General features: G+C 41.9%; 2 protein-coding genes across 4 annotated transcripts; one reads left to right on the forward strand and one right to left on the reverse strand.

The window, feature by feature from the left end:
• The first annotated feature begins 14,562 nt into the window (after positions 1 to 14,562).
• Positions 14,563 to 38,686, forward strand: LOC139580833 (MBT domain-containing protein 1-like). 2 transcript variants are annotated; one of them, XM_071409895.1, is made up of 17 exons: positions 14,563 to 14,728; positions 15,706 to 15,907; positions 16,226 to 16,359; positions 16,524 to 16,644; positions 16,810 to 16,892; positions 17,045 to 17,162; positions 17,381 to 17,515; positions 17,658 to 17,746; positions 26,738 to 26,963; positions 27,070 to 27,125; positions 27,251 to 27,355; positions 29,519 to 29,666; positions 29,898 to 29,980; positions 33,048 to 33,282; positions 35,036 to 35,107; positions 35,802 to 35,963; positions 36,463 to 38,686. In XM_071409895.1, the coding sequence occupies exons 1-17, from the start codon at positions 14,708 to 14,710 to the stop codon at positions 36,579 to 36,581; spliced, it is 2,109 nt and encodes a 702-aa protein (XP_071265996.1). In that variant the 5' UTR covers positions 14,563 to 14,707; the 3' UTR covers positions 36,582 to 38,686. The 2 variants fall into 2 exon arrangements, with proteins under 2 accessions (XP_071265996.1, XP_071265997.1); XM_071409896.1 differs by lacking the exon at positions 35,802 to 35,963 and having other exon boundaries at positions 14,569 to 14,728; positions 36,463 to 36,719.
• Positions 38,687 to 42,255: 3,569 nt separating this feature from the next.
• nme2a (NME/NM23 nucleoside diphosphate kinase 2a) lies at positions 42,256 to 48,863 on the reverse strand. Of its 2 annotated transcripts, none has more exons than XM_071409898.1 (5): positions 48,577 to 48,863; positions 44,252 to 44,424; positions 43,181 to 43,282; positions 42,781 to 42,893; positions 42,256 to 42,560 (listed from the first exon to the last, which is right to left on the reverse strand). In XM_071409898.1, exons 2-5 carry the CDS (start codon positions 44,375 to 44,377, stop codon positions 42,446 to 42,448), a joined length of 456 nt encoding a protein of 151 aa, XP_071265999.1. In that variant the 5' UTR covers positions 44,378 to 44,424; positions 48,577 to 48,863; the 3' UTR covers positions 42,256 to 42,445. The 2 variants fall into 2 exon arrangements, with proteins under 2 accessions (XP_071265999.1, XP_071266000.1); XM_071409899.1 differs by having other exon boundaries at positions 44,252 to 44,381; positions 48,577 to 48,706.
• Positions 48,864 to 72,089: the final 23,226 nt, after the last annotated feature.

Raw genomic sequence — 72,089 nt, forward strand, 5'->3', positions numbered from 1 at the left:
GCATTAGTGGAAACCAAGACTGTTCTCGGGGCAGGACTGCCAGTTTTGACTAGCAGAAGTGACTTTTCATAGAAGGTTAGGAGAAATGCCGTGGCAAGTTAAGAGAAGTAGGTTAAGGTTAGGGAAAGAGTTAGCTAAAATGCTCAAATTGTCCCTCGTTGCGACTTGAACATATCTAGCTACAACCCGGCCTGCCTTGAGAACAATCTTGGTTTCCACTAATGCGTTGCTGTGGTAAAAGCATGAAGTGTAGGCCTACCCTTCAATCTGTGCTGTGATTTGAGTCAATTTAACTGACATTACAAAAAATACATTCTATTGCATGAGCCAACCAGTTAGCATGATTTGAATGAACATTCTACATTACCATGACAATCCAGCATCAATTGATAGAACATTCCAAAATACCATGAAATGTATTGCAGGCAGCCATTTAAGTGATAATGCCTAAGAAGCCGATTTATGTGGATAAATTGGCATGGGTGTTGTTAGGCAAACCGTGCCAATATATCCTCCAAACACCGGCTTCAAGGGCATTATCACTTTTATACAACGGGTTACCAACATATTCAAATAATTATTGACATCTTTTTATTAAATGTTATTTTTATTAATTTATTCATAGCATTTCATCCACGAGATATAGTCCCGAAACAAATCTAGGGTTGCTACCCAAACCGGCTGGTTGTTCGTTCTATTGGTTCGGTTGCCAGAGACACGACCCAGTCGTTCAGTCTTTTTGTTCTGTATCTATGGATGCGACCCAGTCGTTCGTTCTAAATGTTCCATTGCCGTTCTTATCCGTTGCTTGCTAGCTATTCAACTACGGCTAATTTACGGTCACGTCAAACAGTCCAGACAGAATAACAACAGTAGCTGCATTTGTTTAAGATGTTTTCTAGTGACATTTATTTGGATACATCCATAACAGTAAGCTAATGAAGCACGATTTCGCCTGGAAAATAAAATGTGCTCTCTCATTGTATAAACCTTGCTGTCTGTCTATCCGACATTTGCAACATTGTTTCAATATTCAAATTCCATGTCCAACTGTCAGGTAGTAAGGAATGTGTAGGGGTCGGGACGAGTGAGGCATGCAGTGTTTCTCAGCCAGTCGAAATCCTTAATCAGCTGGCATAATTTTTATGCATATAACGTTATACAAAGAAATGTCAATTGAAAAAAGTTAAACGAAACAAAGTGCAGCTAGTTTGCAGTCTTTCCAGCTTCAGTTTGAAGTTATTGTGTTAGCTGTATTGTTAGCTACCTCCTCTGAACAACAGTGGCCTAATGAGACAGTACCGAGTCGATGTGCAGGGGTACGAGGTAATTGAGGTATCTTTGTACTGCACGTACAGGTAGGGGTAAAGTGAGTAGGCAACAGGATAGCTAATAGACAGTAGTGTGTGTGTGGGCTTATGTAGTGTGTGTTTCTAAGTGTTTGCTATTTAGCAATCTTGTTAAGAAATCGTATGTGTTGGAGATAGATGGTGGGTGGGCGAGCTCGGCAAATCGGTTTCCTGTAATCCATGATCAGCTCCTTTGTTTTATTGACATTGAGGGAGAGGTTGTTGTCATGGTACCATGCTGCCAGGTCTCTGACCTCCTCCCTATAGGCTGTCTCCTCGTCGTCAGTGATCAGGCCAACCACTGTCGTGTCTTCGACAAACTTTGCGCAGCCACGCAGTCGGAAGTTTACATACACTTAGGTTGGAGTCAGTCCACTCCACAAATTTCTTGTTCACAAACTATAGTTTTGGCAAGTTGGTTAGGACATCTACTTTGTGCATGACGCAAGTAATTTTTCCAACAATTGTTTACAGACAGATTATTTCACTTATAATTCACTGTATCACAATTCCAGTGGGTCAGAAGTTTACATACACTAAGTTGACTGTGCCTTTAAACAGCTTGGGAAATTCCAGAAAATTATGTCATGGCTTTAGAAGCTTCTGATAGGCTAATTAACATAATTCGAGTCAATTGGAGGTGTACCTGTGGATGTATTTCAAGGCCTACCTTCAGACTCAGTAACTCGTTGCTTGACATCATGGGAAAATCAAGAGAAATCAGCCAAGACCTCAGAAAAACAATTGTAGACCTCCACAAGTCTGGTTCATCCTTGGGAGCAATTTCCAAACGCCTGAAGGTACCACGTTCATCTGTACAAACAATAGTACGCAAGTATAAACACCATGGGACCACGCAGCCGTCATACCGCTCAGGAAGGAGACACGTTCTGTCTCCTAGAGATGAACGTACTTTGGTGCGAAAAGTGCAGATCAATCCCAGAACAACAGCAAAGGCCGAAGAACACCATCCCAACCATGAAGCACGGGGGTGGCAGCATTATGTTGTGGGGGTGCTTTGCTGCAGGAGGGACTGGTTTCATTCACGAAATAGATGGCATCATGAGGCGGGAAATTATGTGGATATATTGAAGCAACATCTCAAGACATCAGTCAGGAAGTTAAAGCTTGTTCGCAAATGGGTCTTCCAAATGGACAATGACCCCAAGCATACTTCCAAAGTTGTGGCAAAATGGCTTAAGGACAACAAAGTCAAGGTATTGGAGTGGCCATCACAAAGCTCTGACCTCAAACCTATAGAAACTTTGTGGGAAGAACTGAAATAGCGTGTGTGAGCAAAAAGGCCTACAAACCTGACTCATTTACACCAGCTCTGTCAGGAGGAATGGACCAATATTAACCCAAATTATTGTGGGACGCTTATGGAAGGCTACCCAAAACGTTTGACCCAAGTTAAACAATTTAAAGGCAATGCTACCAAATACTAATTGAGTGTATGTAAACTTCTGACCCACTGGGAATGTGATGGAAAAAATAAAAGCTGAAATAAATCATTCTCTCTACTATTATTCTGACATTTCACATTCTTAAAATAAAGTGGTGATCCTAACTGACCTAAAACAGGGAGTTTTTACTAGGATTAAATGTCAGGAATTGTGAAAAACTGAGTTTAAATGTATTGTATTTGTATGTATTTGGCTAAGGTGTATGTAAACTTCCGACTTCAACTGTACATGAGGTGACTAAGCACACACCCCTGAGGGGCCCCCGTGTTGAGAGTCAGCTTGACGGATGTGTTGTTGCCTACCCTCCCCACCAGGGGACGGCCCGCCAGGATTAAGTTGCAGAGGGAGGTGTTCAGTCTCAGGGACCTTAGTTTAGTGAACGCTGAGCTGTACTCAATTAACAGTATTCTCACATAGGTATTTATTTTGTTCAAGTGGGAAAGGGCAGTGTGGAGTGCAATAGAGACTCTGTCATCTGTGGATCTTTTGGGGTGACATGCAAATTGGAGTGGGTCCAGGTTATCTGGGATGATGGTGTTGATGTGAGCCATGACTTTCAAACCATTTTGTGGCTACAGATGTGAGTGCTACATGACGATAGTAATTTAACAGGTTACCTTGGCTTTCTTGGGCCCAGGGCTATGGTGGTCAGCTTGAAACAGGTAGGTATTACAGACTGGGTGTAGTAGGATTGGATCTTAGTCCTGTATTGACGCTTTACTTGTTTGATGGTTCGTCTGAGAGCGTAGCGGGATTCCTTATAAGCGTTTCGGGTTAGTGTCCCGCTCCTTGAAAGCGTCAGCTCCAGGGCCTAAAATTAATTTTTTTGGCCAACGAGCCCCTGGCAGGTAGATGAAAAAATCTACCAGCCACTCAGATTTTTTACCAGACCAAATTTTTGTTCGCCATAATTTCAACCAGCAGACTCAAACTAATATTGAAAAACAACCGAGCTTGTGAACAAAACAATGTAAATACCCAAGAAACAGAAGGACAAAGTCCTAAAGTTATAGACTTTCAAGTAAATTAGACCAACTTTTATGGCTGCGCCTCCAAAAATGAATCTCTCAGCACTTCACTCAGTGCTCACAGCTCCCCTGCCAGGCAGTGTAGCTGCGCGAGGTGGGATATAGTATTAGTATTTCTTTGTGAGATTAGCTGCTATGAAACAAATTAGCAGAAATACTGCAGAATTTTTCTGCTAAAAATCACAACTCGCATGTGATCACACTTGACTTTTGACTATTTTTATTTGCGAATGTAATGCTCACACTGTATCCCTGGAAATTGACCACCCGCCAACATGGCTGGTGAAATAGACATTCTTACCCACCAATACCTAAATCTACCTTCATTTGGCAGGTGGCGGGTGTTAATTTTATGCCCTGGTCAACTCTAGCCTTTAGCTCAGTGAGGATGTTGTCAGTAATCCATGGCTTTTGGTTGGAATATGTACATACGGTCACTGTGGGGACGTCAATGCACGTATTAATGAAGCCAGTGACTGATGTGGTAGACTCCTCAATACTATCGGATGAATCCCGGCAAATATTCCAGTCTGTCTAAGCAAAACAGTCCTGTAGCTTAGCATCCACATCATCGGACCACTTCTGAATTGAGCATGTCATTGGGTGGTTGCATGTTTGAGTGGTTGCTTGTGAGCAGGAATCAGGAGGATAGAGTTCTGGTCAGATTTGCCAAATGGAGGACGAGGGAGAGCTTTGTGTGTCTCTGTGTGTGGAGTAAAGGTGCTCTAGAGTATTTTCCCTCTGGTTGCACAGGTGACATGCTGGTAAAAAATGAAATAAAACGGATTTCAGTTTTCCTGCATTAAAAACACAGGCCACTAGGAGCTCTTTCTCTGGATGAGCATTTTGTAGTTGGCTTATGGCCCTATATAGTTTGTTGATTGTGGTCTTAGTGCCAGCATCGGTTTGTGGTGGTAAGTAGATGTCTACGAAAAATATAGATGAAAGCTCTTGGTAAATGGTATGGTCTATATTGCTCTATGACACTACGCAAATGTGATGAAATGCATGCAATGCATTATTATAAAGGTTATTATTTTTGGAAAAATGATGCATTCCAGTACCTCAGAGCTCCTCAGGTCAACCCCTCTTGCGCTAATGTTTTGTTCCGGCATCTCCAGATTTACAAATTAAGCACTGTGAAGACCCTTGTTTTATACTAATACAATTGCTCAGAGAAAGAGATTTTGTTTACCAACTAATCTTTTTTTCTGAAAAGGTAACGTTAGCTGTCTTCTGGAAGGTGCTTTCTTCTGGGAAATGTGAAGTCCAAGATGGACAAAGAGGGCGTTGTTGGGGCTGTGTTTCTGGACCTAAGGAAGGCTTTTGATACTGTTAACCATGAGATTCTCATCACAAAATTGTCCAAGTTCAACTTTTCCCCCGATGCCTTGAGATGGATGAAATCATACCTTGAAGGCAGAACTCAGTGTGTCAGTGCAATGAGCTGTCGCCCACTTTTAGCTATGATGTGGGCGTGCCCCAAGGGTCAATACTGGGGACCCTCCTGTTTAGCCTGTACATTAATGATCTGCCTTCTGTCTGCACTGGGTCTGAAGTTCAAATGTATGCAGATGATACAGTGATATATGTGTATCCAAAGAGCAAACAACAAGCTGCACAAGAACTCACTACTGTAATGGTCCAGATTTCAAAGTGGCTCAGTGACTCGTGTTTGCATCTCAATGTGAAAAAAACTGCATGTTTTTCACAAAGAGGGCAACAGATGCTACTGTGTCAGGGGAGAAGCTCCAGGTGGTATCTGATTTTAAGTACCTTGTATGAGTACCTCATACTTGATTCCAACCTCTCTTTTAAAAAGCATGTGAAAAAGGTGATTCAAATAACCAAATTCAACCTAGCTAATTTCCAATTTATACGAAATTGTTTGACTACAGAGGTAGCAAAACTGTACTTCAAATCTATGATACTCGCCCACTTAACATACTGCTCGACAAGTTGGGCCCAAGCTTATTGTACAACATTAAAACCTATTCAGTCTGTCTACAAACAGGCTCTCAAAGTGCTTGATAGGAAGCCCAATAGCCATCATCACTGTTACATCCTCAGAAAGCATGAGCTCCTGAGTTGGGAAAATCTTGTGCAATACACCGACGCATGTCTTGTATTCAAGATCCTAAATGGCCTAGCTCCCCCTCCACTCAGTATTTTTGTTAAACAGAAAACCCAAACATATGGCAGCAGATCCACAACGTCTGCCATGAGAGGTGACTGTATAGTTCCCTTAAGGAAAAGCACCTTTAGTAAATCCGCTTTCTCTGTGAGAGCTTCCCATGTTGGAATACACTGCCATCAGACACACATAACTGCACCACCTATCACACTTTCACAAAAAACATGAAGACATGGCTAAAGGTCAATCAGATTTGTGAACATAATCCCTAGCTGTGTATTGCCGCTTTCCATGTTGTCTGTTGTCTGTTGTCTGTAGCTTGTGAGGTGTGGAAACACTTTGTTGCTTTTATGGATTTTGTCTTGTTGCTTTTTGTTCTATATTGCTCTGTCTGTATGCTACGTCTTGCTTGTCCTATGGTGCTCTGCGTGTGCTCACTGCTCAATGATTGTCTATATTGTAATTGTTTTTTAATAACCTGCCCAGGGACTGTGGTTGAAAATTAGCCGGTTGGCTAAAACCGGCACTTTTACTGAAACTTTGATTAATGTGCACTGTCCCTGTAAAAATAAAATAAACTCAAACTAAACTCAAAATTATTGACAACCCCAAAGATTCATATAAATAAAGTAGTCAAAAGTTTAGATGTGTTTTAACAGTTTCTTTTGGTTGTGTTTTAGATTATTTTGTGCCCAATAGAAATGCCTGGCTACACAAACTCCTTGCTCCGGCCAAACGCTAAGCCACGGACATTAGTTTCTTCTCCGCAATCAGTCTGGTTCTGAGTACCTCCCCTACGGTTTCTAGAATGGAAATACATTCTAGACTATCTGATTGGTCCCAGAAACCGATTGGTTGGGCCAGAGCCAGAACACAGTGGGTAAAGCGACATTTTGAAAAGATCATACCCCCAAGACATGCGAACCTCTCACCATTACCAATAACAGGAGAGGTTAGCATGTCTTGGGTGTATGATCTTTGACCCTGTGGTGGTTAATTTCTTTACTATCAAATGAGAGACAAACTTATCGCACAAGTCAGAGCTATACTTAAACTAAATATTTAATCACTTATTAACAAAGGAACAGGTCAATACAACGCACACATATAAATTGAATCGATTGAGTGCTCTACGATAATGATGACTGGTCATGGCTGGTCGACAATTCACGCTCAGATGATTCGTTGAGAGCCCCGAGACCAAAGTACAAAGGTCTTTTATAGCCAAGATACACCCCTTTCAACCTACATGACGAACAACAGATGTATTGGATGGGTCATAAGGTTAAGATATGTATGAAAGATACATATAATTCACAGCAGACAGTATCTGCTGTGTCAACAGTTTTCATTGTATAGACCAGAGTCTGGCCCTCTGACTCCAAACTGGAACCATCTCTCCCTGGTACGGTATAGAACAGAAACATTAACTCATGCTCTGGAATGCTCTTTTGGTTTTATCACCCAAAAGACATCATAAATCTCCTCTGTCAGTGTTATCTTCTAGAGGCCCATCCTCAGTAGAACACACACACAATAGTTAACAGAATACTCTATTCTGTTGCATAACACAACCATTTGATGCAATAAAAGTATTATAACATAGTCTTGCAGATTTGCTCTCACAACCCTTTATAACTTTCTAATTTCTCATTATTCACGTTTCATTCAGGATTATACGTAAATTTGTAGAGTCACAAGCTTGATGTAGTCATTACGTACTAAGAATATGGAACCAAATACATTTTTGACTACTTTATTTATAAGAATCTTTAGGGGTGTCAATCATGAATCACCCCTATAAAAAAAAATACTTAAAACAATCGATTTTTCAGAGCAATTGTATTAGTATAAAATAATATAATTTCCCCTTTCTTTTGCTTACAATATACTCTAGCATAGTATTAGATATTTTTTTTTACATTTTATACAGTCATTACTGTTCATATTCATCAATGGTTTCAATAATGTCGGAACCCACTGTATGTATAAGAGCATCTGGGTGTGTGGACCCTACTCTGTTACTACAAAGTTCAGAGGTAACTGAAATCAAAACCCACACAGGAGCTGGAGCCGGAGGAGGCTCCACGATCTTTCATCGCGAAGGAAGAGTGGCTGGTCCAGGCTAACGGAACCTCTGCCCAGGCAGCAGGAGAGGAGTTACAGCTGGCTAGAGAGGCAGGAGAGGAGGAGATGGAGGAGGATGAAATCGTCTCACCTGGCTCCCTATCAGACGTTTTCAAATTCTAAAGTAGGTTTGGAAGTTCTGAAAAAGTGGCTTTTTGAATAGTTGTACCCATTTGAAATTGGCTGTACAATACTGAGATTAATACACGTGCGCTGTCATCGATACTAAACATTTTCCTTTTCTCTGCACCACAATGCAATGGTGTGCATTTTGATGTTTTCGCTCAAATATATCTCCCTTTCTCTTGTCCTGTCCAGTTCCCATTCCAGACCTGAGCTTCCAGCCAGATGAGCACCTGGAAGTGCATGTGTCAACGCCAGAGAACCTCTACCACTTCTGGATCCAGATTCTGGGGCTGGACCAACTTACTGCCGAGATGAGCCGCTTCTACAGCAAAGGAACCCGGCAGGTCAGTCATACCTTGCTTGTGTTCTATAGACATCAAACAGACAAATGGATTGAAACAGGGAGGGACTATTTGGTATTTTCCTATAAATGCGCTCATTTTTGTTTTTTTGTTGCTAAATGTTTTCTGTTGCTACATGTTGTATGTTGCTAAATATTTTATTTTGCTAAATGTTTTCCGTTGTGTGCCCTAATGAACATGACTTTCTAGATTCCATCTACAATGAACCACTGAAATAGAATGGTGTCTAGAGCTGACTCTATTATTTTATTCTCCATTACAGAGAAACACAATATGTTTCTATAGTGTTGAACTTTAGGGTTGAGCCCTATGTGTGACGTCTCCAGGAGCAGCGAGTGGAGATCTTCATGGTGGGGGACATTGTGGCTGCTCCGTACCGGGACTATAGCACCTGGAACAGGGCGAGGGTCCTGGGGGTTATGTGCTCTGGTTTGGTGGACCTCGACTATGTCGACTTTTTGGAGACAATACAGAACAACCCAGGGACAGTCTACGGTTTATGAGGTGAGAGGTCAGGGTTATGAGGTTAGGGCTCTGAAATAAATCATTTTGTTTCCAAGAAAGAGCTGGACAATACATTCCAGCACTCCTCGTTGTATTGCAAAAATGATAAATAATAGATGAAAGCTGTTACTCTAATAGCTGTTAGCTATTTGGCTAATGGTTTGTCTTTTCTTCTCTCATACCCCTTTTAGGAGTGACTTCCTCAGCCTACCATTCCAGGCCATTGAGTGCAGCTTAGCTGGAGTCAACCCAGCAGGCAGGTGTGGAGAGAAGAAGTCCTGGAGAGAGAAGAAGTCCTTTGACCGCCTGACATATGTTGCCTAGTGGAGACCCCTGCTGGCCAAACTGTGCAGCTACACCCACTCTGGCCCAGTGTACTGTACAGCTCTACGACAACACAGAGGGCAAGATCAGCACTAAACTGGACTGGGGTGGAAAATGGCACTGTATGTCTCGCCTACCTCTCTCTCTCTGGAAGATGCCTTGTCATTTGTCTCTTACCGTGATCTCTCCCTTTGTGTGTGACTGGTCTCTCGTTCTCCCTCTGTCAGATTGTGGATCTAGGAGAGGAGCTGGTGAGTCTTGGCCATGCTGTGCCTAGCCAGGATAATTGGAACGGTAGGGGCGACAGGGACGACCCCGGATCACCACAGAGGATGTTGGTAAGAGCACAAGGCAGAGGAGAGGGACAATGAATTAGAGTGATTTAGAGATACAAATGTAAAGTATGTAACTATATCAGGGTTTCCGTTAGCTGATAATAGACGGCTTTTGAATTATATACTTTGTTTGTTGAAAAACCAATAAATAAAATTAGGTTTGTGCAGATTTATACAATATTACCACGTTCAGAATAAGACTGATATGAGGTAATAATAATTAATGGATGACTAATACGATAACGATATGTTCTGATATTCTTGAGTTTATTTTGGGAAACGGTAACTCATTAAACAAACTTTTTCTGTGGTGCCCCAAGATTGCTAATTAGTTCATTGTTACATGATTAATTTAACCATCGTATTAATTAAACATAGTTAATTGATTTGATAAAATAATCATCATCACATGAATGATATTCACATTATGTACAAAATAAGTTACAGATAACGCGAAAAACATACACAATAGCACAATTGGTTACAGGATCGTAAAATGGTAGCCATCTCAATCGGCGCCAAAATCAGACCATATCCGTGGAGGCAATTATTTTATATGAACTTTCTTTCATTTTCCAGTAGCCAAAGGCACAATCCTAGTCATATTAGCAACCCATGCTAGTTGTTGATAATCCTAGTCATATTAGCAACCCATGCTAGTTGTTGAATATTAGATCTCCCCTCTTTCAAATTTTTTAAAGGATATTTTCATCTTGGTCACATGAAACCGCTCACATGTGCGGTGCGCTTTTGACAGTGGTGTTTTCCTGCAAATTGAATTATTGTGCGCATTGCTGCCCTTATAATGTCATGAAATAGTACACTGAACAAGAATATAAACACAACATGCAACAATTTCTAATATTTTTTATGAGTTACAGTTCATATAAGGAAATCAGTCAGTTGAAATACATTGGATTTCATATGAATACAGATATGCTTTTGTTGGCCACAGATACCTTAAAAAAAGGTAAGGGCATGGATCAGAAAACCAGTCAGTATCTGGTGTGACCACCATTTGCCTCATGCAGCGCGACACATCTCCTTCGCATAGAGTTGATCAGGCTGTTGATTGCGGCCTGTGGAATGTTGTCCGACTCCTCTTCAATGGCTGTGCGAAGTTGCTGGATATTGGCGGGAACTGGAACACACTGTCGTACACGTCGATCCAGAACATCCCAAACATGCTCAGTGGGTAACATGTCTGGTGAGATTGCAGGTCAATAACTGGGATATTTTCAGCTTCCAGGAATTGTGTACAGATCCTTGCGACATGGGGTCGTGCATTATCATGCTGAAACATGAGGTGATGGTGGCGGATGAATGGCACAACAATGGGCCTCAGGATCTCGTCACGGTATCTGTGTGCATTCAAATTGCCATCGAAAAAATGCAATTGTGTTTGTTGTCCGTAGTTTATTGCTACCCATACCATAACCCCACCACCCCCATGGGACACTGTTCACAACGTTGACATCAGAAAACCGCTCACCCACACGACGAAGCCGTACACATTATCTGCCATCTGCCCGGTACAGTTGAACCTGGGATTCATCCGTGAAGAGCACACTTCTCCAGCGTGCCAGTGGCCATCGAAGGTGGGAACTTCTTTGATTGTGCAAACCCACAGTTTAGTCCAGGTGGCTGGACAGCTGGACAACAAATTTGTTCCCAACATTTTAGAGAAACAAGGTTTTTGTGTGTATGAAACATGTTGCGTATATATTTTTGTTCAGTATAGTTTATCAACATTTTTAAGCTAAACGTTCTGATCAGTTGCATCAGACATTGCTTTTTCGTTTTTTTAATGTAGCCTAGGCCTACTGGTTGAATGAATTTGGGATCTATCCTCCCACAACTGTCCCAGTCTGTTTGGAATACGATAAAAGAATAGGTCAACTTTTCTACTATGGGTGAACAGTAGATTGACATAGGCTAGGTATTTTGCTGTTCGTTACTCGTCTTGTTGGCTGAGGAAAAGTAAATGTGGACAGTTATTGTAACATCTTCAAAGGCTTACATTCAGTAGCTAAGAAATGTACTAATTGTTTTGAAATGGATGAATGGATTATGTTCTACCTGAATGTGTGAAATCACTTACTTTCATTTTCTGTTTCAATGCATTTTCCACATTTATGCTTTATTGAACTTTACATTAATATTAAACACAGTTGTCCCCAGGTGTTTTCTCTCTTTCGCTGTCTGACCAACTCCTTTTGGCGGCACATGTCTTGATTAAAGTAGAGGCCCTCATAATGGAGAGTGGGTGTCAGAACTGGCCACAACATCATCTCTGTTCCCATTGTCTTCAGGTTCTTTGAGGCCTCTGGAGCTGCAGCGGGCTGACGTTGAAGACAGCCCCTCCTCTCCCCAGACCACCAGGTCCCAGGCCAGCGCTTTCACACGCTCAACCGAACCACCAACCTCTACAGCATCTCGGTGCCCCAGCTGCCGCTCACACACACTTACTTTAATGTATTATTATTTTATTTTATGGAATATTAAATCATACAATCTACTTGCAGTGAAGCCGCTCAACATCTACATCACATTCACTCATCTATCAGACTCCCGTCCGGAGCGACCCACAGAAGCAACCAGGGTCAACACCCTGCTCAAGGTCACGTCGACAGATCTCCCACAAGATCAAAAACGGGGACCCGAACCAGTGACCTATCAGCCACCGGCCCAAGCTCCCAACCGCCAGGCTACCAGCCCTGCAAAATGTAATCATTCCATTCCCCACCCCACCCCACCAAAGACCACCCATCCCCCCAAGCCCCCGTCACCCAATGCACCAACAACCCAAAAAATAAACAAAAGAGAAAAAAGACAAAGACAAAGAAAAACAATAGACATCAAGGACAACAAAAATCATAACAGCAAGGCCAACTGAATATGTTTGAATGCATGTATTGCACTATTTACCTGTGTGTGTCCATGTATGTGCACATGTGTGCATTTGAATGAGAGTGTGTGTATATGCATGTGTACAAACACATGCACGGCATCAGCCTCAGACAAACCGGCATTAGCTATAAAAATGCTGCACCTCAGTTTCATTCAAATATACTTTTTGTTATGTTTTATTTTGACTTTATTAATTTTTTTTAATACTTTTATCTTTGACAGTCATTCTATCCCCGCCCAGCAACTCCACTCCCTCTTGTCTCCAATTCCACATCCCAACCCTCAGCCCCTCCCACCTATCTCTGCTGGACACCCTCTTCGGATTTCTACGCACCATATATCTTTCAACTATGCTGTGATGTTTAACATACAATTTCAATCTATCTAATCGAATCCACAGATTGCGAGTTGAAGAGAAATACTTTTACTAAGAGTATTAGTATATTATTAATTGACTGACCCGGTCTCTCCAGATCTCCCAACAGTAGTATTTCTAGGGTCAATTTTAGATCAATGTTCTGCATTTTTATCCATTCCTGAACCTGAGACCAGAAACAGGCTACCTGAGGGCAATACCAAAATAAATGGTCTATTGATTCTGCATCCTCACAACATTATCTGCAGAGCTTCGATGATTGAATGCCCCAAATATTCAACTTTTTGTTGGTGGCAAGAATTCTATATAATCATTTTTGCTGAAAATCTTGAATCTTGCGTTGTTTTATATATCAACTCATACACCCTGTACCATGGAATTGGTACATCAAAAATCTATTTTGTTATCTGTATGGCACAGCTGTCAACATCCTGGTCCTCAAATGAAACTGGTATACTTTCCTGTTTATGAATATTTTTATTCCTCTGCCATTTTTGATCCTTTATATTGGGCAGACAGACCAGTTCCCTGTACCTCCTCCCGCTGCCACCTGCGTCATCCATTTTTGGGGTAATGCTGTAATCACTTGGTTTTAATCTTGGATTGAGCAGACCTTCCCATACAATTCTGCTACCTCCATGAAAGACAACTCTACCATTCCAATTTACAATATCATTTAAAATCAAAATAGTCTTTTCAATAAATACAGGTATTTTATTAACCAGGTTTTATCAATAGGTGCCCTTCTTTGCGAGTTATTGGAAAACCTCACTGGTCTTTGTGGTTAAATCTGTGTTTGAAATTCACTGCTCGACAGAGGGACCTTACAGATAATTGTATTTTGTGGGGTACAGAGATGAGGTAGTCGTTCAAAAGTCATGTTAACCACTATTATTGCACACAGAGTGAGTCCATGCAACTTATGTGACTTGTTAAGCAACTTTTTACTCATGAACTTATTTAGGCTTGCCATAACAATGGGGTTGAATATGACATTTCAGCTTTTAATTTTATATTAATTTGTGTATAGGCCAGTGACACAAAATCTAAATGGAATCCATTTTAAATTCAGGCTGTAACACAACAAAATTCAGAAAAAGTCTAGGGGTGTGAATACTTTCTGAAGGCACTGTAGGTAATTGTGGCTAATGTTTGGATTGTGTTGTTTGGTTTTCACTTATTTTCTATCTGTATGGAAATGCAAATGTAAGCCTCTGTAATATTGTGCTTCACATGTTTATGTTGTGAGAAAGAATTAAGAGTTAAGGGTTTTCTGATTTTATTTCAAAGTACATTACAAATTCCTTTTAAATTATCTTGAATCTGAACCTTTTTGCCAGTTTACTTTGATCCTTTTACTTTTATGATCAAAGATTGTGGTAATTTAGTAATCCATTAACTGGAAGGAGGGTAAGCCATTTACATGACATGAGGGATGGTCTGTTTTGTTTTCTACAACTCTCGTTCAACTCTGACCAATCACAGCAAAGTGGGTTAAATTCGCGCGTGCGCTTTTGATACATTGTGTTTTTGTTGATATCCTGATATTTTTAGGCTCCGAGTTTAGCTTTCTGAAGCTAATAAACCTCCCCTTCTTTGGGGGGTTTTACTATTATAGCCAATTGAGACAATAATAAAATACCATAGCTAGCTATATGAAGGGCTGATGGAGAACACAAGGAATTTGGTGAGTTCATTTCCCCGATATGGTCCGTCCGCTTCCGACTTGTTGTGTAGCTAGCTACGGTAGCTAGCTCGCTAACGTCGTTAGTTGGCTAACATTAGCTAGCTAGCGCTCCCCCTTCGTTGTTATCAGATTGTAGTAAGAACAGCTGATTGAATCACCAAACATGCTTGATAATATCCATTAGCCCTGATGTGAAAATGAATATACGGATGCTTTGTGCGTTTTTTACACGATAAAGGTCTACTTGTTTATTGAAAAATGTATTGCAAGCGGTCTTGTAACTAGTCAACGTTAGCTAGATAGGTCTGGCTAGCTAACTAACGCTATGGTAGAACTGGAATAACAGATATGCTAAGGCCTCAGCTCTCACATTCATTCTACACAAGTCGGTTAGTTACTTAGCCAACTAAGTGTGCTAACTAGAACATTATAAATAGCTAGCCAGTAACGTAGTGCGAAACAGATAATAGGGAAATCATTTTACAGTAACGTTACTGTCATATGCAGAAGAGGAAGTGGTCAATAAATGCATACTCTGAGACGGCTTTGTAGTTGTATAGGAAGGTAACTGCTATTATATATGCTAACTATGTGGCTAAGACTCAGTCATTGCTCAGTAAAATGTTATATCATACTATTAACGTTAGCTCTATTGGTATGGATGTTGTTTCTCATCTCATTGATTCCGGTAGCCATGTACATATGCATAGCCATGTAACTATCTGTATCTGTCACATATCAGTGCGACTGTTGTATCACATTGTTTACCATACCCAGTTTCCAAGTATACCAGTTTTCAAGTCAATATTCTATTATGACTATGCCATAATAAAACATGTGGTTACGAAAGTTATAATGACTTACTTTTTGAAAGAAAAAACAAAGTCATAATAACGAATGATAGCTCTCTTAGTCTAGCTCTCCACAAAAATCTAGCACAACATTATAGACTCACTCCCTCTCTCTGCTCCTTCCAGGCTGAGCGCACCCCGCGTTCGGAGCGTAAGCGTCAGGACTCTTTCGGTATGTTTGATGGGTACGACAGCTGCAGTGAGGAGAGCACCAGTAGCTCCAGTTCAGAGGACAGTGAGGACGAGGTGCCATCCATCCCTGCCAGCCTGCCCATCATTAAGAACAATGGACAGGTTTACACCTATCCCGACGGCAAGGCCGGCATGGGTCAGTACGGACAAATATTGATATAGAATCTGAAGATATATATCGAAATTGGTCAGGAATATCTATGGGTCAGTCAGTGTCACTCTGGGGTGATCACACAAAGCAGTTGGGGATTGGTGGATGGAGCCGGTGGAAGAGATTGTGAATTAAATGGCTGCCTGTAATTGAGGTTAGACTATAGAGTGTGTATTGACATGGATCCCGGCCTGCAACTGAGAAGAAGAACTGATAAAAGAATACATTACTTTGAATTAATTGGAATTTCCTGCTGTATTTTGATTTTCCTGTGAATGTTTATGTGTTGCCTCTGTTCTCCAGCCACCTGTGAGATGTGTGGGATGGTTGGAGTGCGAGACGCCTTCTACTCCAAAACAAAACGCTTCTGCAGCGTCTCCTGCTCTAGAAGTTATTCCTCCAACTCTAAAAAAGCCAGTATAATGGCTAGACTCCAGGTAAGCATGATATGCCCAACTATGTTCTGCATTTTGTTTTAGCCAGATGGTAGAATGAAAATATTTTCTTATATTTCCTTTAGAAATGCAAGAAAACATCAGTAAAATTTGTGAACATATTTACCTATTTTCATTCTTTATTGTTATGTGCTTTTTACTCGAAGGGTAAACCACCTACGAAAAAGGCCAAGGTCTTACAGAAACAGCCTCTCATGGCGAAGTTGGCAGCTTACGCCCAGTACCAAGCAAGTCAACAACAACAAAACCTGGCTAAATCAAAAGCAGGTGAGTCCCACAGTAGACCAAACATACAGTCTCTCATATTGTTGTAATGGAGAAGAATGACCTTGAATGGAAAGTTATTTCAGTCAAAAGAATACACGTTCTCTGTATTTTCTTGACCCAGTATAGTGAACATGTGATGTTGACCTTGTTCCTTCTCCCATACAGTAGTTCCTGTTGAGTGCTTTGACTGGGGAAGATACATCTGTAGCAATAACCTGGTTGGAGCACCAGTCAGCTGCTTCAAGCACGTACGTTTAAACAATAGCCAGACATTCAAATGGTCTATTACAGATGCTACGGTTATACATCAGTAAATCTACGCTGTTTTGATCAAAACAATGGTCCCCTGTGGTAAATAATATGAAGTCGTGTTAAATTGAAATATTTCTCTGTGTCTTAGGTCCCTATGGGTACGTGCTGGGGAGACCTAGCTGAAGGAGTGAGGGTGGAGGTGCTCAACTCCGATACTAACCTCTCTACTAAAGTCTACTGGATAGCAGGGATCGTCAAACTTGCAGGTAAGAATACATCTAAACACATGGAGGATTTTATAAATATTGTACCTGGGGTACAATAGAAGTATTACGTGGCTTTTTGGCACTATGATCAGACTATACTTGTATGACAAGTATAAGGTATTCCTCTTAGAAGAATGCACGGTAATGAGGTTGTAATGATGTCACGTGAAACATTCTGTTTTATCTGTTGTCTCTTTCTGTTTTGTTCTCTTCCCAAGGGTTCAAGGCTCTGCTGCGGTATGAGGGTTTTGACAACGACACCATCAGGGACTTCTGGTGTAACCTCTGTGTTCCAGAGATCCACCCCGTGGGGTGGTGCGCCTCCAGTGGGAAACCCCTCGTACCTCCCAAATGTAAACATCACTCTAATAATGATCATAGTAATACGCTTTGTTTTGAACTTGCCTTTGATAAAATAGTCACATATTCCCTAACAGAAGATGAAAAACCAGGTTGATAGACTGATGGCGGATATGTTTTCGTGTTCTCTCTCAGCGATACAGAATAAGTACTCTAACTGGAAAGCTTTTCTTGTGAAGCGACTCACTGGAGCCAAGACACTGCCACCGGACTTTGCTGCAAAGGTAAGATTTCATAATTACGAGCTGCAGAGGCAAGGATGATAGCCTAAGCACACCAGTATTCCTACTTGCACATCATCATCTGCACATCTATCACTCCAGTGTTCATTTGCTAAATTGTAATTACTTCGCTACTATGGCCTATTTATTGCCTTACCTCCTTACTCCATTTGCACACACTGTATATAGATTTTTCTATTGTGTTATTGACTGTACTTTTGTTTATCACATGTGTAACTCTGTTGTTGTTTTTTGTTGCACTGCTTTGCTTTATCTTGGCCAGGTCGCAGTTGTAAATGAGAACTTGTTCTCAACTGGCCTACCTGGTTAAATAAAGGTAAAATAAAAAATAGAGCTCTAAAAGCGCCCACTCTAAACCAGGGGTTGGAACCGGTTCAGGGAACAGAACCAAAAACTGGAAAATAATGTACATTTTTCAAAGAACAGAAACGGAACAGGGAATGAAAGTGACCTCTACTGCTCCGGTACAAAACCGTTATTTTTAAAAGCATGGAACCGGTTTATAACGTTCTTCTTTTACATACAGTGCTTTCGGGAAGTATTCAGACCCCTTGACTTTTTACACATTTTGTTAGGTTACAGCCTTATTCTAAAATTGATTGTTGTTTTTTCCCCTCATCAATCTACACATAATACCCCATAATGAGAAAGCAAAAACAGTTTCAGAAATTGTTGCTAATATAATGAAATATCACATTTACGTAAGTATTCAGACCCTTTACTCAGTACTTTGTTGAAGCACATTTGGCAGCGATTACAGCCTCGAGTCTTCTTGAGTATGACACTACAAGCTTGGCACACCTGTATTTGGGGAGTTTCTTCCGTTCTCTGCAGATGCTCTCATGCTCTGTCAGGTTGGATGGGGAGCGTTGCTGCACAGCTATTTTCAGGTCTCCAGAGATGTTCGATCGGGTTCAAGTCCGGACCCTGGCTGGGCCACTCAAGGTCATTTAGAGACTTGTCCCGAAGCCACTTCTGCGTTGTCTTGGATGTGTGCTTAGCACCGTGGTCCTGTTGGAAGTTGAACCTTCGCCCCATCAAGGATCTCTCTGTACTTTGGTCCGTTGATCTTTCCCTCGATCCTGACTAGTCTCCCAGTCGCTGCCACTGACAAATGTTCCTACAACATGATGCTGACACCACCATGCTTCACTGTAGGGATGGTGCCAGGTTTCTTCCAGAAGTGACGGCATTCAGGCCAAGGAGTTCAATCTTGGTTTCATCAGATCAGAGAATCTTGTTTCTCATGGTCTGTAAGTCTTTAGATGCCTTTTGGCAAACTCTAAGCGGGCTGTCATGTGCCTTTTACTAAGGAGTGGCTTCCGTCTGGTCACTACCATAAAGGCCTGATTGGTGGAGTGCTGCAGAGATGGTTGTCCTTTCTCCACAGAGAAACTCTAGAGCTCTGTCAGTGACCATCAAGTTCTTGGTCACCTCCCTGTCCAAGGCCCTCCTCCCCCGATTGCTCAGTTTGGCCAGGCAGCCAGCTCAAGGAAGAGTCTTGGTGGTTCCAAACTTCTTCCATTTAAGAATGATGGAGGCCACTGTGTTCTTGGGGACCTTTAATGCTGCAGAATTATTTTGCCACCCTTCCCCAGACCTGTGCCTAGACACAATCCTGTCTCGGAGCTCTATAGACAATTCCTTCGACCGCATGGCTTGGTTTTTGCTCTGACGTGCACTGTCAACTGTGGGACCTTATATAGCCAGGTGTGTGCCTTTCCTAATCATGTCCAATCAATCGAATTTACTGTTAAGTTCATGTTTTAAGTATCCCTATATTTCTGTTATTAAGTGGCTATCACTCAGTCAAGAGTGCGCATGCGCAGGAAGGCTGTTCGTTGTTGGACCTAGCCTTGAGTGTAATGGCTACCTTGTAGTGTGTTCATATAGTAGAGTAAACTTTGTTAAACTGGAACCTTGTCGTTGTGTCATTTCGAGTTAACATTGGTAGCAGAGGATGGCTTCTAACTACAACGTGCCACCTCGCTTCGACGAGAAGAGGTCGTACGAAAGTTGGAAAAACGAACTGGGAATCTGGACACGCGTTACTAATCTGGACGCGAAAAAGCAAGCACTTGCGGTGGTATTATCGCTCGAGGGAAGAGGGAGAGATACAGCACTGGAAATATCCGTTGAGGATTTGAACAAGGATGACGGTATGGGAACTTTGATCACAGCACTGGATTCTGTATTTCTTAAAGAAGAGAAAGACCGTGCCTACGAGGCATATTCAAACTTTGACAGTGTTACGAGAGATATTTCGGTTGCAATGGCGGACTACATCATTGATTTCGAACAGAGGTACAATAGAATGCGCAAGTACGACATGGTTCTCCCAGATGCAGTGTTAGGGTTCAAGTTGCTAGACACTGCCTGTCTAGATGGTAGGGAGAAACAGTTGGCTTTGACTGCTTGTACTGTGCTGACTTTTGCATCTATGAAGTCGGCACTAAAAATAATATTTGGTGAGAAGACGTCTGTCGCGCCAATAACAGATGGAATGCAAGTGAGTGACGCAGCATATTACACCGAGCAGCACAGAAAAGGCGCCAACAAGTCACGTTTTCAAGACAACCAGAAGAGGGCGCCATTTCCCGGCACAAATCCACTGGACACATATGGAAGGAGATCGAAATGTGCAATTTGTCAAAGCACTTACCATTGGGTTAAAGACTGTCCTCATAAAAATGAACAAGTTAAACTAACAGAGGAAAATGTAAACACAGAGATAGAGCAGTGTAACATTACACTGTTTTCAAATGAATCTGATACTGAGATTTTTATAGTTGAATCCTTAGGATCTGCTGTGATTGATACTGCATGTACACGGACAGTGTGTGGTGCAAAATGGCTTGATAGCTATGTCAGTGAACTAAATATGAAAGAAGTACAAAATATGATTGACACACCAAGCAAAAGAGCTTTCAAATTTGGAGATGGGAGAATTGTACATTCTACCAAGAGAGTTAAAATACCAGAAAAAATTGGTCAGACTAAGTGTCACATTGAAACAGAGGTGGTCCCTACAGATATCCCCTTACTATTAAGCAAAGCTTCCCTCAAGAAGGCAGAGGCTGTACTAGACATAAAAAATGACAAGGTAGTGATGTTTAAACAACCAGTGACTCTTGAACTTACTACCTCAGGCCACTATTGTGTAAACATTTTAGACAAAGACATCTCACAGAGTCCATGCAAAAATGAGATTCTGACTGACACAGAGCACATGGAGATTCTGACAGTCACAGAGAACATGAGCACTAAAGAAAAACACAAAGTATTGCAAAAGCTTTACAAACAGTTTGGACATGATACAGTTGACAGACTTCAGAAGTTACTCTGCAGTTCAGGGAATAATGATGATGAGAAGTACGAAACTGGAAACAAAGTGTACTACAAACGAGTTGACTGTCAAGAGTGGAAAGGACCGGGAGTAGTCATTGGTCAAGATGGTGTGGTGATATTTGTGAGGCACGAAGGCATGATTGTCAGGGTGCATCACTCAAGATTGCGGAAAGTAAATGATCAACAAGATAGAGGGGCTGTAGCTGAGAATCAGTCTCCTAATGAAAATGACAAAAAGGACACAGTAACAGACACAAACCTACCAGATGTCACATCCAATGATATGGACACTGAAACTGACACAGGAAATGGAGCAGAGACCTTTAACCATGCCACAGGTAATACTATTGAGCGTTCAAATGAGGAAAACATTCAACAACAGCCATATGTGTTAAGAGAACATGGTTGTTCCAATCTGAAAACAGGACAAACTGTTAAATACATGGACAGAGAAAGTGGTATTCCACATACAGCAACCGTCATTGGACGAGCAGGAAAAGTAAAACACAAGAACTGGTACAACTTGCAGTACTCTGAACCAGCTACACTTTCTGGTACAACAGGGTCAGCTGACCTGTCACTTGTAGATAATATCAGAATTGAATCAATGGAAAATCGAGAAAAACAGAATGACATTCAAAATGATGATGTATTTGAAACAAAGGTTGTGTCATTTCGAGTTAACATTTACCACAGGTGGACTCCAATCAAGTTGTACATTTACATTTACATTTAAGTCATTTAGCAGACGCTCTTATCCAGAGCGACTTACAAATTGGTGCATTCACCTTATGATATCCAGTGGAACAACCACTTTACAATAGTGCATCTAACTCTTTTAAGGGGGGGGGGGGTTAGAAGGATTACTTTATCCTATCCTAGGTATTCCTTAAAGAGGTGGGGTTTCAGGTGTCTCCGGAAGGTGGTGATTGACTCCGCTGACCTGGCGTCGTGAGGGAGTTTGTTCCACCATTGGGGTGCCAGAGCAGCGAACAGTTTTGACTGGGCTGAGCGGGAACTGTACTTCCTCAGAGGTAGGGAGGCGAGCAGGCCAGAGGTGGATGAACGCAGTGCCCTTGTTTGGGTGTAGGGCCTGATCAGAGCCTGAAGGTACGGGGGTGCCGTTCCCCTCACAGCTCCGTAGGCAAGCACCATGGTCTTGTAGCGGATGCGAGCTTCAACTGGAAGCCAGTGGAGAGAGCGGAGGAGCGGGGTGACGTGAGAGAACTTGGGAAAGTTGAACACCAGACGGGCTGCGGCGTTCTGGATGAGTTGTAGGGGTTTAATGGCACAGGCAGGGAGCCCAGCCAACAGCGAGTTGCAGTAATCCAGACGGGAGATGACAAGTGCCTGGATTAGGACCTGCGCCGCTTCCTGCGTGAGGCAGGGTCGTACTCTGCGAATGTTGTAGAGCATGAACCTACAGGAACGGGTCACCGCCTTGATGTTAGTTGAGAACGACAGGGTGTTGTCCAGGATCACGCCAAGGTTCTTAGCACTCTGGGAGGAGGACACAATGGAGTTGTCAACCGTGATGGCGAGATCATGGAACGGGCAGTCCTTCCCCGGGAGGAAGAGCAGCTCCGTCTTGCCGAGGTTCAGCTTGAGGTGGTGATCCGTCATCCACACTGATATGTCTGCCAGACATGCAGAGATGCGATTCACCACCTGGTTATCAGAGGGGGGAAAGGAGAAGATTAATTGTGTGTCGTCTGCATAGCAATGATAGGAGAGACCATGTGAGGATATGACAGAGCCAAGTGACTTGGTGTATAGCGAGAATAGGAGAGGGCCTAGAACAGAGCCCTGGGGGACACCAGTGGTGAGAGCACGTGGTGCGGAGACAGATTCTCGCCACGCCACCTGGTAGGAGCGACCTGTCAGGTAGGACGCAATCCAAGCGTGGGCCGCGCCGGAGATGCCCAGCTCGGAGAGGGTGGAGAGGAGGATCTGATGGTTCACAGTATCAAAGGCAGCCGATAGGTCTAGAAGGATGAGAGCAGAGGAGAGAGAGTTAGCTTTAGCAGTGCGGAGCGCCTCCGTGACACAGAGAAGAGCAGTCTCAGTTGAATGACTAGTCTTGAAACCTGACTGATTTGGATCAAGAAGGTCATTCTGAGAGAGATAGCAGGAGAGCTGGCCAAGGACGGCACGTTCAAGAGTTTTGGAGAGAAAAGAAAGAAGGGATACTGGTCTGTAGTTGTTGACATCGGAGGGATCGAGTGTAGGTTTTTTCAGAAGGGGTGCAACTCTCGCTCTCTTGAAGACGGAAGGGACGTAGCCAGCGGTCAAGGATGAGTTGATGAGCGAGGTGAGGTAAGGGAGAAGGTCTCCGGAAATGGTCTGGAGAAGAGAGGAGGGGATAGGGTCAAGCGGGCAGGTTGTTGGGCGGCCGGCCGTCACAAGACGCGAGATTTCATCTGGAGAGAGAGGGGAGAAAGAGGTCAAAGCACAGGGTAGGGCAGTGTGAGCAGAACCAGCGGTGTCGTTTGACTTAGCAAACGAGGATCGGATGTCGTCGACCTTCTTTTCAAAATGGTTGACAAAGTCATCAGCAGAGAGGGAGGAGGGGGGAGGAGGGGGAGGAGGATTCAGGAGGGAGGAGAAGGTGGCAAAGAGCTTCCTAGGGTTAGAGGCAGATGCTTGGAATTTAGAGTGGTAGAAATTGGCTTTAGCAGCAGAGACAGAAGAGGAGAATGTAGAGAGGAGGGAGTGAAAGGATGCCAGGTCCGCAGGGAGGCGAGTTTTCCTCCATTTCCGCTCGGCTGCCCGGAGCCCTGTTCTGTGAGCTCGCAATGAGTCGTCGAGCCACGGAGCAGGAGGGGAGGACCGAGCCGGCCTGGAGGATAGGGGACATAGAGAGTCAAAGGATGCAGAAAGGGAGGAGAGGAGGGTTGAGGAGGCAGAATCAGGAGATAGGTTGGAGAAGGTTTGAGCAGAGGGAAGAGATGATAGGATGGAAGAGGAGAGAGTAGCGGGGGAGAGAGAGCGAAGGTTGGGACGGCGCGATACCATCCGAGTAGGGGCAGTGTGGGAAGTGTTGGATGAGAGCGAGAGGGAAAAGGATACAAGGTAGTGGTCGGAGACTTGGAGGGGAGTTGCAATGAGATTAGTGGAAGAACAGCATCTAGTAAAGATGAGGTCAAGCGTATTGCCTGCCTTGTGAGTAGGGGGGGAAGGTGAGAGGGTGAGGTCAAAAGAGGAGAGGAGTGGAAAGAAGGAGGCAGAGAGGAATGAGTCAAAGGTAGACGTGGGGAGGTTAAAGTCACCCAGAACTGTGAGAGGTGAGCCATCCTCAGGAAAGGAACTTATCAGGGCGTCAAGCTCATTGATGAACTCTCCAAGGGAACCTGGAGGGCGATAAATGATAAGGATGTTAAGCTTGAAAGGGCTGGTAACTGTGACAGCATGGAATTCAAAGGAGGCGATAGACAGATGGGTCAGGGGAGAAAGAGAGAATGTCCACTTGGGAGAGATGAGGATCCCAGTGCCACCACCCCGCTGACCAGAAGCTCTCGGGGTGTGCGAGAACACGTGGGCAGACGAGGAGAGAGCAGTAGGAGTAGCAGTGTTATCAGTGGTAATCCATGTTTCCGTCAGTGCCAAGAAGTCGAGGGACTGGAGGGAAGCATAGGCTGAGATGAACTCTGCCTTGTTGGCCGCAGATCGGCAGTTCCAGAGGCTGCCTGAGACCTGGAACTCCACGTGGGTCGTGCGCGCTGGGACCACCAGGTTAGAGTAGCAGCGGCCACGCGGTGTGAAGCGTTTGTATGGTCTGTGCAGAGAGGAGAGAACAGGGATAGACAGACACATAGTTGACAGGCTACAGAAGAGGCTACGCTAATGCAAAGGAGATTGGAATGACAAGTGGACTACACGTCTCGAATGTTCAGAAAGTTAAGCTTACGTTGCAAAAAATCTTATTGACTAAAATGATATAGTACTGCTGGCTGGTGAAATAGGCTAGCTAGCAGTGGCTGCGTTGTTGACTTTGTTTGAAAGTGTAGCTGGCTAGGTAACCTCTAACTGGCTAGGTAACCTCGACAATTACTCTAGACTACACAATTATCTTGGATACAAAGACGGCTATGTAGCCAGCTAAGATCAAACAAATCAAACTGTTGTACTGTAATGAAATGAAATGTAATACTACCTGTAATACTACCTGTGGAGCAAAGCGGAATGCAACTACTCGCTCCAAACCAAACCGGAAGTGCGTATCGTAGAGGGAGAGGCAATAGAAGTGTTGTTTCTTGTATTATTGTCTTTTGTGTCTTTAGAGGACTGCTTCACCTTAATGTCCCCTTTCCCTTTTCTTCTGTCCTTATTTTGTCCCACTTTGTCCCTTCTTTGTCCCTTCTTCTCTTCTGCCAACTAGACACTCCTTGTTAGCTAGCTAGCTTCTTTCAGGAATGTCCCTAGCAACTGCCTAGCAACAGGTAAACAACTTAGCTAGCTAAGAAAACGGTATAATTTTATGAAAAATTGTTACTTTTTCAAAAGCCTTTCTTCTTTGTTTGCTGCTTGTTTGGTCTCCTATTCAGTTTGCAGTTTTCTTTTGATTTTTTTTTCGATGTACTTTACTCTAAAAAAACATTTAAATTTCAATATTTGTAGGAGCTCATCTTTTCAGCTGCTGCTGCTTAATTTGGAACTCCGGAATTGTAGAAACATCTCAATGATGATCAATGGAAACAGGATGCACCTGGGCTCAATTTCGAGTCTCATAGCAAAGGGTCTGAATACTTGTGTAAATAAGGTATCTGTTTTTTTATTTGTAATAAATTAGCAAAAATGTCAAACCTTTTTTCACTTTGTCATTATGGGTTATTGTGTGTAGATTGCTGAGGATTTTTAAACAATGAATACTTTCCGAAGGCACTGTATTTCCAGTCCCACAAAAAAATCAAAAATAAGGGCTTATGGCCTACTGACATACCAAGTGTGATTCACAAGATAAGGGGACAGGGATGTTTTATTAGAGAAGAACAGATTAACTTTTTCAATGCTAGTTAAGGATACTATAGTTATCACATTTCACATTGGATTTATTAGCTACAAAAAGGTAATACGTGTTTTTAGTTCTGGTGCCGCTCTGCACACACAAGCTTGTTAGATAGCTCTGGTCCAGTGTTAAACCTACTCCGTTCAAAGGACTTTGAAAGTTCCTCCATAGAAGCCGCTCCTCCGTAGATGGGCTATATTCTGTGGTCCTAATTCGGGTAATGCATGTCATAACAAGATTCCCAGCGCTTCAAGCCAAGCCTCCTCCTCCGCTTTCTCCCCAACCGCACAATTTCAGTCGTATCTCATACCCTACACTTGTCTGTCCATTACGTATGTTAACAACTAGCTTGCCCGCTCCATAGCAAGCTGCTCTATCCGCATTGATTGGTGTAGTAATTTAATGAGCTAAATGTAAAAAAAAAAAACTGTCAATTTTCACAGGTTAGAGGGAACAGAAAATAACGATATTTGTTTTGAACTGGTTCAGAAATTTATTTTGCTGGTCGGAACAGTGGGGGAAAAAATGTGTGGTTCTGTTCAGAACGAAATAGTTAAAAAAAATATTTTTTGTTTCCAGTCCCTGCAATAAACACCTTCCATTCCCCCCTCTCTAACCAGGTTCATGAGAACATGCAGTTCCCTTTTAAGAAGCTGATGCGAGTGGAGGTGGTGGATAAGACGCACCTGTGCCGAACTCGGGTGGCTCTGGTGGAGCAGGTGATCGGGGGAAGGCTGAGGCTCGTCTACGAGGAGAGCGCCGACGACTTCTGGTGTCACATGTACTCCCCGCTCATACACGCCATCGGATGGTCCCGGAGCATCGGACACCGCTTCAAACGATCCGGTCAGTCAAGTTAGTTGGTTTGGGTAGTTAAGTTGTCAGTGAGTTAGTTAGTTGGTTACTCCAATGTGTTTGTTTTCTGGCTCTGATGGCAATGATTGTTTTCCAGATGTGTCAAAGAAAATCGATGGTCAGATGGACGCCCCCGCCCCGCTGTTTGCCAAGGTAATGTAATACGCCAAGTGGAGTTACAGTGGCCCAAGTCTTTGTGCCTCTGTGGTTTCTATTGATATTTTCCTATGTATATGTATGGATCCGGAATGAAGGATGTGTCTGTGATGTCTCCTTAGGTGAAGGATGTGGACCAGAGTGGTGAATGGTTCAAGGACGGGATGAAACTAGAGGCCATCGACCCTCTAAACCTCTCAGCTATATGTGTAGCCACTGTAAGAAAGGTAACTGTCTCACCCCTCAGCTATATGTGTAGCCACTGTAAGAAAGGTAACTGTCTCACCCCTCAGCTATATGTGTAGCCACTGTAAGAAAGGTAACTGTCTCACCCCTCAGCTATATGTGTAGCCACTGTAAGAAAGGTAACTGTCTCACCCCTCAGCTATATGTGTAGCCACTGTAAGAAAGGTAACTGTCTCACCCCTCAGCTATATGTGTAGCCACTGTAAGAAAGGTAACTGTCTCACCCCTCAGCTATATGTGTAGCCACTGTAAGAAAGGTAACTGTCTCACCCCTCAGCTATATGTGTAGCCACTGTAAGAAAGGTAACTGTCTCACCCCTCAGCTATATGTGTAGCCACTGTAAGAAAGGTAACTGTCTCACCCCTCAGCTATATGTGTAGCCACTGTAAGAAAGGTAACTGTCTCACCCCTCAGCTATATGTGTAGCCACTGTAAGAAAGGTAACTGTCTCACCCCTCAGCTATATGTGTAGCCACTGTAAGAAAGGTAACTGTCTCACCCCTCAGCTATATGTGTAGCCACTGTAAGAAAGGTAACTGTCTCACCCCTCAGCTATATGTGTAGCCACTGTAAGAAAGGTAACTGTCTCACCCCTCAGCTATATGTGTAGCCACTGTAAGAAAGGTAACTGTCTCACCCCTCAGCTATATGTGTAGCCACTGTAAGAAAGGTAACTGTCTCACCCCTCAGCTATATGTGTAGCCACTGTAAGAAAGGTAACTGTCTCACCCCTCAGCTATATGTGTAGCCACTGTAAGAAAGGTAACTGTCTCACCCCTCAGCTATATGTGTAGCCACTGTAAGAAAGGTAACTGTCTCACCCCTCAGCTATATGTGTAGCCACTGTAAGAAAGGTAACTGTCTCACCCCTCAGCTATATGTGTAGCCACTGTAAGAAAGGTAACTGTCTCACCCCTCAGCTATATGTGTAGCCACTGTAAGAAAGGTAACTGTCTCACCCCTCAGCTATATGTGTAGCCACTGTAAGAAAGGTAACTGTCTCACCCCTCAGCTATATGTGTAGCCACTGTAAGAAAGGTAACTGTCTCACCCCTCAGCTATATGTGTAGCCACTGTAAGAAAGGTAACTGTCTCACCCCTCAGCTATATGTGTAGCCACTGTAAGAAAGGTAACTGTCTCACCCCTCAGCTATATGTGTAGCCACTGTAAGAAAGGTAACTGTCTCACCCCTCAGCTATATGTGTAGCCACTGTAAGAAAGGTAACTGTCTCACCCCTCAGCTATATGTGTAGCCACTGTAAGAAAGGTAACTGTCTCACCCCTCAGCTATATGTGTAGCCACTGTAAGAAAGGTAACTGTCTCACCCCTCAGCTATATGTGTAGCCACTGTAAGAAAGGTAACTGTCTCACCCCTCAGCTATATGTGTAGCCACTGTAAGAAAGGTAACTGTCTCACCCCTCAGCTATATGTGTAGCCACTGTAAGAAAGGTAACTGTCTCACCCCTCAGCTATATGTGTAGCCACTGTAAGAAAGGTAACTGTCTCACCCCTCAGCTATATGTGTAGCCACTGTAAGAAAGGTAACTGTCTCACCCCTCAGCTATATGTGTAGCCACTGTAAGAAAGGTAACTGTCTCACCCCTCAGCTATATGTGTAGCCACTGTAAGAAAGGTAACTGTCTCACCCCTCAGCTATATGTGTAGCCACTGTAAGAAAGGTAACTGTCTCACCCCTCAGCTATATGTGTAGCCACTGTAAGAAAGGTCACTGTCTCACCCCTCAGCTATATGTGTAGCCACTGTAAGAAAGTTATGGCAACAGTTTGGATTGTTACCAATGGAAAACTTTCATATAGGGCAAATTCAAGGGGCATTTAGCCCAATCATACTTCTCCACTGTTGGTACCCCTGGATTGGGAATGCCATGTTCTTATTTTCAGTCCCCTGTAACCTGTTCAGGTGTTCCGTTGTATACATCTTGTGTTGATGTTTGCTGTCTGTTTCCGGTGTTGAGTTGTATACATCTTGATGTTTGCTGTCTGTTTCCGGTGTTCAGTTGTATACGTCTTGATGTTTGCTGTCTGTTCAGGTGTTGAGTTGTATATATATTCTGTTAATGTTTGCTGTCTGTTCAGGTGTTGAGTTGTATTCATCTTGTCTTGATGTTTAATTGTCTCAGGTGTTGGCAGACGGGTACCTCATGATCGCCATCGATGGGTCGGAGGCAGCTGATGGCTCAGACTGGTTTTGCTACCACTCCACTTCTCCCTCCATCTTCCCTGCTGGCTTCTGTGGAATCAACAACATTGAACTCACGCCCCCTAGAGGTACATTTCTATAGCCCCATTTCCTTTCACAGACTACAACATTACTTCACTCCGATTTAATTTTTTCATTCAACCATTGTTTATTTGATTAAGGATAGTCTCATTTAGATAAAAACTATTGGGACAAAGAGATACTACAGTAGTTTTCCTTCCTCTTCCTTTCCTTCTCTCTGGCCTCTATGGTCGGGGGTTATATGTTAACCCAGCCTTACCACTGACTTTGCCCCACAGGGTACACTAAACTGCCATTTAAATGGTTTGACTACCTCAGAGAAGCGAGTTCAATAGCCGCTCCTGTGAAGCTCTTTAACAAGGTAGGACTGATTCCTGACATCGTGGATTTGTTGTTTTATTGTTTCGCCCGGTCCTGTAGTTCTGTGTAAATGACAAAGCGATGCCAACATGCGTTTTGTTCTTCTATGATCACATGAAATATACAAATAAAAAATATATGTTGATAGGTTTCGCTTGTGTACATTGGATATTACAAGTATTCACCCCCCCCCCTGGATTTTTTCCACATTTTGTTGCATTACAAAATGAGATTAAATTATATGTATTTGTGATTTTCTGTCATTGATCTTCACAAAATACTCCATAATGTCAAAGTGAAAAGAACATTCCACACATTTTCACAAATTAATAAAAACAAAAATACTAGAATATAGTCGTTTTGTAAGTATTCACCCATTTGTTTAGGCAAGCCTAAATTAGTTCAGGAGTAAAATGTGGTTAAACAAATCACATAAGTTACATGGACTCAGTTTGTGTGAAATAATAGGCATGACATTATTTCAACTACAAAAGACCAGGGAGCTTTCGGAAGTCTCAAAAGAAGGGCAGTGATTGGTAGATGGGCAACAATAGCAAATCAGACATTGAATGTCACTTTAAGCACGGTCAAGTTAATAATTCTGCTGTGGATGATGTATTAAACCACTCAGACACAGTTGTTCTTCTGACGTGAGGTGCAGGACAGGAAGGAAACTGCTCAGGGATGTCACCATGAGGCCATTGGTGATTTTAAAACAGCTACAGAGTTCAATGGCTGCGATAGGAGGAAACTGATGAGGATCAAAAACATTGTGATGCTGCAATAATGACCAAAAAGACAAGAAGTATAAAAATATATACTGAATATGCATCCTGTATGCAACAAGGCACTAAAGCAATACTGCAAAAAAACAAAACGGCAAAGGAATAAACTTTTTGGCCGAAATGCAAAGCCTTCGGTTTGGGGCAAATCCAACACATCACTAAAGGCCTCATTTTTTTGCATGGTGGTGACTGTATCATGGTATGGGTATGCTTGATATCAGCAAAGACTGGGGAGTTTTTCCGGTTAAAAAGAAACAGGATGTAGCTAAGCACAGCTAAAATCCTTGAGGAAACCTGCTTCAGTCTGCTTTACACCAGACACTGGAAGAGGAATTCACATTTCAGCAGGACAATAACCTAAAACACAAGTCCAAATCTACACTGGAGTTGCTTACCATGAAGACCGTGAATGTTCCTGAGGAGCCAAGTTACAGTTGTGGCTTAAATCTGCTTGAGAATCTATAGCGAGACTTGAAAATCACTGTCTAGCCATGATTCCCAACACCTTGACAGAGCTTGGAAGAATTTTGAAAAGAATAATGAGCAAGTATTAAACTATCCAGGTGTGGAAATCTCATAGGGGGCGATTTCCACCTGAGTTAAGCGAGCCTAAATGGAATGTAAATCCCTTAATGCACTTTTCTCTCTCCGCGTATTCTGACCTTGAACTTAAGCATGAGAATAGCATGCTATTCACCCTCTATTCATTTGGGGTGGAGATCAGATAAATGAAGGTGTGGCGGAGGTGTCTACAGATACGCCGTATTCTGACCTTGACTTCATTTCCCAATATTTCCACCACCTTTATGCACAAGGAAACCATGAATAAGGTCTAGCGAACCTACCGGTTCCAAGTGAGGAAAAAACATCTACTTAATTTTTCTTGATAGAAGTAACACCATTCTCCATGCACTGTAATGTACAACTGGATAAGAGCTGTTGATAAGAGCTAGGTTAAATGATGAATCAGTTTGGATAAGGAATTGTAAAAAATATTTTACCTTATAATCGCTGGAGACAAGTGAAACCAGTCACATGGCAGCAAACTGAAGCATATCAACATATCTTTCCCGCTGTAAAGTTGATGAAATACTGTGCCATTATGTAGAATTTAAATTGTACAGCCTTTTAACTTGCAGCCAGGGATGTGCACTCTCGACTGTCTTAATTACAGGCTACCACGGCATTCTCTATTTTCTGTTTCTATCATGTTAAAAATGTGTCACTATCAGTATCGACCATCGGTAGACCTAATAACCACATATATTCAACTGCCAATTTACTGTTGGTTCCCTTCAGTTTGTATAGCCTACATTATCATTCCATTTAATTACATTGCTTCGTTTACTTTCATTTGCTTCCTCTGTAAACATCGTCACGGCTGTGTGATTTATTGCTGAGGATCATTAGTAACCGTTGATAATATAAGAAAAAAGACATGTATGCTAATTAAATCGGAGCGCAGGCCAAGCCGTAACAGTGTGGCATAATACTTGGCCATGTCATCACACAGTTCCATGGTTAGTGCCGGCAATAAAAGAGGAGGGTATAGCCTAACATTGTACACTATTCTCCCTATTATAATTTGACGTAGACTAATCTTCCAACATTACCATGAGTTGAAGAACTCAATGCGGCAATTTTCTGAATGAGTGAAACCGTTTTTTTATTATTTCGTGTGTAAAGTCTCTCCAAACCAGTTTTTTTTTAAGATTCATAAATACTTTCCTAAACTTAAATAATCTGAAATAACCTTAAAAATGAAATGTAGCCGAATGTGCATATATTTAGATGGCTTTCTTTCATCGATCCCTAATATTCTGAGCCTGTTTTCTCTATATATTCTAGTCTGTCGACAAAAGGTACAGCGTATTTAAAGGGATGTCTTAAGATAAATGTACTGAAAACCCTATTGAATGAAAACTCCACGAGGAAATCTGTTGGCCAGCAAGTGGCAGGGATTTCAGCGGTTGTATGAAGTTTATTCAGAGCGTGCAAGGTAGCCACACCTGCAGAGCATGTTACGTGACTGAATAATGTAAGTCTGAATACCAAATACTGAGAAGTCTGTAGGAAAAGCATAAATTCCTAGGTCTTTGTAACACAATAAATTGTGAAGAAATCCAAGGGGGGTGAATACTTACGATACCCACTGTACATCTTTGTTGTAAGAAAATGCTTCAAAATTGTCATGGAAAAAGAAAGGAGAAAAACACTGGATTGAGCATTTAATCTAAAAATATCTCTCCTCTTTGCCTCCGCTATCTTGTTGCCCCTGCCCAGGATGTTCCAAACCACGGGTTCCGCCAGGGCATGAAGCTGGAGGCCGTGGACCTGATGGATCCCAGGCTGGTGTGTGTTGCCACAGTGACTCGGATCGTCCACCGCCTGTTGCGCATCCACTTTGACGGCTGGGAGGATGAGTATGACCAATGGGTGGACTGCCAATCACCTGACCTCTACCCTGTGGGCTGGTGTCAGCTGACCGGCTACCAGCTACAGCCCCCCGCCGCACAGAGTGAGATCAAGCACTATAGTTCTACCCAAATATAACACACTAACTAGATGCTCAGACATAAACCAACCTCTACCCTTAGGTTCTTGTTGATGGATTGGATTAGATTCCAGTGATATGTCGCCAATTACTCGATAACATTCAATTGGATTCCCAAATAGGGTTTAGTATTTTCCTTCCCCGGAAAATTGCAAACACACCTGGGGCATCCCGGTGTTCCTGTTCAAACCAGAAATGCTATTTATTCTCTAGAGTCTAGGGGGGGGGGGGGTCTTTAGTACCAAATCCCACAGAAACGCATTGAATAACACATTCATAAATGGCAAAAAAGACAGTCCAAAAATAGATCATAAGGTTTTGAAGTGTCTGTCCTATATCTAGGAGATATAAAGCTCAGGAAATATTTTTGTATTTTTTTTGACACATTTAACCCCTTTTTCTGGGGGTAGGCACAAAACTCCATACTTCCATTCATTTTATTTTTTTTAAGTACCGATTACCTTCGGATGAGTCCCATGACACTTGTGGGGGTCGTAGAGCAAAACGGAGAACACCATCGTGTTCATGAGAATCTCCCCTTTCACGCCGATTTTCCGGATGTTTCATGATCTGACAAACACCGCTGTAGCTCAGCCGCCGTAGGCGGATGCAGTGGATTGAGACGCAGCTCTTGCAAAAAAAAACATGTCTCTAGCTTAAAAGAGCATGTAATAAGAGCATGTAATAAGAGCATGTAATAAGAGCATGTAATACCAGCGAAAAAATCTGACCTGATAATACCACTGTAAATGGAGAAATAAATACACATGAATATGATGGTGTCAAGATGTACTGTATTTGTTGCCATTTAATAACTCAAAAGTTCTCTGTCACCGCCCTATTTCGTTGATGAAGCACTGTTGGCCGACTGGTAAAATATTATAAGGTTACCTTTGACTGAAATATGTCAGACAGCTTGTTTGTCCTTTTCTCTCCCCTTGCACTTGGCTATCAGGGGGAATTTGGGAGGGTTGTGGCTGTTTTTACTTAATGCTAACCGACTTATTGTGGCGACTTTGTCACAGGGAATATATATGATTCTTCGCTGAACAAACGAATAAGCAAGTAGAGGAGATTCAACACTATGGATAGCGCAGTGGTTGATCAATTTCCTGCTAATCTGACTAGTAAGCCCGATGTGCTTCCGCTTTTTAAGTTTAACATCATGGAACAATGTTGTAAATGTCTATTTCGGACCCAGTGTAGCTGCTGTTTTGTTAACAGTGAGTAGACTAGCACATGTTGAACCTCTGCCAGTGCCACACAGCTAGTTTGGAGATTGTTTGTGAATGTAAGATGGAGATTTTCTACTGTAATGAGAGGTCGCATGTAACCTACACATGATAGTCAGCAATTCAATTTATAAAAGCCAAGTGTTTCTTTAATTGGGGACTTTATATTGAGTAAATATGGTAGGCTGCTAGCGTTGTGATGACTGGTTTGATTTATGAACGAAGCCAGAGAGTAGGTATGTCCGTTTCATGGAGCTATTTGGACGTGCATATTTAATATTTTTGCATTAGTTAGCCATATCATTTGTATATTATTGGTCCACGGTACCTTTCATTTTCTTTCTCAGGAAACAGGAAGGAGCTAGGTCGGGAAATACCGGTTACCGGAATTACACCCTAGTCCCGAACTAATAGGCAGAAATGTACCTTTGTGTCAGTAAAACAATAGGCAACTGTTTATTTACTGCTAATTTATGTAATTTCAGTGGCCAGAGAAATCCCACCTGCTGTACCTAAGCAGAAGAAGAAAGCTCAACAGTACAAAGGCCAAAAGAAAAGTGAGTTTTCACTTCTTTCCTCTTTTCCTCCTTCCGTTGGTCCACACTGGTGGGGTCAATCTATCTACCCTTTCTCTTATTGGTTAGTTTTTTTCTTGTCTGTTCCTTGGGTTCTGATTGGTTGGCATGAGTCACATGAAAGGAAACTGTGGTACTCGGGGTAAAAGCCAAAGAGGTGGGGAAGGTGCTTGTAACACCAGGTATGACGGTCCAAGCACAGCTTGTTTCACACCTCAGGGAGTGGTTTAGCAGGGATATGTGCAGACACGTGGTCACACACACCACCAACGCTAGCTGATTTACTTGAGTCTGGCTTACCTGGTAGCTTACCTGGGGTGTATTCAGATTATGTAAGGTTCTAGAAAGTTTCATAATGGAACAGAGATCATTCTCTGAACCGTTTGAAAGGTTTTGCAACAATTCATTGGGGCCTGGTGATTGGTGTTTTGAAATATTATATGAAAGGACTTGGAATATGTATATGTTATGTAATCTCATTAAAGCATGGTGTTACTAGGCCTTTGCCTAATACACACAATATTATCTATGATGAATAAATGAATGCATTTACTAGATTTTTCAAAATACATATAAAGCAACACTGTGCAACCAAACATTCAAATCTATACTGTTGGGAGCGCTAGCATCCTGAAAACACCCCTGGTAGCTTACCTGAGTCTGACTTGGTGTCTAGAGCGGAAGATTCCGGTTGGTCGACGGCCCTTCAGTCAGGCAGGCAGGAGGAGGAGCCTATCAGGGGAGGAGGAAGAGCAGAGTCCGCCCCCTTACTCCAGCCAGGGCCCCACTATGGTCCCCCGGCCCCGCACCCACCACCACCACCACACCCACAAACCAGGTAACACACTAACAATGAATAACAACTGAGACCTCCACACAGACAGAGGGCGGTAACAGGGGCCAGTCCTCATCCACTCTAGGTCCTGACCTTCATGTGTGATCGCTGTGTGTCGGATGCAACTGCAGGAAAGAAAAATCTATTTGATCTATTTCTGTGTCATGTTATTGAAGTGGAAGTATTAATGTGGAAAATGTAATTTTCTCCTCCCACCTCATGATGTGTACTAGGTGAGCAAAAGTGGTAATATGATTTACTGTGTATGTCTGTTCGTATTACAGGAACTGCAGGCTCAGATGGAAGGCTAGGTATTAAGTCAGCTGTTCCTGTGTTGCAAAGGGTTTTGTGAATAAAAATTGTTTTGCTATTTTGTTCTCTTGGAGTTGAAAAATTAATGGCCTGTCTTGGTATGCTGGAAAGAGTTTTGCCTATAATTTTGAGATTCATCTGACCTTCAATTTGGCTAACGCTCTCTCCCCCTCTCTCTCCTGCTCTCCAGAGTCTCTGTTGCGTCTGAAGGAGGAGCCGGCTGAGGTGGATGAGTTCACCTTCTCCCAGGGCATCTCAGATCAGGAGAGCAACGGCTCGGGCAGCTACTACATCAAACAGGAGCCCTGATGATCCGGGGGACAGGGGCCTCGGGCTAGGCCTGGGAGGCCAGGGGGAAGCCGGGTAGGACAGGCCAATGGGAACCTCCTACATCCCCCCCAACTAGGATAAGACATCTTTAAACCAAGACGAGAACAACTGGGCAGGGAGCATGGAGTGCTCTTAAAAAAAAACATATCCAGAGAAGCCAACTTCTTCCACCCCAATCAGGAGAGAATGCTACTGGGGTACAAAACACTGAGTGACTTCACGCCTTGAAACCCCAACCCTCACCCCACAAATTAAGCTACTTGGGGCTCCCCAAAACCACCGAGGGGCGAGAACCCTTCTGAGCAGCTACAGCCTCAAACCCTGGCGCTCTGATAGACAGTCACTCATTCACTGAGACAGACATACCATATGAACAAGGCTAACGGGTAACTGGACACTTCCCAAAGCCACCGGCCCGGAAGAGGCCTCTTATGATACCTGGACAATCTGATTTAAAATCCCAATTCCCTGGATGATTGGATACGACTGTGGCTCTCTCCCTTCCTCCATAAATGCATCTATCTAGGGGGCATTGGAGCCTCTCATTTGGGTAGTCTCTCTCCCCCTACCTGCCAGGCAGGATCTCTGACTCAAAACTTGGGGCCCAAACACACAGTCACCTGGACTAACTGTGACAGATATTTCTGAGCCAGGTCTTGGTTTATTTCTTTCAGGTAAGAAGGCTAGCCGCACATGGCGGGATTTAATTTCACACGGTCTTGAGAGGGAGGGAACAAGTTGTATAAAGCAGGATGATTATTATTATTTTTCAAAAATGTTGCCAGGTGGACTTGCTTTGATTTGTTAATAGTACTTGAAGTTTTCAGTTGATATTTGTAAAGTTTCAGTTTTTTGTTTGTTTTTGCCCTTTTAAATTGGAGGGTTGTTGTTATTTTGACTTAAACGCTGGTTTGTTATCAACCTCTCTTTTGGGGGGGAGATACCGTCGGAGTGGTGTAGATATTATGAGGATACATATTCATAGATGTGACTATTCAATATAGAACTATATAGATATTAAGAATTGTGATTTGACGAGAGTGGGTTTTGAAAAGGTGTTGTATAAATCCGAAACCTTGCTGGTGTGATAGGACTGACACTCTCAAACTAGATGGTGTTTATGTCTTAATAGGGTAACTTGCGTACTACTTAGTATTGGCTATGCATACTAGGTAGCGCTAATGTGTCTATTGGGATACACTAGATAAACACTGTCACAGATTGCACTACAGGAACAAACAACCAGTCTCTTTGGGTTGTTGGAACCACCCTTTACCATGTCAGCAGCTTTAGAATAGAAGGACCGGACTTAGCTAATGTTTGCATCTGTTTTTTTAAGTACAGGATACTACTCCAGAAACAAAGCTAAACCATGATATACTCTTTATTTTACTCTACCATAATGTCATAACCTATTTTCCTCGAAGAAAACAAGTGTAAACTTAGTAAGTCTGGCCCTAAAAGACAGAAATGATTTTAGTAATCAAGCAAAGTTGAATCCTAAAATGACGTTGTAAAGCAGGCTGAAAAACAATGTAGGCGACATTTCATGGATGACTTCCGAGATATGCAAAACCGGTAATTTTATTTCAGTGGTGTTTTTCCTCCTGTGTATGGGTAGTTCTTTATTTCAGAGCCATATTGATGCGTACTGGTTAAGTATTCAACCGAGCCACTGGATAACAACTTTATTGTTGGTATTAATGTCTTTTATTAAACACTGCTTTGTTGATAGTCTGTAAGTGTACGTTCATAAAACCAATGGGATCAGAGTGGAGTAGGCTATAGCAGGAGAACCTTTCCCATTGGCTTCTTTATTCACCAGTTAAGAGGTCATACATTTTTATAAGATTCCTGATTGGTTGGAGATCCTCCTGAATCTGCTTGTGTGTTGCAGCTGGTACTGAGTGGTGACGCATCTGTATCTAGACTTCCTTTCTATCTTTGTACTACCTCCTGGTGAGCTTGGCAGTCAAATAGAGACAGGGTTGGGGCTCATTGTGAATTCATAATGGGTCTCAAATTTGAAATGCAGGTTTGGGCAACTTGATATACCATATGCAAATAAAATAATTATATCCTCATATGTTTGACTTTAAGACTAGACCGCAAACACCGATATTTGTAACATAGCACATTTGAGGTAGTCCTCGAAATGGAATAATATGCAATAATGTTTTCTGTATTATTTTGCTATGTCACATCCATGAATTATAACACCCTAAAGTGATATTAAGATACATAAAATATATTATACTTACATCGGTTTACCTAAATTCTATTGCATAACTGTGAGCTATGGTCTATAATCAGAATAGAATGCTTAGGTTTGTTAGAACCACACGCTATATACACTGAGTGTACAAAACCTTAAGGACACCTTCCTAATATTGAGTTGCCCCCCCCCCCCACAAACCAGTGCGCTTGGCACCTACTACCATACCCCGTTCAAAGGCACTTAAATATTTTGTCTTGCCCATTCAACCCCTGAATTGCACATGTACACAATCCATGTCTCGAGGCTTAAAAATCCTTCTTTAACCTGTCTGCTCCCCTTCATCTACATTGATTTGAAGTGGATTTAACAAGTGACATCAATAAGGGATCATAGCGTTCACCTGGTCAGTCTGTCATAGAAAGAGCAGGTGTCCGTAATGTTTTGTACACTCAGTGTAGAAATAGACTAGTACAGAAAAATGGGTCTAGCTCAGTGATCGTCGCAGTTGTGAAATTAGCTATAATCTCTCTATACCAGTAAGGTTGACGATTAACTTCTCAGGAAATGTTTGCTTTTTCTTGTCTGCAAGGGTCAAGCAAAGCACATTAGTTAAAATCAAACAGAACGACATTGCGTTAAGTTACTTAAAGACAAGTCTTAATGGAACAACTTGCTCACAAATTGTTTCTTCTTGTCCATGTCTGAATGTTGATTTCTCCCGTTTTGATATGGTTTGTTGTGTTCAGTGATTTACTGTTCAGTTGGTTGGTAAGGTATTTTATATAAACCCTTCATGTACTAATGTTCTAACAGTAACAATTAAGATCCCTTGGATCAGCTTTCAGTTTGACGCTGTGCTTTGTGTAGATAGGTATGTGTTATCCTCGTTGTTTCCATGTGTTCCTTTTCCAAGGGATGTAGTTTCATACTTTCTGCCAATATGCATTTCCTCTCTGTTGATTTAGATTGAATTGTTCATCATATTAATTAAGGTTATATACAATGTCCAGCAGAGCAATAAAATGGAGTGTCTCATGTATAATGTGTAAAAGGTTTGGAGTTCAGGATTTGCTTTTTTTTTGTGATTCACTTGATGAAATTCGATCTGGCACAGACTTTGACTAACTAGATGAGAACGAAGAAAGCATTAAAGGATGATGGTCATCTTAACCAATTTACTGACCAAATTACATTGTCGCCGTAAGGAAAATAAAGACACGGCTGTTTATAGACTAACTTTGCTGCTACTTTCCAAATAACCCAAATGATTCCTAACGCACAATCAAACACAGCAAACCGTTTCTGCATTTTGAAGAAAGGTTTCTACTTTTTCAGTGATACTATGCCTCTTTCTTTCTTTATTCTTAGAAATGTATGTCAGAATATCCCAATATCACCTAGAAGCCCAATCCAAAGTCAACACCTTGCCTCTCCATCTAGACACTTCTGAATCCTTCTTACAGATCTGAAAGAACAGGTTGGGTATAAGCAATGACATTATAGGCTCACATCTATCCGATCTGTTCAGATGGTACAAGGGGCAACTCAGGAAGTGTGTAGATCTGAGGGGCTGATTTGGGGGTGGGTGCACTGATCAAGTTAGAGTGCATGCAGAATAGTGAGGTCTTTCTGTGGTCCTGTACTGAGCTTTTTTTTGCTGTTATGGTCTTTGGTCGTGCTACCGCCCGCTAAATCGACCTCTAGCCCCTAACCCGAAGTATCTCCTACAGATCTGAAATGATTTGATAGGTATGAGAAACAGAAACATGGTAATACCTCCATTTTGCCCTTTTGGTAAGCTTGGTGGAATTTGACCCATATTGCTTACACCTATCCAAACCTTTTCAGACTCAAACATGGTTTCTAGTGGTGGTAGGGGCTAGGGAGTCAATCTAGAATGCGGTGTCTGTTCATTGAATACTAACACGGGTCTCTTTTTATATGCGACAAACCCTCTATATTCAGCCATTATATCATGGTGCTACATATATTTGATAACGTGATTATTAGTTATTTTATTGGGGAAATAATTCTCAATTGTAATTATGAATGGAGGGGCTTAAGTTGTTTTGATTTATTTTGGATAAATAACTAAACGATTTGTTAAAAAGATTGATGAAATTATTAACACAGGCCCTTGTGATACATATTAAGTTGCAGTGTAGGGTTTGTACATTTTTTGATAGTGTGTCTATAAAAATGAGGTTTCCTTTAATCATTATGGTAATTTTGTGCTGTGATCAAAGTTTGATAGACAATTCCTTGAATTTGTAAATATACCAAATGTTTGGGGACAATATTGGTTGTATTGTTTGTTTCTTTGTTTACAATCATTGAAAACTGTTTCCGCATGGCTGTGAAAAGGTATATCTGTTGGTGATTTTTGTAAGAACTAACTTTTTACACTGAATAAAATGATACTTATAAATTACTATATTTGTTGATGCATATTTTGTCCAATCTTTGTAGTTAAGATTTCCCTTCACTGGAACTAAGGGGCCTAGTCCGGACCATGAAAAACAGCCACACATTATTCCTCCACCAACTTTTACAGTTGGCACTATGCATTGGGGAAGGGAGCATTCTCCTGGCATCCGCCAAACCCAGATTCATCCGTCAGACTGCCAGATGGTGAAGCGGGATTAATCACTCCAGAGAACGCGTTTCCACTGCTCCAGAGTTGGTGAGCTTTACACCACTCCAGCCCACGCTTGGCATTGCGCGTGGTGATCTTAGGCTTGTATGCAGCTGCTAACGATTGTAACTCAGATGTAACTTACCCATGCAGTGGACCCAGTGCGTCTCCAGAGTCCTGCAATGAGTGACTACAGAGATCTGCCAGGCTCAGGTGTTCCAGTGCGCACATCACATGCACGTCTGATAGACATCTTGGGTCAAATCTTCCCCAGTGACACAGGTACTATTCTAAGCATACAGTATTAGTATGTGTGTGATACCTCCTTTGAGCCTGTGTCATCCCAGGTCCCAAAATGCTCGTCCACCATTAGGTTGACCGTTTACTCACCTGAGCAAGGCAGCAGATCCACAGTTAATCCCAACCTAAGATTATGGCGCCGGCTAATCCCTCTTAATGTTGGCAGTGACCTGGCCAGGCCTGCTAATGTTTGAACTGTCAATGTGGCCAGCAGGACTGAGGCCCACAAGACGTTGCTGCACCAATAAACCCTATCAACCTACTGTAGGCCATGTCAGGTCACGAGCAGTTCACTGGGTGGCTGTTGAAAGAAAATGGTTTTCATGATCTGAGGTAGATCAAATAAAATCCCTGGTTTCCACAAAACACGGTTGGAAGTTTCCCTGAATCACGAAGGAATAAGCAAGAAATCCAGAATCCTCCAACCAGGATTTCTGGAAAAGCTGTGAATTTCGGTAAGGTTACCAGATTTTGGCAACCCCTAGTAACAAGAAAAAAGATGGGGTTGTGACTTTTTTTATTGGAAAGCTCAGTTGAACAAAACAGACAGTCAAACACACATTTACCATAGTAAATGGTCCTCAGTCGCCAGCTAGAGTAGGATGAAGTTGTATCTGATCTAAGACCAGTTTTACATTCCCCCTCCTAGTCCTAATGGTTAGGGTTTGTGGATGGTAAACTGATCCTAGATCAGTAGAGCCAGCTGGTAGAGCAGCTAGTGTAGCTGCAAAGCTCCTCAGGTTTGAACCACAGGTTGATCTCTGTGTTGGCACTCTCTATGGAGTCACTGCCATGGATGATGTTCCTGAAAACAACAAGGGAAGAAAGATGGAGACTTAACGATGGGTTAATTAGTGTCTCTGGATAGAGTTTAGCAAGTACTGGACTTCACCGATGCAGAGGTTTTAAAATATCAACACACGTTACTTAGTAAATGCTTTTGTGTGTTATCTGTTGTGTGTGTAACTAAACGCTGCTTTCTTTTCTCGTATCATGTGCAGTGGTGTGGTGCGATGAATTTTCACCTGCCCACTTGGATGCAGTAGTCCCCTCGGATGGTGCCGGGTTTGGAGTCCGCAGGGTTGGTCTCTCCCAGCATTACTCTGCCGGTCTTCACCACGTTGAACCCTTCCCACACCTGGCACCCACACACAGATGGATAACACTGTACTAACCAAGTGTTCTTTATGATCTTCCATTTCGAGGCACAGAGGTCAAATACATTTCAAAATACGAGTACTAATGTGAATATGTTCAAGCCTGGCGGCTCAAAGCTATAATCTGACAGTGGTACAGGTAGTGAACGCATGCACTGTGAAATGGTATTAGAAGCATTACAGTGTGCAGGCTTTTCTGTGTTCTTGTAGGAGAAACTAGACCATTGCACCACTTGTCAATGAACACATCAAGGAAAGTCTGTCCTACCATGGCCACCACTGGTCCTGAGGTCATGTAGCTGACGAGGCCTGGGAAGAAAGGTCTGTCCTCCAGGTCAGCGTAGTGCTCCCTCAGCAGAGACTCCGGGGCCTGGGTTAGTCAGACACAACAGGTAGTCAGAACCATCAATAAACCATCAATAATCCACCATAACCATAGACACACACGAGGCAGATCACAGCAAAATACAGCGGGCCATGTTTGAACACCAGTGGTAGAATAGCAGAAGTAAAGCAGTGGAGGCTGCTGAGGTGAGGACAGTTCATCATAATGGCCGGAACGGAGCTAATGGAATGCTATGAACACATGGAAACCATGTGTTTGATGTATTTGATACCATTCCACCTATTCCGCTCCAGCCATTACCACGAGCCAGTCCTCCCCAATTAAGGTGCCATCAACCTCCTGTGAAGTAAAGGATCCTGTAACAGTCACGTCGCAATAAATCAAGGGTTTCGTAAAGCTATAGCCTAAATCTGGATACACTCTGCTATAGTGTATATAGCATCAATCACATGAAGTCACTAGAGTTTATATCTAGGTAACCGTTGAGTGCATGTGTTTAACCTTTAAACAGCCCATTGCAAACAGTGACTATTATCGGTGGGCACTTCTGATCCCTGGGTTCGTAGGTCACAGGCAGCCCTCTTGGCCACAGACCAACGCAGACAGGATCAGGAAACCTATGCTAAACATACATGTGGTTAAGAAAAGCCAGCAAGCTAATCTGCTCACTAGGACCTACCTCAAGGACTAGATGAGGCCCCACTGTACTGCACTGTGTGTCCAAACAATGTGTATTGTATGCCCAAACAATGTGTATTGTATGCCCAAACAATGTGTATTGTATGCCCAAACAATGTGTATTGGCAGTTATTGCTTAGATGATTTGTGTGCTTATTTAGAAAAGCTGTCAGATAGCCTGTTTACATAACAGACAGGCCTGCCATTCAGTTCGACTTATTGGCTATACCATTTTGTCTAGTAATGCGCTGAAAGTGTATAGGACTACAGCCTACATATAAAATAATAGAGATTCCAGTAAGTAGAATAACGTACCTGGACGAATTTCATCCCCACCATTTTGAAGCCCTTTAGCTCAAATCTCTTGATGATTTCTCCGACAAGCCTCCTCTGAACTCCGTCTGGCTTGATGGCAATGAAAGTCCGCTCCTCGTTCGACATGGCGCTAGGAGGATAGAAGATAAGGAATAGAGAGAAGAGGGAGAAAGCTACAGTGACAGAGGAGAGTGTGATATGAGACAGAAAGAGAGGGAAGGAGGGGGTTAAGAGATCGAGGGGATGGAAGAGAGAGAGAGGCGAATTCCACCGACTATAAGAAAACGTGATGCACATTTGGCACATTCAGCTTGGGGTCGCGGTGCCGAGGCCCCCCGACTCCCATCATGGGTCAATCTCATGAACGGAGCCAATGACACTGAGCACACTGGACCCCCTTAGCAAGGTAACCCCTCTGCCTTCCATTTGAAGCCTGAACTGTCATGCTCCGTGGCGTCTTTCACCCGCTGCCAGAAGGTAATCTACCTAATCACCCGCATCAAAATCACCTTCGTGGATGATTTGTTCCAACACATTTTCTAACAACACTGCGCAAATAAAATGTAATAAAATACCACAGCACTAAATGTTTATTCACAAATACTGGTAGGATAATATCCCGGGTGGCGAACATGTGCCTCTCCAGGTAAAACTATGCAGAAAATCACTCACCAAAATGAAATGCATTCACACCAGATGACATATCACCATAGGAGAGGGTATAGGCTAGGCTATACGACACCTAACAAGAGCTACAAATAGCCTAAAACGTGTTTGCCGCGATATTAAACGACTAAATATCCCAAATGAAATAAGGTTCCAACTATCCCAGTAAGATATAGACATATAATATCAGTTAAATAGGTCACAAACAGGTAGACTATACTATAGCTACAATAGTTTTACTATACCTTGACAACTGAGCCTCCGGGTTAGTGACTGACAGGGAGCTGGGCAGGTTATTTTCGCTAATGCGGTGCTTTCAGTAATCCAATGCAGATTGCAGGAGCGCTACTGGGTTTTACACATGGAGGCGCCCACTGGGCAAAAACTGGTTGACTCAACATTGTTTCCACATCATGCAAAAAAGCAATGTGATGACGCTGAATCAACATGGATTTGCAAAAGGTCATCAACTCAAGGGATTTATTTCATTTTTTTAACCTAAATCCAATGACATGTCATTTTTTGTTGATTTCACGTTTAATTGACATTAGTCGACAACTCAACCAAATATATGTGAGCAAGACAAAGGAGCTGATCGTGGACTACAGGAAAAGGAGGGCCGAACAGGCCCCCATTAACATAGACGGGGCTGCAGTGGAGCGGGTCGAGAGTTAAGTTCCTTGGTGTCCACATCCCCAACAAACTATCATGGTCCAAACACACCAAGAAAAGTTGTGAAGAGGGCACGACAACACCGTTTCCCTCTCAGGAGACTGAAAAGATTTGGCATGGGTCCCCAGATCCTCAAAAAGTTCTACAGCTGCACCATCAAGAGCATCCTGACCGGTTGCATCACCACCTGGTATGGCAACTGCTCAGCATCCGACTGTAAGGCGCTACAGAGGGTAGTGCATACTAGAGGTCGACCGATTAATCAGAATGGCCGACTAATTAGGGCCGATTTCAAGTTTTCATAATAATTGGTAATTGGTATATTTGGACACCGATTGTGGCCGTTTTTTATTTTATTTTTTTACCTTTATTTAACTAAGCAAGTCAGTTAAGAACACATTCAATGACGGCCTAGGAATGGTGGGTAAACTGCCATGTTGAGGGGCAGAACGACAGATTTTTACCTTGTCAGCTCGGGGATTTGATCTTGCAACCTTCCGGTTACTAGTCCAACGCTCTAACCACCTGCCTCACATTGCACTCCACGAGGAGCATGTGTGGCAGGCTGACTACCTGTTACCCGAGTGCAGCAAGAAGCCAAGGTAAGTTGCTAGCTAGCATTAAACTTATCTTATAAAAAACAATCAATCTTAACATAATCACTAGTTAACTACACATGGTTGATGATATTACTTGTTTATCTAGTGTGTCCTGCGTTGCATATAATCGATCCGGTGCCTACTAATTTCTCATCGAATCACCAAACGGGTGATGATTTAACAAGCGCATTCGCGAAAAAAGCACTGTCGTTGCACCAATGTACCTAACCATAAACATCAATGCCTTTCTTAAAATCAATACACAAGTATATATTTTTAAACCTGCATATTTAGTTAATATTGCCTGCTAACATGAATTTCTTTAAACTAGGGAAATTGTGTCACTTCTCTTGCATTCTGTGCAAGCAGTCAGGGTATATGCAGCAGTTTGGGCCGCCTGGCTCGTTGCGAACTGTGTGAAGACCATTTATTCCTAACAAAGACCGTAATTAATTTGCCAGAATTGTACATAATTATGACATAACATTGAAGGTTGTACAATGTAACAGCAATATTTAGACTTAGGGATCCCACCCGTTAGATAAAATACGGAACGGTTCTGTATTTCACTGAAAGAATAAACGTTTTGTTTTCGAAATGATCGTTTCCAGATTTTACCATATTAATGACCTAAGGCTCGTATTTCTGTGTGTTACTATGTTATAATTAAGTCTATGATTTGATATTTGATAGAGCAGTCTGACTGAGCGGTGGTAGGCAGCAGCAGGCTCGTAAGCATTCATTCAAACAGCACTTTCGTGCGTTTGCCAGCAGCTCTTCGCTGTGCTTCAAGCATTGAGCTGTTTATGACTTCAAGCCTATCAACTCCCGAGATTAGGCTGGTGTAACTGATGTGAAATGGCTAGCTAGTTAGCGGGGTGCGCGCTAATAGCGTTTCAATCGGTGACGTCACTCGCTCTGAGACCTTGAAGTAGTTGTTCCCCTTGCTCTGCAAGGGCCGGGGCTTTTGTGGAGCGATGGTTAACGCTGCTTCGAGGGTGGCTGTTGTCGAAGTGTTCCTGGTTCGAGCACAGGTAGGGGCGAGGAGAGGGACGGAAGCTATACTGTTACACTGGCAATACTAAAATGCCTATAAGAACATCCAGTAGTCAAAGGTATATTAAATACAAATGGTATAGAGAGAAATAGTCCTATAATTCCTAAAATAACTGAAACATTAAACTTCTTACCTGGGAATATTGAAGACTCATGTTAAAAGGAACCACCAGCTTTCATATGTTCTAATGTTCTGAGCAAGGAACTTAAACGTTAGCTTTTTTACATGGCACATATTGCACTTTTACTTTCTTCTCCAACACTTTGTTTTTGCATTATTTAAACCAAATTGAACATGTTTCATTATATATTTGAGGCTAAATTTATTTTATTGATGTATTATATTAAGTTAAAATAAGTGTTCATTGTTCATTCAGTATTGTTGTAATTGTCATTATTACAAATATATATATATATTTTAAAAATCGGCCGATTAATCGGTATCGGCTTTTTTTGGTCCTCCAATAAATCGGTATCAGCATTGGCGTTGAAAAATCATAATCAGTCGACCTCTAATACATACAGTAAGGCCAATATTACAAATAGACTTACATAATGCTGCGACCCTGGTTTATAAAAGCAGATATCAACTCTGCCACATGAGCATGCTTTAGTGGCACAGTATATGGTGCACTGGGCTTTCGGCTAAAAGGTTGTGGGTTCGAGCCGCTCTCCGTGCCTGTTTCATTACATTGGTGTCAGAAGTGGGAGTGATGTAATGAAACAGGCAAGGATTCCTGCCTGCTTCATGGTAGAATTGCAGGAAATGAGCTTTAAAAATGCCAAATTTTCTCTCAGCTTTTTTGGCCCACCCAAATTGCTGCAGGCCCACCCACCAACTAATTACTGGCTATGCTACTGCAATGAGTGATTATACAGAAATAATAATAATGCCCATAACCACTGTGGACACAAACAGTACCATTAACAGGGCTAAACAAGCAGGTTGGTCCATACAGGCTTCAATTAACAAAATGGCGCGCGCGCCTGCAAGTACAACCACACTGCCATGAGGCAAAGGCATGCACACTAGCATGATGTAGCATATTACACTTAGTTGTAGCACTAACAAAGCAATGCCTCTGCATTTGCATGCAACCACATAATGTCACAACTAAGTAATAACAATGTAGGTAATATTCATGAGGCAAACAATATGACCAAATAGTAGGCTTTGGACCTATACAAACATCAAAGAGAAGCCATATCAGACTAACAGCTCGTCTAGAAATCTACCATTACTCAACAGATAAAGGTGAAATGAACACTACTAATGGCAATTAACACTCGGGCTTTCAATAGAATTACGATATAACCTCAAACAATACTCACTAGTATCTGAACGCACACAAAACAGTTGTAGAAAAGTTTGGAGCCACTCTTCAGTTGGTCACCCTCACTCTGTACGCGATCTCACCAAAGATTTTTTATAACTAAACCTCAAGGAGTGAGATGCGTGAACAGCTAAACTGTGATTGGCTGGGATCAAATGGTTAAAAAAGTAAACTGCGTGAGCAGTGTTTCCATGTGTCCATGTGTCTGAAGCTGCAAACTTTGCCTCCCCGGCAGTCCCAGAGAGCAAATCAAGTGCACTAGGCCTACTGCTGGCCAATTAGATGGCTTAGATGACCGTGTCTGCGTTAACGTATCAGGCATAAAATAACCATGGCTAGAGAGTGTCAACGAATACAGCAAAGAGATGCTGTTTTTATGAGTGTGTTCATGCTTACGTTCTTTCTCAGCACTGTCAACACTTTAAAAGGCATAACATGGGCGTTCTTCCTATTTCCACTCGGCTCTACAACAAGCACTGCAGCAGTAACGAGTAGGAAAGTGTATCTAGGCTTGCATTGTTGTTATTATTAGCAGCTTGGGTCTTTTTTAATATCAAGGAATATTTCACTTTCTCTGTTCATAGGAGTAACAACAGAAGTTTGTGCATGAGGCAGAAATAATGAGATGCAACTCGAGTTTTGCAATCAGCTGGAAGACGGTGTCCCCTTTTGGTCAGTGTCAGTGCAGAAAAGGGAGAGCTGAGGGATGTTGAGAGACGGACCCTCAGCTCTAATCTATGGATTTCACATGACTGAGATATACACATACAGATAAGCATCTGTTGGTCACATATACTTGAAAGAAAATGGGCCTCACAATGGGTCTCAGGATCTCGTCACGGTATTTCTGTCCATTCAAATTGCCATCAATAAAATACAATTGTGTTTGTTGTCGGTAGCTTATGCCTGCCCATACCATAAACCCACCATGGGGCACTCTGTTCACAACATTGACATCAGCAAATCGCTCGCCCACATGACGCCATCCATGTGGTCTGCGGTTGTGAGGCCGGTTGGACATACTGCCAAATTCTCTAAAACGACATTGGAGGCGGCTTATGGTAGAGAAATGAACATTAAATTCTCTGGCAACAGCTCTGGTGGACATTCCTGCAGTAAGCATGGCAATTGCATGCTCCCTCAAAACTTGAGACATCTGTGGCATTGTGTTGTGTGACAAAACCTTTTATTGTCCCCAGCACAAAGTGCACCTGTGTAATGATCATGTTGTTTAATCAGCTTCCTGATATGCCACACCTGTCACGTGGATGGATTATTTTGGCAAAGAAGAAATGCTTTGTAAACAAATTTGTGCACAAAATTTGAAAGAAATAAGCTTATGGAACATTTCTGTGATCTTTTATTTCAGTTCATGAAACATGGGACCAACACTTTACATGTTGCGTTTATATTTTTGATCAGTGTAATAGGCTAAATGTTTGACTCGATCTGTATAATGTTTTTACAATAGACTACACATTGATGAATTAACTTGAGTCAAAGATAATTGGGCGAAGATTTTGCGTGGAATTTAATAAAAAAATGTACTTTCAGGCAAGGAAAAGAAACAAAAACTGAGTTTGGAAAAAGGTAGCCTACTACAGACAGTAGAGTCTATGTGTACAAAGCATACTTGTAATGACCGGTTGGGATTGGCATAGTTTGGTTATCACTCACAATGAAGGATGTGTCACCATGCAGCAACAACACTGCAGACACCAGACTAGTATGCTAAACCGTTTTGCCTGCTAGGCTACACCGACAGCCTCATTGCATTTTGGTACGCCAGAATTATAATCATTTCCAATGAAATGCTGCGTTTGCCTTGCAGCATTGCATTGCAGAGGCAGTTGCAGTGCGTTCTGTGTGGTGCATATGTTGGATTTATCGAATGTATGCGTCAAACTGTATGAGTCAAACTGTATGAGTAGACGGCTTGACAGAAATGGTAGCAGAAGGTGAATGTTGAACTTTTGTTGCATACATATCCAGATGATGCTGCGTACCATTTTGCGCAAAGATGCTATCGCAGTTGCAGTAGGTGACTGACAAACAGCCATAGTTGCTAAGGAAGGGGGGTGGCAGGAGGTGGGTGGTTTGATGGAGAGATGTTGGATGGGTGGGATTGGGGGAATGGGATGGGGGGTTAGGGGGAGGCTCACTTCTTGCTGCACTGTTGGAGCTAGAAACACAAGCATTTCATTGCACCTGCGATAACATCTGCGAATCTGTGTACGTGACCAACACCATTTGATTTGAGTGCTGTAATGCTGAATGTAATGGGTACCGCTGTTACAGTTTACACACCTGAATAAACTTGTCAATTAACACAAGAAGAACATCTATGGAATTATAACAATATAATATGGCTAACCAGAATTTTAAAAACTTTATGGTTTTTCTTAAGGATCTACAAAGAACTTTTGAGAAAAATAAAATGTTATTTATAGAACCATTCGCCATAAAGGTTCTTTAAAGAACCCCAAAAAATAGTTCTATATAGTCCCAAAAAGGGTTGTTGTAACCATAGCGGAACCATTTTTTTTGTTGGTGTTATATAGAACCTTAGGAAAGGGTTCTTTATTAGCACCATGAAGATTCCATTTAGAACCTTATGAACATTATAGAACCTTCAATTATTTTTATATATAGCACCAAAAAGAAATCTGCTATGGTTACAAGCCAAACAACCCTTATTTGGCACTATGTAGAAGCGTTTTTATTGTGTATGATCTACATACGCATCTCCTCTCCCTGTAACTTAAACTTCATTCCGTGAAAATGTACTGAGAATTTTAGAGCAACTCACCTGAAGCTTTTTAGTATGAAAACATTTGAAATCTCAACACTGACTCAAATCTCCCTCTGAGATGGAATCTACTTCATCCCAGAGCTCTTGGCCTGTGTCCCAGTCAGTGTTTACTACTAAGACCAGTCTCTTTCTGCAAGCTGGCTGACCATTACACAAGGAAAGCAGCTTCTGCAGACAGAAGTAATTGTAGAGAAGCTCCCTGTTTATTAGTGTGAGCATTAGACAGGTAGAGGAAGTGTAGTTCTACAGAAACATGGGGTGATGCTTCACTGGTTCTTTACACTGTCTCTCACACACACAACCATATGAGGAAGTCTCACTAGTGACTGTCTTGTCCTCCCTCCTATCTCCATGCATCCTTAAACCATGATTCATCATTCATCCCCCTTTCAGCTTCTCCTCTTCTATGTGCTCCCTCTCTCTCATCTCAGTGTGTCTAATTGAATAACAAGCACCAGCTTGCCAGGCCTGCCACACGGGCTGAACAGCGCACCAGCAGCCAGAACCCCCCCCCCCCCCCCCAAACACACACACACACACACACACACACACACACACACACACACACACACACACACACACACACACACACACACACACACACACACACACACACACACACACACACACACACACACACACACACACACACACACACACACACACACACACACAAAACCATATATGAGGAAGTCTCACTAGTCACTGTCTTGTCCTCCCTCCTATCTCCATGCATCCTTAAACCATGATTCATCATTCATCCCCCTTTCAGCTTCTCCTCTTCTATGTGCTCCCTCTCTCTCAGCTCAGTGTGTCTAATGGAATAACAAGCACTAGGTTGCCAGAACCTCTTCAAGCCTTTCCCTTCCCTCTCCTCCCCAATCCACAGCTCTCACCGAATAGATAGCTAATTCCTTCCCCTAATTTCCTGACTCTGCTGCCTGGATGACTGTTAGACCCAGTCCTATTTTTACCAGGGTTTAAGACCAGGATTAGGAGCCTCGGCAGCCAAGTGGTACTGTTTAATACCCATGTTTTAATATGGAGCTATTCTGGAGCGGCTGTTGATCGTAAACGTTATTCACTCAACTCCTGAAATCTGGTTAGGCTGCTCTGTGTGTGAGTGCATGCAGATTGTAGTTATGCTGTATGGGGCTACTATAAAGTTCCTCTGGGGAGGTGGAGTAGACAGACTAGGTGGTATAGTAGTTGTACTTAAGTGTGTGTCAGCTTAGGGTTTTTATGGCCGTGTCTCTGTATGTGGAGTTCATGTTTCATTGAGAATGTGGTGCGCTGTGTGGAAGCAGGGAGTTCTTTGTGCTGTAATAGCTTGTAATGGTGTGTGAGCAGAGGCATCACCATTCATAATAGGAAGGGTGAAAATGGCACAGATCCACCCAGAGAGAAATGTATAGATATTGAGTTGTCAGGGGAAAAGGTTGGCCTAATGGTAGTTGCAGATTGCCTGGAAGGCAGGGTTGGGCTCAATTCAGAATTTTGGAATTGACTCCCATTCAACTCATGAGTTGAAATTCTAATTGAACTTGCCACAACCCACAGGGTGTAAAATTTGAGTTTGAGTGACAGGAAATATTTAATTCAGTGCAATTCAAAGAAATTCCATAGAATTTCCATGGAATCTGACCGGTCACACTTCCAGATACCAAAAAATATATCACTTTTTCTATAAAACAATGTTCATATATTCTTTTAACCTTTGTGCTTAGATGATTAGAATAGCCAATTACATTTTCACCAACAATTTCAATTGTTTGGCTTCTTTTTGAAGGCCTCAGGATCAACTGGTTAAATGAATGCATTCTGGGAAGTGTAGTATTTTCCCCATATTGAACAAAATGTAAATGATTAATGAAATACACAGAGTGTACAAAACATTAGGAACACCTTCCTAATATTGAGTTGCACCCCCTTTTGCCCTCAGAACAGCCTCAATTTGTTGGGTCATGGACTACAAGGTGTCGAAAGCATTCCACAGGGATGCTGGCCCATGTTGACTCCAATGCTTCCCACAGTCGTGGCAAGTTGGCTGGATGTCCTTTAGGTGGAGGACCATTCTTAAAGTAATTTTCACCCCCTTTCTCTCCCCAATTCCGTGATTACGATCTTGTCTCATTGCTGCAACTCCACAATGGGCACGGGAGAGGCGAAGGTCGAGTCATGCATCCTCCGAAACATGACCCGCCAAGCTGCGCTTCTTAACACCTGCACGCTTAACCCGGAAGCCAACTGCACCAATGTGTTGTAGAAAACACTGTTCAACTGACGACCAGAGTCAGCCTGCAGGCGCCCGGCCCGCCACAAGGAGTCACTAGAGTGCAATGAGCCAAGTAAAGCCACCCCAGCTGGGCCAATTGTGAGCCGCCCTATGGGACTCTCGATCACGGCTGGTTGTGCCACAGCCAGGGATCAAACCCCAGGCTGTAGTGACGCTGCAACACTACGATGCAGTGCCTTAAACTCGGGAGGCCCGCAATGGACCATTCTTAATACACACAAGAAACAGTTGAGCATGAAAAACCCAGCAGCATTGCAGTTTAAGGACACCTTCCTAATATTGAGTTGCCTCCCCCCCCCACAAACCAGTGCGCTTGGCACCTACTACCATACCCCATTCAAAAGCAATTAAATATTTTGTCTTGCCTATTCACCCTCTGAATGGCACACATACACAATCCATATCTCCAGGCTTAAAAATCCTTATTTAACCTGTCTCCTCCCTTTCATCTACATTGATTGAAGTGGATTTAATGAGTAACATCAATAAGAAATCAAACTGTAGCTTTCCCCTGGATTCACATGGTCAGTCTGTCATGGAAATGTTTTGTATACTCAATGTACATATTGAAATACAGGTTTTGATTTCATTTTAATAGTTTGCCCGGAAAATCAATTGTTTCAACAATTGCATGTATAAATGACATGTATGATGTTTTATGTACACAATGTATATTTGTATAAACACAACATGTAAAGTGTTGGTCCCATGTTTCATGAGCTGAAATAAAAAAATCCCAGAAATGTTCCACACGCGTCTCTCAAATTTTGTGCACATATTTGTTTACATCCCTGTTAGTGAGCATTTCTCCTTTGCCAAGATAATCCATCCACCTGACAGGTGTGGCATATAAATAAGCTGATTAAACTGTATGATCATTACACAGGTGCACATTGTGCTGGGGACAATTAAAAGCCACTTTAAAATGTGCAGTTTCATTACACAAGACAATGCCACAGATGTCTGAAGTTTTGAGGGAGCGTGCAATTGGCATGCTGACTGCAGGAATGTCCACCAGAGCTGTTGCCAGAGAATTGGATGTTCATTTCTGTACCTTAAGCTTCCTCCAACCTAATTTTAGAGAATTTGGCAGTATGTCCAACCGACCTCACAACAGCAGACCACGTGTAACCACACCAGCCCAGAACCTGTGAGGGGGTGCTGAGTATTTCTGTCTGTAATAAAGCCATTTTTGTTCAGTATAGAATAGAAGAGGCATTTGAATTTCAATTAATTAAATTATATTTCCTTTTAACATGATAAAAAAATATATATACTAATTCAATTCAAATTTAACAATTTCATTGGAATTGATGAGGCATTCTCAATTAAATTCTGGTGACATTTAAAAGGCCTGAGAGGGACAGCTATTGCATAAGGAAGATTTAACTACTCTATATTCTCTTCTAGGGGGCCAGACTAAATGTCTGGAGACAGATATTTTCTTCATGCCACCAGAATGAATGATCTGCAACAAAAGCGATTACATTTTTGGTCAGTTTTACCACAATATTTTCCTGTTATCCAAACACCTCTGCCTGTCCAAAGGGGATGGAGTCATTATTGTAGTAGACTGCCCATTGGGATCAGAGTTGTAGCCCTCCTCTACAGCCCATTGCCCCTCATAAGCAGTATATGTAGTGTGGATTCAGAAGGGCACACATTACCTCAGAAATGCAGTAGTTTATGAATCCATAATTTAACAGCTTTGTCGAAAGAGATCTGTTTTCTTGTCAGTTCGAATGAGTTTCACCCCTGTTTTCACTGTTTTTTGCAGTGAATATCTATCAAGATGTCTGAAATGAACTTGTAATCACACACACACACACTTCGATCTGTGACTCCCACAATATCACCATCAACCGAGGGTCATAGAGTCGAGCTAAGGATCATTCTCAGCATACTTAAGAATTCCATAAAATGTTCACGTCTCCGTGTACATGATTTAAAACTTAAGCACTCATAACCTTCTAAAACAAGAGTAGTGTACTTTTAGGAAGAAAACAGGACGGCATATGAACTCATTCAAACATCTGAATTATGGATGATATCTACATCTGCCTGATATCTATTTGTACACAACACTCTATTGCTATGACTCATAAAAACCGCCCTGACTTTAGGATGGTTGGGTGATAGGGCCCATCTCAACACTCTAAAGTAACTTCCACTCCTTGTCTCCTCTCCTTAATGTACACTAATTCAACGCCACAGGAAAAGAAGCCACTTAAGATAATGGAGATGCACCCAAGGAGAGGATGCATTTAGATCTGTGGCTCAGCCCATTGCAACAATCCCCCGCGTGCCATTATATCTACCTCAGCAAGATGGCAGTGTGGCAGTGTGAACGAGTTAGAGTGGAACCATAGACATCATGGACTAAGTAGTAACAAGCTGAAAGAATCTGCTATCAATATGGTGGAAGAGTTCGAGTAATGACATGTTACACCTGTGTCAAAGTTGTTCCTTGGAGAGCACATTCACTGAACATCTCTTCAGCTGCAAAACAAAACAGTAAACATGTCGTCTCCCACGAATGATGCAAATGAATGTCAAACAGAACATACAGAACTCAGAATATCCTATATTAATGTTCTAGACACATTACACGAGAACATTGCAAGAACATCCATGTGTCCAGTTTTCTGTGGGTTAGGAGAATATCCCATCAACATCCCCCCCAAACATACACAGAGCATGGCTGCCATGTTCTCAGAACATAAGATATGAGTGTTCTAGACACGTTTCATGGGAAAGTTGCAAGAGAATTTCTGTGTATCAGTTGCCACGACGTCACCTGGTGGTCCTGAAGAAACGTTCTCCCCAAAAAGTGGTTAATTACACATCACGTCTTGTTACTGTTGCCAATCAAGGCCCTAATTGGTGAACCACTGATGCAGTCATAGCTCGTTGTCTGTTGGCATGGTTAGGGAACATATATTAATAAGAATATGAGAGTAGAGCAGGGCTCTTCAACCCTGTTCCTGGAGAGCTACCCTCCTGTTGGTTTTCACTCCAACCAAAATTGTATTGGAGCTAATCTGCTTCAATTTATCAACCAGCTAATTATTAGAATCAGGTGTGCTTTATTAGGATTTGAGGGAAAACCTACAGGACAGTAGCGCTCCAGGAACAGGGTTGAAGAGCTCTGGAGTAATGTGACTCACCTAGCATTTTTCAAACCCAGGCCACCAGCACCAATGATGAACACCGTAACCACTGGCCTAATAAGAGATATCTCTAAGAAATGTGCTTATTGGGCCAGTATAGTTAGGCCCTGTCCAGAAGAAAACCTAACCCCTCCTCCCTAGGAACTTATGTAGATGAAACAACTTAATAGGTGTAAGCAATAGGGTGAATGCACTTTAAAGTAAAACTCAGCTCTGTTAAAAGTACACAATAAAAAATATGTCAGGCGTTCAGGTGTGTCATTAAAACAGGCTAACATGCCCCACCAACATTAGACAACAATACAGAAAGCCGTTAAATTGCTGAAATAAGTCATTCAAATCAACGATGAGAATAGAATATCCAACACTTGACAGGGACATGGTCGCACAGTGGGAAGATCAAAGTACAGTGTATGTTTGGTTAGAAGTTGATGGAATATTCTCCTAAACCTCAGAAAACTGGAGACATGACTGTTCATGCAACGTTTCCATGAAACGTGTCTAGAACATTAATATCTTATATTCTGCGAACATGGCAACCATGTTCTGTGTATACATATTTTGTGGGAATTATTTAGTAATTTCAATTACACTGGGCTGAACTACACTCCAATTTATAAAAAAAAAAAATCTAAAACGGTTCACATTTTTGTGGCCCCCCCATTCACCCTGCATTGGTATCAGAAGTCTGATAGCACTATGGTGTGATAAAAGCATCTGCTAAATATACATTTACAGTGCATTCGGAAAGTATTCAGACCGCTTCCCTTTTTCCACATTTTGTTACGTTACAGCCTTATTCTAAAATTGATTAAAAAAATAAAAAAGCCTCATCAATCGACACACAATACCCCATAATGACAAAGCAAAAACAGGAATATCACATTTACATAAGTATTCAGACCTTTTACTCAGTGCTTTGTTGAAGCACCTTTGGCAGCGATTACAGCTGCAAGTCTTCTTGGGTATAACGTTACAAGCTTGGCACACCTATATTTGGGGAGTTTCTCCCATTCTTCTCTGCAGATCCTCTCAAGCTCTGTCAGGTTGGATGGGGAGTGTTGCTGCCCAGCTATTTTCAGGTCTCTCCAGAGATGTTTGATCGGGTTCAGTCCGGGCTCTGGCTGGACCACTCAAGGACATTCAGAGACTTTGTCTTGGCGTTGTCTTGGCTGTGTGCTTAGGGCCGATGTCCTGTTGGAAGGTGAACCTTCGCCCGAGTCTGAGGTCCTGAGCGCTCTGGAGCAGGTTTTCATCAAGGATCTCTCTGTATTTTGCTTCGTTCATCTTTCCCTCGATCCTGACTAGTCTCCCAGTCCCTACCGCTGAAAAACATCTCCACAGCATGATTCTGCCACCATCGTGCTTCACCGTAGGGATGGTGCCAGGTTTCTTCCAGACGTGACGCTTGACATTCAGGCCAAAGAGTTCAATCTTGGTTTCATCAGACCAGAGAATCTTGTTTTTCATGGTCTGAGAATCCTTTAGATGCCTTTTGGCAAACTCCAAGCGGACTGTCATGTGTCTTTTACTGAGAAGGAGCTTCTGTCTGGCCACTCTACCATAAAGGCCTGATTGCTGCAGAGTGCTGCAGAGATGGTTGTCCTTCTGGAAGGTTCCCTGACCAAGGCCCTTCTCCACCGATTGCTCAGTTTGGCCGGGCGTCCAACTCTAGGAAGTCTTAGTGGTTCCAAACTTCTTCCATTTAAAAATGATGGAGGCCACTGTGTTCTTGGGGACCTTCAATGCTGCAGACATTTTTTGGTACCATTCCCCAGATCTGTGCAGCGGCACAATCCTGTCTTGGCGTTCTACGGAGAATTCCTTCGACCTCATGGCTTGGTTTTGGCTCTGACGTGCACTGTCAACCTTATATAGCCAGGTGTGTGCCTTTCCAAATCATGTCCAATCAATTGAATTTACCACAGGTGGACTCCAATCAAGTTGTAGAAACATCACAAGGATTATCAATGGAAACAGGATGCACCTGAGCTCAATTTCGAGTCTCATAGCATACTTGTTTTTTTATAAATTTTCCAAAAGAAAAAACAGTTTTCACTTTGTCATTATGGGGTATTGTGTGTAGATTGACGAGGGAATAAATGTATTTAATCTATTTTAGAATAAGGCTGTAATGTAACAAAATTTGGAAAAAGTCAAGGGGTCTGAATACTTTCCGAATGCACTGTATATGTTCAAATTAGCAATTGCAAAGCATGCTGAGTACTATTCTAATGAGCTCTGTCCCTTTGCAGTTCATTTTGGTAATATAGACATACGTTTATCCAGAGTGACTTGCTCAACAACATATCACAGTCATAGAAAGCATGTTGTTGCTGTTCGGACCGGCTACTTGCAAATGTATTTTAGTATTTTAAAATACGATGTGAAAAAATAAGAAACCTGTACACTGCTGTTGCTGGTGTCACTGCTCTTTCATAAGCTCTGACGAAGGCCTTGTTGCCGATACCTAAAGCTTATTAAAGAGCAGTGATACTATCAAGAGCAGTGTGCGGGTTTCTTCGTTCTTCTCATCATACTCAACTGTTACCATGCACCTGCAACAAAGATAGCTCAGATGTGCGAGTGCCTTTTGAATTTTATATTGTAAAAAACAAAAAATACACAGAACAAAAATATAAACCCAACAATTTCAAAGACTTTACTGAGTTACAGTTCATATAAGGAAAATAATCAATTGAAATAAATGAATTAGGCCCTAATCTTAGGATTTCACATGCCTTGGAATACAGATATGCATCTGTTGGCACAGATACCTTAAAAAAAAATGGGCCTCACAATGGGCCTCAGGATCTCGTCACGGTATCTCTGTGCATTCAAATTGCCATCGATAAAATGCAATTGTGTTTTTTGGCTGTGCCTTATATGCCTGCCCATACCATAACCCCACCACCATCATGGGGCACTCTGTCCACACGATGCCATACACGTGGTCTGCGGTTGTGAGGCCAGTTGGACGTACTGCCAAATTCTATAAAACAATGTTGGAGGTGGCTTATGGTAGAGAAATGAACATTCAATTATCTGGCAACAGCTCTGGTTTACATTCCTGAAGTCAGCATGCCAATTGCACCCTCCCTCAAAACTTGAGACATCTGAGGCATTGTCTTGTGTGACAAAACCACACATTTTAAGGTGGCCTTTTATTGTCTCCAGCGCAAGGTGCACCTGTGTAATGATCATGCTGTTTAATCAGCTTCTTGATACCTGTCAAGTGAATATCTTGGCAAAGGAGAAATGCTTACTAACATGGATGTAAACACATTTTTGCACAACATTTTAGAGAAATATGCTTTTTGTGCGAATGGAAACTTTCTGGGATCTTTTATTTCAGCTCATGAAACATGGGACCAACACTTTACATGTTGCGTTTATATTTTTGTTCAGTGTACATGTATTTTAATTGAATACATTACAAAAGTATTTTGTAATACAAGTATTTTGTAGTTTATTTTGATACATTGAACTCTTTTATATTTTATATCTGTATTTTGTAATTTTTGCCCATCCCTGGGCTTATTAGGTCCATCCTAGCCAATATTTGCCTTTACAATTGTACTGTAGGGGCGGCTCCTCAGTGACAGAGAGGTCAGGTTTGTTGTCTGTGACGACCACTTCTAGGAGATGGACAGGGTGAATGATGCTGGCCTGACACACACACACACACACACAAACACACACACACAGAGTGAGTGATGCTGGGCTGTCAGACTGTGAGATCTAGTGGTGTCTCAGGTATATCTTTACAACTTTGTGATACAGCGTTTCCTCTTTCAGCCTCTTGGCAGATATCAATGGAGCTAATGGTCTGTTCTCCTTTACAACCCTCCATCACTTTAACTCGACCTACGATCTGGGCCAAAGAAAAGCTGGGAGTGGAGGGGTGTGTGTGTGTGCGTGCATGACGCAACTGTGTGTGTGTGTGTGTGTGTGTGTGTCTGAGTGAGAACGTGTTTATTGGTGTGAAATAGAGTATGACTCCAAAATCAATGATCCTCTATCTGTTGCAATACCTTTTCAATGATCTTCCTTCACTCCCTATCTATACCAGGGATGGGCTACTTTGATGGGGGTGGGGGCCAAAAAAAAGCCTAGCAGCCTCCCCTTCACAGCAAAGAGAAAATAATTAAAGTTAATTTCCTGCAATTCTGCTCATTTTGCCATGGTGCGTAGAGAAGATGTTGCATTTTTAAAGCAAGTTTCCTGCAACTCTGGGGCAGAGAGAAGATTGAGCAATTTTATAACTCATTTCAATCAATCCTACTCATTTTTTAAATGTATTTTTATTTTTTATTTAACCTTTATTTAACCAGGTAGGCTAGTTGAGAACAAGTTCTCATTTACAACTGCGACCTGGCCAAGATAAAGCAAAGCAGTGTGACACAGACAACAACACAGAGTTACACATGGAGTAAACAATAAACAAGCCAATAACACAATAAACAAGTCAATGACACAGTAGAAAAAAGAAAGTCTATATACAGTGTGTGCAAAAGGCATGAGGAGGTAGGCAATAAATAGGCCATAGGAGCGAATAATTACAATTTAGCAGATTAACACTGGAGTGATAAATGAGCAGATGATGATGTGCAAGTAGAGATACTGGTGTGCAAAAGAGCAGAAAAGTAAATAAAATAAAAACAGTATGGGGATGAGGTAGGTAGATTGGGTGGGCTAATTACAGATGGACGATGTACAGCTGCAGCGATCGGTTAGCTGCTCAGATAGCTGATGTTTAAAGTTGGTGAGGGAAATGAAAGTCTCCAACTTCAGTGATTTTTGCAATTCGTTCCAGTCACTGGCAGCAGAGAAATGGAAGGAAAGGCGGCCAAATGAGGTGTTGGCTTTGGGGATGATCAGTGAGAAATACCTGCTGGAGCGCGTGCTACGGGTGGGTGTTGTTATCGTGACCAGTGAACTGAGATAAGGCGGAGCTTTAACTAGCATAGACTTATAGATGACCTGGAGCCAGGTTTTGACCTGGAGCCCATTTTGCCATGGGGCGGAGAGAAAAGTTAGCAGCAAATTTAGAAGTTGCACCTTGTATATTCTATTATTCTAACTCTCAACAGTAAGTTGAGACTCCTACTGAGTTTATATTTATTTTTTATATATTAATTGGTCCACGGGCCTACAAAAGTGGAGCTGTGGGCCGCCAGTTACCCATCCCTGCTCTATACCATTACACATTCAAATCCAATCATTGGAAAACACAGGGACATTACTACCCATGTCCCAGTTACAGTAATAATTCTGGGGAGAGAGAACGTTTTTGCAATGTTACCTGTAATGTTCCCGTAATGTTTGTGTCCAGTTTTCCATTAGTTAGGCGAACATTCTATCAATGTCAGCAAAAACTTTCTGAGAACCTTTTTAGCATGTTTTGGTGTTAAAGTTAGGAAAACATTCCCTTAATGTCAAACGGAACTTGTCTATAACATGGTTACTGTCACGTTCTGACCATAGTTCTTTTGTATTTTCTTTGTTTTAGTGTGGTCAGAGCGTGAGTTGGGTGGGTTATCTATGTTTTGTGTTTCTATGTTGGGTTTGTCGTTTGGCCTGATATGGTTCTCAATCAGAGGCAGGTGTTTGTCATTGTCTCTGATTGGGAACCATATTTAGGTAGCCTGTTTTGTCTTTTGGTTGGTGGGTGTTTGTTTCCGTGTCAGTGTTTGTCGCCACACGGTACTGTTTCGTTTGTTCATCGTTTATTGTTTTTGTTCCTGTGTTCAGTTTTGGATTTATATTAAAGAAATGAACACTTACCACGCTGCGCTTTGGTCCGATCCTTCTACCACCACAGACGATCGTTACAGTTACAATGTTCTCAGAATGTACAACACTAAAGGTTTATGGGACATTGCAAGAACATTCATGTGTCCAGTTTCCTGAGGGTTAGGAGAATATTCCATCAACGTTCCACCAAACATACACCGAACATGGTTGGCATGTTCACAGAATATAAGATATTAATGTTCAAGACGCTTTTCATGAGAATTTTGCAAGGGTTGATATGATAACTGATGATCAATGGACCCCACCCCAGTCGGTAATTCGATCATGCTTACTACAAGTCCAGATAGCTGGCCGCTAGACTAATTTACCAATCTAAAAAAATGTAGCTGACATGGGCTAATTGAGTGACTGCTGATGCACAACCCCATTTTGAAATTGCACCTTGTGTATTCTATTGTTCTAACTATCAACAGTAAATTGAGACTCTGACTAAATAAAATATCCTTGATATAAAATTTGCCTGTTCTAGACTCATTTCATGACAATTTTGAGGGTTAGGAGAATATTCCATTAACGTCCATAAACATAAACAGAACATGGTTGCCATGTTCTCAGAATATACAATAGTAATGTTCTAGACACGTTTCAAGAACATTTCTGTCACCTGATGACCACATAGAAACATGACTATTGACAAGCCAATCAAGGCCCTGATTGGTCTGTTGGCAAGGTTAGGGATACTCACAGACAGTGCTTTAAACTTACTTATTTGGCATATTGTACATGATTGCATTGCACAGTAATTATTATTCATTATGTCATCACTTGGGATGTGAACTCACAACCTTTTGGTTCACAGCATTCAGATGGTCATGCTACACCACCATATCTGTGTCAGTCATAATTTATTTGGACTGTTCTCTCATCAGGGATTTAATTTGCTTATTTCAACAATTTAAGGGCTTTCTGTATAATTATTGTCTAATATTGGTGAGGCATATTAAATTATACTTCTGGCTATTAAGTCTATGTCTGGTAATGTTAACGAATTACCATCATGTGTATTGAAGGACTTTGTTGCTGTATATGACAAAACTGAAATGCTGAATTGTTTCAATGAGCACTTTGTATAATCTGGTAGGCTGATTGATTCAGTGTCCTCTGTCTCTGTACAACACTGTGTGGATGAACCAGTGAGAGCTGGTCAAACTTTTAGCTTTTTTTTGCCATTCTCTGTGCAGGTGGTACATAAAGCCCTGAAATCCTTAGATCAGAGAAAGCCTGCAGGTCCTGATCTTTTGGATCCCTGCTTTTTAAATCTGGCAGCTGATTTCATAGCTGAACCACTTACATATCTGTTCAATCTAACCCTGGAATGTAATGAAATTCCAAAGATCTGGAAATCAGCATTTGTCCTACCACTTTTAAAAGGGGGAGATCCAACTCTTTTAAATAATTGTAGGCCAATCTCATAGCTGTCACCACTGGTGAAAATACTTGAAACCCTTGTGGGTGAACAGCTAAAATAGTTTTTATTTACTAACTCTATTTTATCAATGTACCAATCGGTCTTCAGGAAGAAGCATAGCACAATTACAGCAGCCATGAAGGTTTTAAATTATATCACTGAAGCCCTTGACAAAAAACAGCACTGTGTCTCACTTTTTATAGATCTTTCTAAGGCTTTTGATACAGTTGATCATGCTATACTAAGGCAGAGATTGTCGAGTGTAGGTCTTTCGGAGCATGCAGTTGCATGGTTTGCTAACTATCTGTCTGATAGAACTCAGTGCACTCAATTTGATGGGCTCATGTCTGTTAAATTGTCTGTCTGTAATGGTGTTCCCCAAGGTTCTGTACTAGGTCCTCTCTTATTCACTATTTATATAAATAATTTAGACAAAAATGTCCAAAATGCGCAACTTCATTTTTATGCTGATGATACTGTTATTTACTGTTGTGCCTCGTATCTTACAAAAGCTTTCCAGAACTTGCAAAATGCTTTTTATACTGTTCAACATACCTTGTGTCAATTGAAGCGTATCCTCAATACTGACAAAACTAAACTAATGGTGTTTTCTAAAGCAAGAAATAGACCTCTGAACTTTTCACCTATTATTACCTGTCAGGGCATTGAGATTGAGACTGTAACCTCATATAAATATCTTGGAATTTTAATTGATGACGGCCTCTCTTTTAATTTGCGTATTCAACAACTTACAAAAAAATTGAAGCTGAAATTGGGATTTTATTTTAGGAATAAGGCCGGTTTTTCTTTTGAAGCCAGAAGGAGGCTATTATCAGCTACATTTATGCCTTTACTAGTCTATGGGGATATTTTATATATGAATGCTTCCGCTCAGTGTTTGAGATCAATTGACATTTTGAGATTTATTTTAAACTGCAAAACCCTTACGCACCACTGCACTTTGTATACCAGGGTTGGCTGGCCTTCTCTAGTCACTCATAGGCTCAGTCACTGGTATACTTTTATTTAAAAATACATTTTGGGTTTACTACCTTTTTATTTGGGCATTTTTATTGTTCAGAAATGTGGTGGGTACTCTCTTCGTTCGCTGGACTTTATCCTGCTAACTGTTCCAAATGTCCGAACTGAATTTGGTAAAAGGGCTTTTATGTACTCTGCGCCATCGTTTTGGAACGCTTACAAAATACTTTTAAACTGGAAGAACTTGTCCCGATTGGTATTTTTAAATCACTGATGAATGATCTTGAGACTGATTCCCTGACCTGTCAATGTTTTTAATTAGCTGATTTTGATTTTGTTATACTCTTCTGAATTCTGTGTTTTTTTCTAGATTACTTGTAGTTTTTCATGTTGTTTGTCTGTCATTTTTGTAATGACTTGGTGCTGCCTATCTTGGCCAGGATGCTCTTGATTTAAAAAAAAAAATCTCAATGAGCCCTTCCTGGTTAAATAAAGGTTTAATTAAAAAATAATTAATTAAAATACTTCTGAATCACTATGATCAATAAAGCCTTTTTTTGGTGTATTTTTAACATGGCTGAGATGTACTTCCAAGTGTCTTCACTCTATTGCTTACACCTATTAAGTTGTTTCAGATCTACACAAGTGCCTAGGGAGAAGAGGCTTTTAGGGTTTCTTCTGGACAGGGCCTAACTATACTGGCCCAATAAGCACATACCTTACAAATATGTCCCTTGTTGGGACAGTGGTTAGGGTGCTAGTCATTGGTTCTGGTGGCCTGTGTTCGAGACCTGTTAGAGGAGACACCCTACTCCGTCTTTCTTAGCAATATATGTTGTTGTTTGGCAACAGTTACAACACACCTATGTGATCTAATTAAGATTAGTTTCTCATTAAAAGATGGGAATCGGTAGAATTCTACGTAGCTCAGCATCTCAGTGAGAACGTGCTATCGTCTTTTGAAATCCACAGCACATATACCACGTAGCACTAAACACGTCTCTGATAAGGAATCACATCAGCTCTCGTCATTGCATTTCTACCTGTAACATTCCTAATTTGTTGCCGAAACACGGCCCAGGTGGCGATGTTGCTTCTGATAGAAACGTACCCAGAACATGGTTGCCATATTCTCAGAATATCAGAAATGGGTTTATTTACAGTAGCATGTCTGTACTTTCTTACATTTGCCATTTAAACAACAATGATGGGAGCTACACCAAAACAATATACAACACAGAGTTTCATCTCCAAGTTTTCATGCGGAAATATAGACAATTTCAACAGAATACTTGGGACCAGTGTTGGGGATCAAATATTAATTACAGTAATTACTTTTATCAGTAACAGAGTAATATAATGAGTTACTGTCTTCAAATATTGTATCATGCTGCAGGCTAACTTGTTTCAAATAGAGTATCATAAAGCCAAAAATCAAAGAAAGATGGCAGCTATGTTGTTACCCCACTTAACCTTTTCATTGTGGAAATGCTCCCATTATTTTAAGTTATTCGTGGAGAAAGAGAACAACATTTTAGTCAAATGCAAACTCTGCAAAGGCAGCGTTGATCTCTTCGTCCAGAAACACCACATCAAACCTGAAAAAGCATTTGGAGGATATGCACAAAGGCACAAAGCTGGTAGCCAAAGTTCCAGAAATGCACATTATGGTAACAAAGATTTCCAAGTGTTCTAATGAAATGTCCATACAAACAATCAAGATGTCTGATGAATGCAATTTAAAATGGCAATAATGACATTAACATACAGTATATTTGTACGAATGTGAGAGAAGGCTAACTCCCCTTGCGGGTCTTGATCCTAGGCCACCAGCACCAACGATAAAAGCTCTAACCACAATCCCAATAAGGCGTATCTCCAGGCGGTGTGCTTATTGGGCCAGTACAGTTAGGCCCTGTCCAGAAGAAAACCTAACCCCTTCTCCCTAGGCACTGATGTAGATGAAAACTTAATAGGTGTAAGCAATAGGGTGAATGCACTTTAAAGTAAAACTCAGCTCTGTCAAAAGCACACTCAAGAAAATAATTTATTGATCATAGAGATTCAGGAGTAACATTGAAACAGGTTAATATGCCCCACCAACATTAGGCAGCTATACAAAAAAACCTTCAATTGCTGAAAAAAGTCAATAAAATCAATGCCTTAAGAATAGTTATATTAGGTGATACCTGACACGGCCATGGTAGTGATGCAGGAAGCTCTGAGTATGATGACCCAAGAGGTTGTGAGTTCAAATCTCAGGTGTGGACATGTGTAATAATAATTTCTGTATAATATAAGATACACAATGTAATCATGTGTGTCAGTTACAGTTGAAGTTGGAGGTTTACATACACTTAAGTTGGAGTCATTAAAACTCATTTTTCAACCACTCCACAAATTTCTTGTTAACAAACTATAGTTTTGGCAAGCCAGTTAGGACATCTACTTTGTGCATGACACAAGTCATTTTTCCAACAATTGTTTACAGACAGATTATTTCACTTATAACTCACTGTATCACAATTCCAGTGGATCAGAAGTTTACATACACTAAGTTGACTGTGCCTTTAAACAGCTTGGAAAATTCCCCTAAATGATGTCATGGCTTCTGATAGGCTAATTGACATCATTTGAGTCAATTGGAGGTGTACCTGTGGATGTATTTCAAGGCCTACCTTCAAACGCAGTGCCTCTTTGCTTGACATCATGGGGAAATCAAATGAAATCAGCCAAGACCTCAGAAAAGAAATTGTAGTCTGGTTCAAGTCTGGTTCATCCTTGGGAGCAATTTCCAAACGCCTGAAGGTACCACGTTCATCAGTACAAACAATAGTACGCAAGTATAAACACCATGGGACCACGCAGCCATCGTACCGCTCAGGAAGGAGACACGTTCTGTCTCCTAGAGATGAACGTACTTTGATGTGAAAAGTGAAAATCAATCACAGAACAACAGCAAAGGACCTTGTGAAGATGCTGGAGGAAACAGGTACAAAAGTATCTATATCCACAGTAAAACGTTTCCTATATCGACATAACTTGAAAGGCCACTCAGCAAGGAAGAAGCCACTGCTCCAAAACCGCCATAAAAAAGCCAGACTACGATTTGCAACTGCACATGTGGACAAAAATAGAACTGTTTGGCCATAATGACTATCGTTATGTATGGAGGAAAAAGGGGGAGGATTGCAAGCCGAAGAACACCATCCCGACCGTGAAGCGTGGGGGTGGCAGCATCATGTTGTGGGGGTGCTTTGCTGCAGGAGGGACTGGTGCACTTCACAAAATAGATGGCATCATGAGGAGGAAAATTATGTAGATATATTGTAGCAACATCTCAAGACATCAGTCAGGAAGTTAAAGCTTGGTCACAAATGGGTCTTTCAAATGGACAATGACCCCAAGCATACTTCCAAAGTTGTGGCAAAATTGCTTAAGGACAACAAAGTCAAGGTATTGGAGTGGCCAACACAAAGCCCTGACCTCAATCCTATAGAAAATTTGTTGGCAGAACTGAAAAAGCGTGTGCGAGCGAGGAGGCCTACAAACCTGACTCAGTTACACCAGCTCTGTAGGGAGGAATGGGCCAAAATTCACCCAACTTATTATGGGAAGCTTGTGGAAGGCTACCCGAAACGTTTGACTCAAGTTAAACAATTTAAAGGCAATGCTACCAAATACTAATTGAGGGTATGTAAACTTCTGACCCACTGGGAATGTGATGAAAGAAATAAAAGCTGAAATAAATAATTCTCTCTACTATTATTCTGACATTTCACATTCTTAAAATAAAGTGGTGATCCTAACTGACCTAAGACAGGGAACGTTTACTAGGATTAAATGTCAGTAATTGTGAAAAACTGAGTTTAACTGTATTTGGCTAAGGTGTATGTAAACTTCCGACTTCATGTTGAAAACTACTGCATGTTAAAAGTACTGTGTGTGAGTTGCCCTGAACATGCCAACAGAAAAAGAGCTTCAAATAAATCAGTGACTGACTCGGCAGAAGTAACAAGACGTGATGCATAATACATTTTCTTGGGACACATAAATGTTCTTGCAACGTTCCCATGAAACGTGTCTAGAACATTAATATCTTATGTTCTGAAAACAAGTCAACCATGTTCTGTATATGTTTGGTAGGACGTTGAGGGAATATTCTCCTGAGTTCTGAGAACACGGTAACCAAGTTCTATTTGACATTTAGGGAATGGTCTCTTGGAAACATTCCTTGCACATCACAGGAACAGTCCTATGAAAATGTTAGTTAATGACCCAAATGAGACTATTAAGGGAGCGTTCTCGAACGTTGTGGGAATGTTTGTTGTTTGCTGGGTTAGCAGTTTAATATCTAAATCACTATCTTCTCAAATAGCTTTAAATCAATGAATCTCAAAGTGTATTAAACTGGTGTTGGATAATGCATATCTAATAGAACAACTCACCCTAGGATCCACAGTCAGTCAATTTATAGCTCTGCTCACCCTCTCAGAACTCTTTAGAGCCATTTCAGTGCAGACAAGGATGGGTAACTTTATCACTACAGAGCGAGGGAGGGAGAGACAGAGAGAGGGAGGGAGAGGGGATTTAACTATTTGCACATTGTTACAACACTGTATATAGACATAATATGACATTGGAAATGTTGTTATTCTTTTGGAACTTGTGTGAGTATAATATTTGCCATTCACTTTTTATTGTTAATTTCATTTGCTTCGGTAATGTTAACATATGTTTCCCATGCCAATAAAGCACCTTGAATTTAATTGAGAGAGTGGAGGGGGGAGGGTTGGGGAGACTGACTGAGACTGAGGGAGAGAGAGACAGAGGGAGAGGTGTAGAGAGGGGGGGGGATCTCAATATAGCACTTCCCTTGATGTCATTGGATGTCATTGAATCTAAATAATGTACCTCTCCTTCCTTGTGAACTGAACGCAACACCACTTTACACATCCAATAATAACGTTATGTTGGACTACCTGGAGTGCTGTACACTGCAACACATATAACTAGTAATGTTTTGATGTCTCAGAGGATTGTTGTTTTGGGGGTGTTCAGGGTCCTCAACCGAGCTGTTAACACTTTATAGTCATGCTAAGGGGAACTCAGGCGGTGTCCAAAATAGCACTCTATTCCCTATGTAGTGCACTACTTTTGACCAGAGGGCCTGCTGAAAAGGAGTGCACTACATAGGGAATAGTGTGCCATTTGGATGCAGAGCATTTTAAGCATCCGTGTTGTGGGAACGCTACATTCCCCTGAACTAGGCAATGTGGGTACGATGTGTCATTTTGACATTCATTTCCCACCATGGAACATGACCACTTCTTTTAAACGGGATGTGGAGAGATAAACAGAGACAATGTTATGCTGATGAGAGGATATGTACATCCACAAATGCCGCTCATTACTACTCTAACTGAGTTTGTACATAGTGGCATTTTGATAAGTGCTTAGAGTGGGTGCATGTGGCGGGTCTGCTGTGGAGGAGGATCTGTGTATGTGCGTTCTCTCATTGTGTGTGTGACTACTGTGTGTACACTACAGTGTGTATGTCTACAGTGTACACTACAGTGTGTATGCCTGTGCACGTGCACATGTGTTGTGTGTGTGTGTGTGTGTGTGTGTGTGTGTGTGTGTGTGTGTGTGTGTGTGTGTGTGTGTGTGTGTGTGTGTGTGTGTGTGTGTGTGTGTGTGTGTGTGTGTGTGTGTGTGTGTGTGTGTGTGTGTGTGTGTCAAAGACTTCTGGAGGTGATTTGTCAAGGACAGTGGAGGTCCCCATTAATGCCACATTAGCCTCCCCCATCCTCATCCACTCCCACCCTCTTCTAACCCCTCCCCAACCACGCTCAACCCAAGGCTTTGTCTTCATTAGGCCACCCTGACAAGCTCCCTAGGCCACTCAGAGAGGCACCTAACTGTCCACTACTAACACCACAACACCCTGTGCTAACTACCAATCGCTATCTGCTGTCTCCTGTCTGCCATCTCAGTCTGTACCACAGGGCAGAGGTAGGGTATACAGTCAGCCAGATGGGGATAGATTGATAAGATGTCTCATAAATGTTATTTATACGTAGCTCTGCTCTGGTGAGCTCGTACTTCTACCGTAGCCACTTAGGAGTCCTTTGGCCACTTCTAATGCTGAAAGGGGGGTTTATGTACTCTTCTTTCCTCTCTCTATCTTGCACTTCCGTTGTAACCATTAAGAGATGATGCATACGGTATTAAACCACTTATGTTGGAGAACAAGATTTTATGAGTCACACTGCAGCCTTCCAGGACCAGGTCTAGAGAAAACCAGCCTCTTCCCTCAGGTGCTACCAGCTAGATAAGAAAAAAAGAGTTTCGTCAAAAACGCGAGAAGCTTTTTTTGTTTCCTGTTAGCAATTTTAATTAAAAACAATCACAGTAGGGTCCCATAAATGATTTCGGATTGACATACAAATGGCTTCATTGGACCTTTAAGAGGAAAGGAGAGGAGCAGTACAGAGCTCCCAAAAGGCGAGAGTTCCATACTTCTTAACATACAATCTACCTGAGTTCAGTAAATAAGATATAGGTGGGAGAGGAGAAAAGCAACAGAATACATGCATGGGTCTTGGTATGGGCAAAAGGTGAGCAGTAGCTCTAGGATACCACATAAGAGGAGAGGTGCTAATTCACAGTATAACTATGAATAGTGGCGACCCACCATTCTGTGCAGGTGGAGGCAGTGTCTGTTATTTTGGCATTAATACGTGTCACATATCAGTTTGCAAACAATGTAAAAAAATATATATCATTGAGTTAGTAAAGCTGCATACAAACATGGTCTCTTTTTTGTTTTCTTGAGTAAGGCAGCTCCAAAATGCAGGTGTTTCAGCCTAGCTCAGTGCTTTCTGTGGTGGTTGGGCAAGCCAGCAGAAAATACGTAGTGTTGCGCCGTGATTGGCTCAGTGTTCCCCTCATGGGGACACTACTTCACCGCCAAGTCTAAGGGTGGAGCTCGAAAATTCAAGGTGCTGCCATAGAGTTACATTAG

This window comes from Salvelinus alpinus, chromosome 7 (genome assembly GCF_045679555.1).
Source record: "Salvelinus alpinus chromosome 7, SLU_Salpinus.1, whole genome shotgun sequence".
NCBI classification, from domain to species: Eukaryota; Metazoa; Chordata; class Actinopteri; order Salmoniformes; family Salmonidae; genus Salvelinus; species Salvelinus alpinus.

Coding starts and splice junctions, on each gene's coding strand:
- LOC139580833 (XM_071409895.1), top strand. CDS start 14,708: ATGGAGAACACAAGGAATTTG. Junction 27,356..29,518: donor GTGTAGCCACTGTAAGAAAG/GTAACTGTCTCA, acceptor TAATTGTCTCAG/GTGTTGGCAGACGGGTACCT. Junction 35,964..36,462: donor CCACCACACCCACAAACCAG/GTAACACACTAA, acceptor CCTGCTCTCCAG/AGTCTCTGTTGCGTCTGAAG.
- nme2a (XM_071409898.1), bottom strand. CDS start 44,377: ATGTCGAACGAGGAGCGGACTTTCATTGCCATCAAGCCAGACGGAGTT. Junction 43,283..44,251: donor TGGGGATGAAATTCGTCCAG/GTACGTTATTCT, acceptor TGACTAACCCAG/GCCCCGGAGTCTCTGCTGAG. Junction 42,561..42,780: donor TACTGCATCCAAGTGGGCAG/GTGAAAATTCAT, acceptor TGTTGTTTTCAG/GAACATCATCCATGGCAGTG.